The 67,536-nt window shown below is 57.7% G+C and overlaps 2 protein-coding genes and 2 long non-coding RNA genes across 6 annotated transcripts in view; 1 reads left to right on the top strand and 3 right to left on the bottom strand.

Annotated features, from left to right (window-relative positions):
- LOC138846090 (uncharacterized) overlaps positions 1-359 on the bottom strand; it is a 3,298-nt gene extending 2,939 nt beyond the window's left edge. Inside the window, exon 1 of one of the 2 annotated variants that reach the window (XR_011383478.2) lies at positions 1-359. This exon is cut by the window's left edge and continues 327 nt beyond it. This is a non-coding gene — a long non-coding RNA (uncharacterized LOC138846090). The other variant, XR_016224134.1, reaches the window with a different exon arrangement.
- The window catches only part of IGFBP4 (insulin like growth factor binding protein 4), a 10,641-nt gene extending 1,464 nt beyond the window's left edge, over positions 1-9,177 (top strand). The window contains exons 1-4 of one of the 2 annotated variants that reach the window (XM_089318030.1): positions 1,828-2,001; positions 5,556-5,713; positions 6,297-6,431; positions 8,010-9,177. In XM_089318030.1, coding sequence (XP_089174156.1) covers positions 1,941-2,001; positions 5,556-5,713; positions 6,297-6,431; positions 8,010-8,144 — 489 coding nt within the window. In that variant the 5' untranslated portion in view covers positions 1,828-1,940 and the 3' untranslated portion in view covers positions 8,145-9,177. Of the gene's footprint in view, positions 1-1,827; positions 2,002-5,555; positions 5,714-6,296; positions 6,432-8,009 lie in introns of those variants that run through there. The other variant, XM_002719357.6, reaches the window with a different exon arrangement.
- Positions 9,178-19,777: 10,600 nt separating this feature from the next.
- Positions 19,778-20,589, bottom strand: LOC149121140 (uncharacterized). Its single transcript, XR_016224237.1, has 2 exons — positions 20,507-20,589; positions 19,778-20,046 (listed from the first exon to the last, which is right to left on the bottom strand). It is a non-coding gene; the product is annotated as an uncharacterized LOC149121140 (long non-coding RNA).
- A 2,562-nt stretch (positions 20,590-23,151) lies between these two features.
- TNS4 (tensin 4) lies at positions 23,152-43,488 on the bottom strand. The gene is made up of 13 exons (XM_002719358.6): positions 43,371-43,488; positions 38,724-39,256; positions 33,007-33,481; positions 31,557-31,954; positions 29,021-29,107; positions 28,627-28,752; positions 27,490-27,582; positions 27,319-27,396; positions 26,052-26,123; positions 25,096-25,264; positions 24,536-24,604; positions 24,302-24,328; positions 23,152-23,909 (listed from the first exon to the last, which is right to left on the bottom strand). The coding sequence occupies exons 2-13, from the start codon at positions 39,154-39,156 to the stop codon at positions 23,768-23,770; spliced, it is 2,169 nt and encodes a 722-aa protein (XP_002719404.3). The 5' UTR covers positions 39,157-39,256; positions 43,371-43,488; the 3' UTR covers positions 23,152-23,767.
- Between the last annotated feature and the right edge of the window lie 24,048 nt (positions 43,489-67,536).

Raw genomic sequence — 67,536 nt, 5'->3', positions numbered from 1 at the left:
CGACGTCCTGAGTTCTCTTTCTCAGTTTCTCTCTCTCGCTCGCGCTCTCTCGCCAGCTTGTTCCACGCTTCTGTTTCTGTCGCACGGCCTCTCACTTTCATCTCGCTTTCCATTTTTCTGCTGCCTGGTCTTTCCATCACTGTTTTTATCTTTCTGCTCCCCTTGGACCCTCTCTGCCTGTCTGTATCTCTGCCTCCGTTTCTTGTTCCCGCTCCGTCTGTTTCGCTCTCCCTGTGCCTCTGTGTCTGTCTCTCTTCCTGGTGCTTCAAGCTTCCATTGTTGCAGTCCGGATGCTGGGACTCTGGCCCCAAGCTTCCTGCCCAGGGTCCCAGACCGCTCCACTTCCTCAATCTTCTGCCGCCTGTTAGCTGGAGGAGAGCAGGATGCAGGGAAAACAGGAAGGAGGTGGACCCCAGGGGTCCGGGCCTCTGGCCTCGCTGCCCTTCCTGCCCCTGGGCAGAGAGAGATGGGTCAGCAGAAAACAGCCTGGCACCCAGCTCGTCGGGAGGAGGGGTCCTGGGGAGTAAGTTGCTGATCTTGGGGCACAGATGCCAGCACCAGTGAGGCTGGGAGTGAGGGCTGAGCCCTTGGGCTCCTTGGGTACAACGGGGGCCAGTTTCCTTTTGAATTCTCCACCCTCCGCTGGCTGGCGGGTGTCTGGCACCAGATAAAGATGGCCGCCTCCTCCTCTCTTGCCCACTGGAACAGAGGAGCCCTCAGAGGGTCTTCTGCTTTGCTTAGGTAGGAAGACCCCATTCTTTGGTGGAGGATAGTCTGACCCTGTCGCACGGCTTGGCACGGACAGCTGGTGGCTGCCCTGTGGACACAAGGCAAACTGGCCTGCAGAGGTGACTAGGAGTGGGTTGGCTTCAGGTCCCTGTTGGATTTCGGAGCCCAGGTGGCTAATGTGTCTCCCCCTTCCCTCTTTGCTTTGTCCTCCACCCATGCTGAAGATGCAGGCAGCTGGAGGGGGCGAAGGGGGAATCAGGAGGGTCGGGGAAGCTAGGTACCTGCTTGGTAGGCAGGGTCCATGCGCTGTCACCTCCTGGTCATCAGAGAAGTCCTCCCCTACCACGGCCTGGGCCACGCTGCACCAGGGGAAGGACGCCCCCTAGAGTTGTGCAGCAGCTCTGCAGGGTCTTTGGTGAGAGAAGGTGACCAGGGCTCAGACCCTATCCTGCTACCCTCTTTAGCCTTATACTGTCAATAGGGCATTGTCCCTCCTGGGGGTCCCCTCCCGCAGCCCAACCCCAATCTGCCCCCTGCAGCCCAGGAATGCTGGGTGGAGGGCATCAGGCGGTTCTCTGCGTCTTCCTCTTGGGGCTGAGCTTCAGCAGGTGGTTGGGGACAGGCATTCCCTTGGTTTGCCTCCTCCTCGGCCAGCTATGGCTCAGCTGCCGCTGCTGTGCACCAGGGGCAGGTCTTCCCCACCCTCCCCACCCTCCCCCACCCGTCCATCTCCAGCCAGCTCCAGGCAGCCAGGTTGTGGATTAACACGGCTGTGGCCGCCAGAGGTGGAGCGGGACATGTGCGTCACAAGTCCACAATTCTGCCTCGGGGTCCTGACCCTCCACTCGTGGAATCTGGGGGAGTGTTCAGTGGGGAGATCAGCCTTGGACAGGGAGTTCCTAAACTGGGCCCTGGGTCCCTCTGGGACAGGGTTAGGGAACAGGGAGGCTGGGTTAATTTTTAGTCAACGCAGCAAATATTGTCCTCCGTACTTCAGTACTGGGAATCCAGGCATGACATGGGAGCCGGCCTTCCCAGAAATTCTATGCCTTGGGGGAGGAGGGCTGGAGGAGCAGGGCTGCTTGGCATTTTTCCTGTAGTATTGGCAAAGCAATATTACCAGTTGGTTCCTCGGCGATCAAGAATCTTTTCCGTTTAAAGACGTAGGAGCTGCGAGTTAAGTCTGCCCGTCCAGTTTGCTCAGCTGTGAAATGGGGATGGTGACAGGACCTGCCTCGCAGGGTGGGAACGTCTGGCAAGGAGCAAGGCTCAGTAAGCTGACGTTGATGAGGATGGCAATGAAGAAAGGGTTGCTGCTGGGACTCGAGGACCAGTAGGACAAGGGAGCAGAGTTGGGGGGACATTCAGAGGAACTAAGGGGTGGGTGGACTTTGGGGCCTCTTGTTGCTGTGTGCACGAGGAGAGCCCCACTGCCTTAGCAGGCTCTTCAGGCCCAGGCCAGTAGTACAGCACAAAGGTGAGGGGCTTCCCAAGTCAGCCCTCAAAGAAGGGGCCTGGGCTCCACACAGGTGGTCCTGGCTTGTCCTCCTCGGGAAATGTCTTTCTGGCTGAGCAGGTGAGTGAGTCCCCAGGTTGCAGCTGGAGCTTTGTGTCTGAATGACTGGGCCGCTCGGCTCCCAGCCTGGCCGGCTCATGGGAGGGGCTGGACATGGGGGGGGGGGTCCCGTGGTGGGGGAAATCACACAGCAAGGAGGAGGAACTCCTCCATCTTCCACCACACACTGTCAGCCTCTCCTCGCTCTGGACTCCTTCCCTTGCTCAGCAGAGACCACAGCTGCCACGTGTGGGTGTCCGTTAGCTAGCACCCATGGGCGGCTGAGGAGGAGCCCCAGCCTGCCTTGGAAGCCCCATATCCCACACAGGCTTTTCGGAAGTGAGACCTTTCAGGGGGCTACGTCTGACTCCAGCCTCTGCGTAGTGGGGAGCCCGCGGGCATGGGCATGAATTTTTTCCAGAGGGCACCATGGGAGTGAACAGCACCAGGCAGCTGGAACTCTAGCAGAAGTAGCAAGTATGCAAGCGGTTCTGGGAGCTGGGAGACCCAGTGCTGTAACCTCTACCCCCCAAAGCCCAGTGCCTAGGGGCGGATCCTGGGGTGGGTCCTCAGTGTGCCAGGCAAGCAAGCCTGGGCAGGGCAAAGTTAGAGATTAGATGGAAAGTCAACAGCCTAGGGTACAGAGACTGGGGAAACCCTAGTGCCCTGTCCAAGGTCTGTGTCTCTGACCGGGGCCGGGTCCGAGTGCCAGAGTGCCCGTGGGTGTGCTCTTGTGAACGCATGGTGTGCGTGGTCATGTGATTATGTGTTTGTTTGTGGTTCTTGGGTGTCCATCCTTTTGTGTGTGAGTGGGAGGACGGGATTCCTTGGTGGCTCCCTGTCCTGGTGAGAGTAAGGAGCTGTTGTCCCTCTCTGGAGGGCTCTAGTGTAAGCTTGGGCAGGAACTAGGGCTCGGTGGGCTTGGCCTTGGGGAGCCCAACCAGGGGGAGGCCAGGCAGGCTGCTGGCAACCCTCTCCAGGTGACTCAGGCCAGACCAACTCCAGCACAGGAACTCCACATCCAGGCTCGCCCTGTGCTCTCCGCAGCCCAAGGTTTCAGTGAGCGCGCTCAGTCGCCCTCCCAAACACCCCAAACGTCTGCTAGCAGTCCCCTGAGGGGGTAATCGTTTGTGATTTTCTGCTCACAGACACTCCACATGGGAAAGCAGTTGTTACAGAACCTGCACTCCGTCTTCTAGTAGGACCCTTGAGGCCTCTACTGCCCTACACCCCCGTGGTGGGCAGCTGGCCGCTTTCCGGGCACCCCTTGCCTGAGAAAGCTTGTCCTTACTCTTTGAGCTCCTGGAGCCTCAGAACTTTCTTCCCCAGAGGAAGTTGTTCCCTACCAAGAGGAACAGGAGTTGCCGGGCAAAGCTGTGCTTTCTCTATGGTTGTGGAAAGAAAGCAAACTCAGGAAAAATAAAGGCTGTCCAGTTTGGGAGGGGACGCCCTCGACCCAGTGGCCTGGGCTGTGGCAGGCAAGGCCTGGTGATGTCCTCCAGCCTTTCCCAGGGCCTTGGGCCGCAGCTTAGTGCAGTTCTGTCCTTCCAAGGTTTGGTTCTCATTCTTTTGGTGTGTTTCCTCTTTCTGTCTGTACCTCAGCTCCAGCCTACACCCCTGAAACACAAACCTCATGACTTTGTGCAGGGTGGGTCAACGAGGGAGGGAGTCCTGGGCCTTCCTGGGTCTTTTGGACCAGGAAGGTTCTCTGGGAGGGTCTCTGAAGACAGCCCAATCCCAGACTTCCTCTGGTTCCTAAAGGAGGTTCAGGGTCTAGTCTCCTAAGGTCTCCTTGGCATGATCCTTGTCCACTTCTTTTGCTGCCTGCCTGCACTGGCTAGGAGGGCTAGCTTGGTGTCTTGGCTGTGGTTGACCCTCAGGAACTTGATGAGTGACAGGAGTTCCCTCTGCATTGTCCTCTGGATGGCACACGTGCAGAAGGGCGGATCATATCTCTGCTCCAATGATGCCTCTCTCAGGCAGCCCTCCACCCATGACAAAATCCTCTTCCCCTTGATGACTCCATTTTATTGGTGATCCTTGGTGTGGAACCTTGACAAAGACTTTCTAGGGGTCTAGATTGCTTCTTGCCTGAATTCCCTTTATCTGCATGCTTCCCCCAACCCCCAACACTCTAAGTAGGAGAATAGAGAAAGGGAAGCAACCCCCAGCTTTGGCTAGGCGGAAAAATACCATTTGACCCAGAGGCAGCTCTGGGACCACTGCCACGCATGGAGGAACCTGCTAACTCCTCAGGAAAAAAAAATCCTGACGCAAACCAGATGTAACCTCCTGTCCGGCTGCCAACATCTGGAATGCTGGCAGGGGCCTTGTGCTCAGCTTGCAGTGAGCTGCCAAGCCCCAGCCTTGCAGAGGGGCTCAGATCTGCAGAGAGGTCTCCCACTCTCTCTCTCTCTCTCCAGCTCAGCCCTGCATTCTGGCTTTGGCTGCCTGGAGGGAGGAGCCGCGGCTCTGATCCTGGGACTTCTGGATGGGGTTCTTGTTGAGCTCAGAGAGTGCAGATCTCATAGATGGGGCGAGAGGCCAGTCTCTTTGCTCCCATCTCCAGGTGCTCGGTGCCTTGGCTCAGGGCAACAGACGTGGATTTTGGATGGGATCTGAAGCCTAGGGATGAGAAACTTTGAGACAGGGGCTGAGGAATGAGGGGGGGTGTTCTCTTGGTCCTGGGGCCACACAGGGAGTCACACACACACACACACTCACTCACTCCTGCTTCTGCGCTCCCACCCAGCCAATGGGGAGCGTCTGTGGGCCAGATTTTTCATCACTCATGGAAACTTTGATTCTGGCTGTTGGGTAGAGTGTCAGCAGCAAGCACCTGGGGATCCCTTGGCTAGCCCAGCCAGACATTGGAAAGAGCAGGGAGACAGAAAAAGAAAGCAGGCAGAGAGGGGGATGGTGGGGAACTGAATGGCACGGGGTGGGGGCAGTAATGGGGAGGGGACCCCCTGCCTGCTGCAGACCTCCCTGCAGGGCCCAAGGGATTCTGCTGCCATCTGGGCAGCTGCAGCTGGTGACTCACTGGAGGGCTGGACTGGGCGGGGTGAGGGACAAGTCAAGGACTTTAAGAGCAACGATCTTCTAGGAGATCCAGGGGAGCGGGGAGGAGATGGGGGGCTGCTTTGGTTTCTTGCTGTCCTCCAGGCCCCATTGCCAGGCTGGAGAGTCTCCAAGAGGGAGAAAGTGGGGGAGGGGGCTGGTGTGATGTCCTTTTCCGGTGCTGACGCTCCCCATCTTGTCTGGACTGCAGACAAGGACGAGGGCGATCACCCCAACAACAGCTTCAGCCCCTGCAGCGCCCATGACCGCAGGTGCCTGCAGAAGCATTTCGCCAAGATGCGAGACCGGAGCTCCAGTGGGGGCAAGATGAAGATTATTGGGGCGCCCCGCGAAGACGTCCGGCCTGTGGTGAGGAGCTCTGACTCACACACGTGCATGTGCCTAGACACACACACACACAGAGACGCACACACATGCACACACGCATGCACATGCACACACATGCACACATGCATCCACCACCATCATCACCCGATCTGGGCTGTGTTCATCCGGCAGACATTCTGTGGACACCTACTGTGTGCCAGATACACCTAGTGTGTGTCATCTTTCCTTGGAGTGATTTTCCTGCTCATCAGTTGTATACTTCGGTACAGTGGAAGCGATTGTTAAATACTGAAATGCTTCTGTACTGGCTGGGAAAAAAGCAGCTACCCCAAGCCTCCCCCACCCACCCCGCCCCGGGTATTTCTTGGCCCTTCCCAGTAACGAGGGGGTTAATGCTGGTCACTGCCGTAACCCTTGCCACCCTGCTGCAGGGTCTGGCTCCTGTGCTTTCTGATGGGCGGCTCTGAGGGGTGCTTGGGTCCTACAAGTTGTCGCTGACATGACTTCATGGCTCCCTCCCTGGCCTCTCCCAGGGAGCTGAGTCCTGTCTGGTCCTGCTACCTCTCTCCCTTCTGCTGAGCGGTTTCGTCCTCCTCTCCCCCAGCCCCAGGGTTCCTGCCAGAGTGAGCTGCACCGGGCCCTTGAGCGGCTGGCCGCCTCGCAGAGCCGCACCCACGAGGACCTCTTCATCATCCCCATCCCCAACTGCGACCGCAACGGCAACTTCCACCCCAAGCAGGTGCGGATGGGAGGGGCGTCTCTCCAACCTGGCCCTTGGGCCCTTCCCGAATCCCACCCCGTGTCGGTGCCTCCCTCATTTTGGAGATAAGGAGGCTGAGGTGCAGAGAGGTGTAAACAGGGCCCAGAGTCAGAGAGAGAGAGAGAGAGAGATAGGGGTGGCGGGACCCTGCCTCCCGGCCCAGGGCTGCTTATCCCTGGAGTCACCACCATCCTTGGGCTCCCAGCGCTCTCCCTTCCCAGGAGCAGCGGAAGGGCCTGAGGCAGGGAGGAAGCTCAGCCCATCCCTTACCCCAGCCTGTGCAGCAGAACCACCTGAGGAACAGGATTTGGGGTGGAATCAGAGGAAGGGGGGCAGGAGAGAAGACACAGAGGCGGCCGCCTCCGTATTCCTTCCTGCCCTTGGAACTTGGGGTATCCTCTGGTCTCACAGGAGGCTGGGATGTTTGGGTGGGATTGGCCCATCAGGGTGGGTCCCAGGGTGCCTTGTGCTGGATACAGCCTGAGGTCCCCGGCTCCAGCCCTCTGGGCTCTGGACACATCCAGCGAGCCAGCAGAGGTCTGGCTGGGAGCACAGAGGCTCTCGTGCTCTGGACACCCCAGGAGAATTCAGGCGGGTGTGAGGTCTTGTGTAATGCCGGAAGGCCCAGAGAGAGTTCCCCGAAGTCAGTGCCCGCCCAACTCCAACCTTTATCCCAACACCGATTTTATCCTGTTCCCAATTCTCTAGACTTTTCCCCTCTGATTTTTAAAACAATTAATATACATTATTTTATTAGGGCAGTTCTAGGTTTATAGAAAAACTGGACAGAAAGTATACAGCTGCCTTGTACTGCCGTTCTCCCCCTGGCCAGTTTCCCTTGTGTTTGATGTCTTACATTAGAGTGGCTTACTCCTTGCAGCTGATGGACCAGTAGTGCTATATGATTGTTAACAGGGTCCATAACTAGGTTCCACTTCTTGTGTTGCCTAATTCCATGTATGTTTTCTTCCTGCAGTTTTTATCCCAGTGAAAGCTGGGACACTTGACTCCATCCCCAGACAAATTCTGGCCCTTGGCCCTGGAACTAACCTTCACTGTAACTCTAATTCTACCCTGAAATAGGCTTTTGCTCTCATGCCCTCTACTGTCTAATCCTAATCTAAACTTCAGCCTGACCTTAGTTGCTCTGACCTTGACCTCTGCCCATAGCCCAGTTCTGTTTCTGACCTGGGCTGTAACCCTTACCAGACTCAAGTTTTACTCCTAATTCCTAATTCAACTGCAGCCCTTACCCTGGTCTTACCTTAATCCCAGTTTGGATCCTGCCATTGACTCCACCAAGCACATCCCTGAAGCATCTCCGACCTGAACCAACCTTTCTAACCCAGGCCTTTGCAGGGTCCTGCCTCCCCAGACGCTCTGGACCTCGCCTTCCTAGCCAAGTGCTCCCTACCGGAGTGAGCTCAGGGGACCCACACTCAGAGATGAGCCTCCTCCCTGTCTGACTTGGGGGCTGAGCTGCGGTTGAGGCGGGACGCTGGGGCTTTTCTGTCCCTGTCTGCCAGCTGACTGCTCATGCCCCTCCTGTCTTGGCAGTGTCACCCAGCCCTGGATGGGCAGCGCGGCAAGTGCTGGTGTGTGGATCGGAAGACGGGGGTGAAGCTTCCAGGCGGCCTGGAGCCCAAGGGGGAGCTGGACTGCCACCAACTGGCCGACAGCTTCCGAGAGTGAGCCCTGCCTCTGGCGGGGGGCTCATGCCCCCTGCTCCCCCCTGCTCTGAGAGTGCAGAGCTGACCCAGAGTGGGGTCTGGATCTGAGTCCTGGCTCTGCCTGTGGCCCAGAAATTTCCCTTGGGGTGTGTGCGTGTGTGTGTGCATGTATGTGTGTGTCTTGATGGGCATGGATGTGCCATTGGGTGAGCCAGAGCCTAGAGTGTCCTATTTGGGCTTAGAGAGCCCAGGAGGTCGCAGAGTGGTGATGGGGAGCCCTGGCGCGTTTCCAACTTGATTCTGAATTCATTCCTCTATCTACCCACCCACCCACCCATCTGAAAACATGTATTGACCACATACTATGTTCCAGCTCTTATTCCGACTTCCTCTGATTTGGGTATATGGGATCCCTCCTTCAGGTGAGCACAAGCCTGTGAGAGAAGAGAAGTCTCATTCCCAGAGTCGGAGGAGAAGAGAGATATATGTTCCTTGACCGTTGTCCCGCCCACCGTCCAGTTGCGGGGGAAGGGAGGGCACAGGGAAGGCGAGGGGTGTGGATGGCTCAATGATGGTGTGGCTTTGACCCACTCCCAAGGCTCCCCTTCCTCTCTTCCCCAGGACCCTCAGGGGCAGGGGCCTGCAGGGACAAGCCCACTTTGGGGTCCAGGTATCCTTTGGCTTGGTTTCCTAGCAACCAAGTCCCTGCTGGATGGGAGAGGAGGGATTGGAAGAAGTTCTGCTGAACAGAGGGTTGGGCGGTTGGAGCATCTTTTGGAGCAGTCAGAGTGGGAAGAGAGGATGCAGCCTTGGACTGAATGTGCCTCGTGCCGAAGAGGACCCGCCTGCTGGGGTCCGGCTCCCTGCAGCCAGGCCGTCACGGGATGACCGGACCCCATGCTTCCGGTGGCTCGCCACTGTGGCTCTCCCGTTTACTCCTTCCCCTTCACCTCCTCCCCTGCTCCTCCCGAGGCCCCTGGGCGTTTTCTGGATGGAAGGAGACTTAAGAACCTTCCAGTTTGCCAGCAAGTCTTTTCTTCTACTTTTTTTTTTTTTTTTTTTTAACAAAACAAAACAAAACAAAATCTCTAGAATATTGTGTGTGGTTGCTTGATTTACTGTTGGGAATTGGGGAGGTCCCAGGGCTGGCGAGGGGACAGATTTTGGGAAGTGGGTGCCCAGACCTGCCTATGTGGTGAAGTCAGCCCACCCGCCCCTTCCCTGAAGCTTCTTCCTGGGGGTATCCCTGTCCACGGAGTAGGGGCTGTCTGGCTTGGACTCCTGGGGTGTAGCAGTGGCTTCTGGAGGAAGGTGTGACCAAGGATAGCCCTGTTGGGCCAGCGCTCTTTCTGGGATCAGCCTGTATGTGGAGTGGGGCATTTCCTAGGCCATCAGCGGATGGGGTTTGCATGTGGGTTTTTTAGTTTAGCTGGGGACTAGGGGCGTCCTGCCTGCCACAAGCTCCACAGCTCTGACCACCCAGATTGCTGCTTGGGGGCTGTGCTGAGATGGGATTCTGAGGGGCCGGTAGACGGGGCGGGGGGAGGGGCAGCTTTGATTTTGTTGTGGATGTTCAGCGCCAGCCCCAGGGGGGCGTCTTCCGCAGAGGAACGTGGACTCCTCAGAGTCCACGGGAGGAGTCCACGGCAGTGAGGCCACTGCCTTCTGGGGACATTCCCTCCAGCCTGGCCCTGTCCCCTCCCCAGTTCTAGAAGTGCTCCCAGAGTTCGGGTTTCCCTGGCCCCTACTTCGATGGCACCTGTGCTGTCTGCACCTTGGGTCTGGGGCTGAAGTCGCATCCCTCTTAGCTCTGCCTCGGTGCCGCAGCCTCTTGCAGCTGTCTGGTTTCACCGAGGCACCACGCTGCTGCTAGCAGCAGGAGACCAGCAACAAAGCTACCTTGAGTTCCCTGCCACTCTGCCTAGAGCCCACTCCTTCCAGGGCCGGCCCAGGGCGTGCTGGAGGGGGAAGGAGTGCGAGCTGAAGATTCAGTCTCAGGTCTCTCAGCCACGCCCAGGGGAAGTCTCTCCCTAATGCAGCTCTTTCCAGCCCCTTCCCAAGGCTGGGGGTCTGCACCCTGGGCAGCCGGTGGTAGGAGGTCTCCTGAGAAAGCAGTCGGCTTGGAGGTGGCTGTGGGGGTGCGTGTGAAGGTGGCATGGGAGCAAGCGTCTGGGCCCTTCCAGGTGTGCGTGTGTGCCCACCTGATGTGCTTCTGTGAGATGGCCACTTGTGTGCTGGGTCTCTGAGCTGAGAACGACACATGCGCAGAGCGCACACTTCCCTGCCGGCTCTGAGTGCGGGGCCTCCGTGGGGCGTTGTAGGGGACTGTGTGGTCCCAGGGAGCCGTGGAACGTGCATTTGGGAGAATTCCACAAGAACACTGTGTCCCCATGACCCTGGAACCAGGGCCTCTGTTTCAGAAAGGAAATGGGAGCAGCTCTGTGTTTGGCCCTGGGCCCCCCTTCCCACTTGGCCTCCAGATACCCTGACATGGTCCCTGTGGTTGCCACACACGGTGCCAGCCCCTCAGGTAGGGACCACTACACCGTGTGAACTTGGGCTTATCCCTTTGTCGCATGCTCTGCCCTGCCTCCCCACCCCGAGCCGTCCTCTGCAGCCCCTGCCTGGATCCCCTCGCCCGCTGGAGCTGAGCTACATCAAACATTTGGTTTCCGTTTCCAGCTTCGCAGCGCAGATCCAGCGCTGGGGCTGAGGGCTGGGGGCTGGGATTTCGCTGGCAAGAGGGCAGGCTGGGGGCAGGGAGAAGAAAGTGGAGCCTTGGACTGACTCCTGCGATGGATTCCGGCGGGGGTAATCTCTGGATAGATGGCCAGAGGCCCCTTCCCTCCCCGTCTGGGCTGTGAGGTTCCAGTCACTGTCCTACCTTCAGCTCCTCTTGTCTCTGCTCCTTGGGGCCAGGCTGCCAGCGAGGTGCTCCAGGAAGGCTCCTGCCCCGCGTCCCCTCCTGGGGGGATGTGTAAATATGGCTGTGTGGCAAATGACCCTGAAAGCATTCCCAGCCAGAGGAGATCCCCCTGCATTCCAGGCTCCTAGGCAATGTCACCTCTGACCTAGAGAAAGTGGAGACACTGGGGGTGGACAGAGCTGGGGGGCCGGCTGGCTGCTGGCTGCTGGCACCCTGGGTGGTCGAGGGCAGAGGGAGGAAAGGGGGCCAGCTTGTCAACTAGGGGAGCTGGACCAGGAGGAGGGAGCATATTCAAGCATATTCAAGGGTGGGGGGTGGGGGGTGGTTATGTGGAGGCGGGACAAAGGAGTCCGCCTCTGGGCTCAGTCTTGTTGGGACAGGCACTGCTGCTGATCAAGGGCCTAATGGGAGCCTCACTGTCAGAGTGACCTGTCCCCCTGGGGCCCCGGAAGGTGGGGAGGGCTGGGGTCAGGGAGCAGCTGTGGGGAGCCCCGCGCCTTAGCTAATTAGAAACATGCTGTGCTGCGTGAGCAGGCGCCAAGGCGACCTCCTCTGGCCTCCCCTTCCCAGCCCCTCCCCCTCCACCTGGAGTCCAGTCCCACCAGTCCTGATGAGTGAAGGACTGGCAGAGCCTGGGAGTAGAAACTCCTGGGGATCAGCTTCCCAGGCCCTTACACGGACTCTAAAGTGCAAACAACATATTTTCACCATGCAGTGGTATTTAATTACACATAAAAACAGAGCCATTAAACTGAAATTAAACCCTTGTTGGAACCACTCAATTCAGGGCATGACAAATTGCTTTCAGTGGAGGCGGGAGGAAGTCCCCAGGGGAAAGATGCAGCTTGGTGGCCTCCATGGCTGGCTGGGTCCCCTCCTTCTCTTGGCCCCCTTGCTGCTCTAAACTCTGAAAGTCAGAACCGTCTTCCCGAAAACCCCCCAAGCCAGGGGGAAGTGTCTAGGTTTGCTTGGATGACAGGAATGAAGGGTTGGGGAAGCACCGAATCACTGTCCTATCTGGTTTTAGCCAACCCAACCCGCTTTATGGATGGGAAGTGGAGGCCCAGCTGCTGGGGTCGTCCAGAGAGAGCAAGTGGCGACCAGAGACTGTGTCATTCGGGCTGTGTCCTTGGCTCTGGGCCTGGACACAGGGGCTGGGGCTGGGCCAGTGCAGGGCGGGGGACCGGAGCCGACCCAGAACTTCTCCAGAACTTGGTCCCCACCTGGTGAAACCCCAGAGACAGCGGGGACGAGAGGGGCATGGGCTTTTCCCTGGTGCCCAGACTCGAATCAGACAGACCTGGTTCCTCAAGGGCCTCAGCTTCCCCACGCGTCAGACAGGGATGGGATTCCTATCTAGGGTGTTCTTGGGAAGACCAGCGGCTCGGGCCACAGCAGAGTTCCGCCAGCTCCAATGGATTCCCTTCCCTGGGTTCAGTTTCCCTGTTTGCAATCAGACCCAACTGAGATCTGAAGGTTTCTAGAGCCTTCTGGTTCTCTGTTTGCAGCCCTTCTTCTTCCCTCCAGTCCTTTTCATCAGTTTCCTTCTTTTTTCCTCTGTGGTCTGCAGGTCTGGGATCCGACCACTGGGGAGGGGAAGGGAGGCCCGCGCCCCCTGCTGCCTGCTCCTGCACCACCACCCCATCTTTCAGTCGCTCTGTGTGCGGCCTGCCCGGGAGTAAAAGGATACAAGTGGGAGGGGACTGCCCTGGGGGGGAGGGTGACTGTGAGGTCAGGGGGCTCACTGTGGCCCCCCTTGCCACACATCCTCTGTGATCTGATTGGAACCAGATGGGTGCCGAGGCCAGAGGCCTGTCTGAGCAGTCTACTGACTCCGTGTACTCCTCCAGGAGGGGCGGGGGATGGGTTGGGGGAATGGAGAGGCCTGGGGGGGTCTCTTATTTCAGGGGTCTGGGAGGGAGAGCCCTCCTTCCCTTCTCCTCCCCACTCCCCAGGCTTGTGGCCTGGAAATCCATCCACTAGCACGTGGAGGGTGGCCACAGGAGGCAGCCAGCTGAGGATAAGTTCCTGCCCAGCTTGGGTGGGCAGCCTTCTGCCTTAGGGCACCCACCCCCCACCCCCACATTTCCATTCTGCTGCCCATCTCAGCAGCAAGTTGCCAACTAGGAGCTGAGCACACCTGTGTCCTGGTCTCCTAGTGTGGCCTCAAGGTCACTGCCCTCATCCCAGCCTCCTCGACCTTGACAGACGCAGAGTTTTCGGCACTGGGCGCTGGGGCGGGCTGCGGCCCAGGCTTCCCGTCATTTCAGGCCTGGCAGGCATCCGGCTGCAGATGGCTCCCCCGCCAGCCTGGCGGCCAGCACAAATGCTTCACAGCTGTATCTCTACCAACTTGCCCGGGAGCTTTGAGACAGAGGCGGGAGTCACAGAGGGGCCCGCACCGAGGGCCAGGGTGGAGGCTGTGGGGGACAGCCCAAGACAGCTGCTGAGAGAAGGAGGATGACAAGAAAACTTGGGAATCCAGCAAAGGCTTTCCCAACTTGCAGGGGCTGGAGTGGGGCCGGGTGCTGCCTGGCAAGAGCCAGGCCTTGGGTCTCTCTCTTCTCGCTCCTGGTCTCTGAGCAGAGCCAGAAGCTTCCAAGTTGCAGCAGCAGCAGGAGGGGAGCAGAGCTCTGTCCCGACCCAGGGGAAATCAGACCAGGCTGCTCAGAAGATAAATTCAATTTTCCAGCATCATGGAAGGTTAGTGGGACAATAAAGCCCTCCCCCCAGCCCCCCTCCCCCCCCAAAAAAAAACATTAAAAAAGAAAAATAAGTCCAATTGCCCTTGGCTGAGCTGTTTCCCAACTTCATGTCTCAGCAGCAGTTCAAGGCTTCTTATTCAAAGTGACATGTGACTGCTCGGTGACCCTGGCCTGCTCTGCTGGTGTGCAAGGGGTCAGACTGGGCCAGGGCAGACTGACCACCCCCACTCCCCGAAGCCCCCTGGGGCCTGTCCTGGAGGCAGGCGTGGCCTGCAGGGCTCTCTGGAGGCAGCCCCAAGCCTCCATGCAGAACAAGGGGAGAGGCTGTGGGTCAAAGCCAAAGCAGCCCACTTCCGACAGACCGGACGACAACAGGGTCGGTCGGTGTCTCCTAAACTCCAGGCGACAGGCAGAGGAAGGGACACTTGGCACATCCCGGGTAGAGGGTGGGCGGAAGCGCAGAGGCTGCCTGGAGCCAGATCTGGAGGAGCCAGGGTGGGAGGGAGAAGGGAGAGGAGGCAGTGGGGGCGCTGCAGAGGAGACCTCTGGGGGTGTGTGGGCAGGGAGGGAGCAGGGAACGAGGAGATGACCCAGCCTGGGGGCTGAGAAGGGTCGTTTCCAGAGAACAGAGCTGGAAGCAGTCTCTAGGGTCTTCTCCTCCAGCAGACCCGTTCCACAGCGGGGAAAGCAAGGCCTAAGTGGACGTGCGCCTTGCTTGTCTGAGGCATCAGTGAGTTGGCAGCAAGAGTACCTTAGAACTTGGGACAGGTGTCCATTCCCCAACACTTTAGGCCCCAGATGGGGGCTGTCACTTGGGAGGAAGGAAGAGGGGGTGAACTCCTGCCCTGAAGAGCTGGGACCCTGCGTGAGGGCAATGAGGGTGCGTGAGCATCACGACCCTGTGCCTAGGCAGCCAGGGGGTGTGAACCTCAGAGGACATGACTTTCCCCACACTCCCGCCCAACATCCTCCTGGCAACTGCCTTACTCAGGTTCTCAGTTAACTACTCTTCTCCAGCCCCTTTATGTTATCTTATTTTTTAAAGATTTATTTTATTTATTTGAAAGGCAGAGTTACAGAGAGAGAGAGAGAGAGAGAGATCTTCCATCCGCTGGTTCACTCCCCAAATGACTGCAATGGCTGCGGGTGTGCCAGGCTGAAGCTGGGAGCTCAGAGCTTCTTCTGGGTCTCCCACATGAGTGCAGAAGCCCAAGGACTCGGGCCATCCTCCGCTGCTTTCCCAGTCGCAATAGCAGGGAGCTGGACCCGAAGCAAAGCAGCCCAGACTCGAACCAGCACCCATAGGGATGCTGGTACTGTAAGCAGTGGCTTTACCTGCTACGCCCAGTGCCAGCCCCTTTATTATGGCTCGTGACAGCCGACAGCCACTGGGCCTTCGAACTTTCTGCTTCCTCTGCTGGAATCACCTTTGCCCCCTACCCCTCTGAAACTGACCTCACAACCCAGGCTCCCTGTATGCCCCTCCCCCACACCACTGCACAGTCTGCTCAGAGCCCCTGATCCTCTGCCTGGTTCCATCCTAAATCCAAGACTTCCCAGCTTCTGGGAGTCGGAGGATGGAAGCACCAGGGATCTCACCACCCACCGTGTTCCTAAGCGGATTCCCTAGGGGTTCAGGTCCCTGTCTCCAATCCAAGGACCACGGAGGCACGTGATTTCCTCTACAGCTTTCTTTTCTTCTTCTTCTTCTTTTTAAAAGATTTATTTTGGCCGACTCTGTGGCTCAATAGGCTAGTCCTCAGCCTGAGGCACCGGCACACCGGGTTCTAGTTCCGGTTGGAGCGCCGGATTCTGTCCCGGTTGCCCCTCTTCCAGTCCAGCTCTCTGCAGTGGAGGATGGCCCAAGTGCTTGGGCCCTGTGTCCGCATGGGAGACCAGGAGAAGCACCTGGCTCCTGCCATTGGATCAGCGCAGTGTGCCGGCTGCAGCGTGCCAGCAGTGGCGGCCATTGGAGGGTGAACCAACGGCAAAAGGAAGACCTTTCTCTCTGTCTCTCTCTCTCACTGTCCACTCCGCCTGTCAAAAATAAATAAATAAAAATAAAAATAAAAAAAAGATTTATTTTATCGATTTGTACAGAGAGAAGGAGAGACACTGAGAGAGGTCTTCCATCCTCTGGTTCACTACCCAGATGGCTGCAATGGCCGAAACTGAGCCGATCTGAAGCCAGGAGCCAGGCGTTCCCACGTGGGTGGCAGGGGTCCAAGCACTTGCGTGATTTTCTGCTGCTTTTCCAGTCACATTAGCAGGAAGCTGGGTCTGAAGTGGAGCAACCGGGACCTGAACCTGTGCCCATAAGGGATGCTGGCGCTGCAGGCCGGGGCTTCAACCTGCTGCGCCATAGCACTGGCCCCTAGTTTTCTTTTCTCCTCCACTATGGTGGTTTCCAGCCTGGCAATCTGGTGGAGCACTTGGTTGTCGTGCCGTGGTCCTTATAAGGGTATCCTGGGGAGTCCTGCCTTGTTGATGGAGGGATGACGCTGGGAGGGACAAGGAGGCAGGGGCTGGACTTAGAACCATGTGGTTGTCCTCACCCCCTTTGTTTTTTTTTTAAATTAATTAAGCAATTAAATTGAAAGGCAGAGCTCTTCCATCCTCTGGTTTACTCCCCGAATGGCCACAGCGGCTAGGGCTGGGCCAGGTCGAAGTCAGGAGCCAGGATCTTCTTCCCGGTCTCCCACATGAGTGGAAGAGCCCAGGGACTTATGCCATCCTCTGCTGCTTTCCCAGCCATTAGCAGGGAGCTGGATTGGAAGCGCAGCAGCTGGCACTTGAACTGGTGCCCATTTGGGATGCTGGCGTCACAGGTGGTGGCTTAACCTGCTGTGTCCCAGTGCTGGCCCCTGGCTAGTCCCCTTTCAGGAAGGGCTCCACCATCATTCCCATCATTCCTGCAGGCCAGGCCCTGGGAGCTTCTGGGTCACCCCTCTTCCCCACTGCTTAGTCTCATTCACCTCCAAATCCTGTGCATTTTCATTGTCAGCAACTCTTCCCAGCTGTTCTGAGAGATGAGACTAAATTCGTCAATGTGGGCTGGAGGTCTTTCTCAGCCCACCCCCAGCCAACCCCAGTAGCCTCCCTGCCCCTAACAACCCCTTGCTGTCTGGGGCTGCTAGCCACACTGGCTGCACTGTGCTCCCATCCACCACAGGGTTTTTGCACCTGCTGTTTCCTCTGCCTTCAGTACTACGAACGTCCCTCTTCCACCCACATGCCCCTGACAACTGATTCTCCTTCAGTTCTCATCTCAGCCGTCACCTCCTTGGAGAAGCCCTCCCTGATTTCCCCGCCTAGGTCATTCTCGCGAGGAATCATTTCAGAGCGCATTATGGATTTTCCAGCCTAAGCATGCTCAGTGAGGCCTCCCAGGGCTGTTATCTTTGTCCTCACTTCTATCGACTCCTCGGGGTCAGGAGCCATGTCCGTTTTACGCTCCGCCAGAGCTCCAGGCAGGGTTGCCAGAGTCAGTGAATGAAAACACAGCCATCCAGTGACACATGAACTTCAGCTACACAGCAAATCACTTTTGTAGCCCAAGTCCCCGACTGACCTCCAAGGCCCAGCCCAGTGGCAGAGCCACAGCAGGTCTCCCGCAGACATGGAGCGACTGAGCGAGCAGAAGCGGAAAGACACTTTCTGCCCTTGCCCCTGTGCCCCCCAGCCCTGGGGCCCCCTCCTGGGCTCTGTAGCCTGGGCACCACCCCCAGCCCTGTGCTGTCCTTGGGTCCCCCTCTTCTTTGGCCCTTGCTTCTCCCTCTTTTGTCTGTCTTTTTGTCTTTCCTTCTTTCTTTCTTTCTTTCTTTCTTTCTTTCTTTCTTTCTTTCTTTCTTTCTTTCTTTCTTTCTTTCTTTCTTTCTTCCTTCCTTCCTTCCTTCCTTCCCTCCCTCCCTCCCTCCCTCCCTCCCTCCCTCCCTCCTTCCTTCCTTCCTTCCTTCCTTCCTTCCTTTCTTCCTTCCTTTCTTCCTTTCTTCCTCTGCCTTTCCTTCTCCCCATCTCATCTGCCCACAAGTACCGGGGTGGGAGTGTTCCTGGGGTCCCTGTCTTTCCTGAGAAGGTTTCTTGGTCCAGTATTGGGCATCTGTGAAGGAGGCTCGCCCGGGCACAGGGGGGTCGTGGGCACTGCAGGAGAGGGGAGGTTAGCTCAGAGAGTCAGCCCTGGTGGAAGGTTCTGAGTGGGAGCTTCCAGGGGAGAGGTGCCAGCCCCCTGGCAGAAAGACATGGGGGTGGGGCAGGCGCTGTGGCGAAGCAAGTTAAGCCGCCACTCGGGACGCCCGCATCCCCTATGGGAGTGCCTGGCTCCTGGCTACTTTGCTTCTGACTCCAGCTTTCTGCTAATGTGCACCCTAGGAGGCAACAGGTGATGGTTCCAGGAGCCAGCAACTCCTTCCAGGTCTCCTATGTGGGTAGGAGGGGCCCAGCTACTTGGGCCATCTTCCGCTGTTTTCCCAGGTGCATCAGCAGGGAGCTGGACTGGAAACAGAGCTGCCTGGACTTACACTGGTGCTCTGATATGAGATGCTGGAGTGGCAGGCGGCAGGCTAACCGGCTCTACCTACTTCTCATCCACTGTCCCCTCTCCGTCCAATGAGACGAATGATAGTACTTTAGGTAGTGCTGCTGTCCGGCTTGGATGGGATCACACGGCCACGCTCCTGGCTGCAGACTGCGCCTCCAGCTGGGCAAGCCCTTTGCTCAGGGAGCTACTCAGTGCTCAGTGACGCAGCGGCTGGAGCGCTGGCCTTCTGCTAAGGAACGTGTGTGTGGCGCTTGGTGGCCCAGGAAGGACACTCGTGTCTAGTCCGCGTTTTGGGCTTTGCACAGCCTCAGCTTTGTGCGGTCAGTGTCTCAATGCCCAGAGAGGCGACATGCCCCAAACCACGGGCACGGTCAGTGGCAGGGGGCCCTGCCCCCACATCTGCCTGACTGCCCAGGCGTCTGATTCCTGAGGGAAGTGTGTGTGTGTGTGTGTGTGCGCGCGCGCGCGTGCGTGGGTGGCAGTGGGGTGAGCTAAGGACGTGGCCCATTTTCGTGTTCACAGGGTGTCAAATCTGAATGCCGGGGAGGAGACAACATCCACATGTGCCCCCGCCCCCCACCTCCTCCCCAACCCCTGTCTGCCTAATTCTGCACGGATCACAGGGGAGCTTCGCACACTTTTGTTGACTGCGTGAACGAGCAAGTGCGTGTCATTCTCCCTCCTCCCACCTCTCGTTCCGCTCTGGCTCCCTCCCCTGCTTTGTCTGCCTGCTCCCAGGGCTGCTCCAAGCCCAGCTCCACTCACCCCTCTTGGCTGGATCCGGCTGGGGGGAGGTGAACGGCTGAGGTGCCTTCCAGGAAAGAGAGTTACAAAACAAGCCCCAGCTGTCTCTGGGAGGGCAGAGTCCAGGGCGAGGGTTTCTTCTGGGGGCTGGGGGCGCCAGCCTGGCTGCGGGTGGGGTGGGGAAGGGGGCTGTGGGCTGAAGCGCCCCCTCCGATTGCTGTGAGGCAGAGCATTGTGGAGAGAGTTAAAGCTGGTGTCAGAAGAGAGAACTCAGCAGAACTAACCGACCGCTAGAGCTGCGAGCCTCTCAGCCGCCCGCTGTACGGTGCTGAGAAGGCTGGGGAAGCAAAGGTCAGGGAGGACCAGGGGCCCAGACCCCTGCCCCACCTGCCCCAGCCTGGCTTGGGGTGCACGCCCCTCTTCGCAGGCTCTTACCCCTTTCCTGACCTGAACCCCAAGTCGTCACACTTTTTCATCTCTCCCAGCCCCGGTCCCCATCCCACGTCCTGCCTGCCCCCACAGCCAGGTTTCTACAGCCCAGATCTGGCCACGTACTCTTCAGACCCCCTGTGTCACCCCATTACTTACGGGGTGAAGCCAAAGCAGAGTGCAATATACAATTGTGCAACACACATCCTGCGCAACTGTACACAGTGGTCCTGTGTCCAACCTCCTTCATTCAGTCACTGAATCATTCAATTATTTACTCCCTAGAGGTTCTCAGCTTGGCACCTCACACTCTGTTTATTATTTTTTTAACATTTTAATTAATTCATTTATGAGAGGGAGAGACAGAATGAGAGAGCGAGCGAGCATGAGTGCTCCCACCTGCTGGTTCACACTGCAAATTCCCGCCATGACCAGGGATGCTGAAGCCAGGAGCATCAACCCAGGTCTCCCATGGGGGAGGCAGAATCCCGATTATTGGAGCCATCATCCCTGCCTCCCATGGTCCACATTAGCAGGAAGCTGGAGTCAGCCAAAGCCAGGTACTGAACGCAGGCACTCACCTCTGTGGGATGGGAGTGTCTTAACACCAGGCTGAATCCGCTCCCCTCCCTACCCCAAGTCTCCTGAGGATCCTCGGGGCTCCTCACCTCTCTCCGCCTCCTCCCTCACCCGCTCCCCTGGTGCCCTATACTTTAGCCACATGGATGGTGCTGCACCTCGTCATGCTTGTCTGGGAACGCTGGGACAGGGGGGCGGGCATGGATTTGAATTCCTGTCTCTCTGCCACTTATTGGCGTGGTGCGTGTGGGCAAATCAGCCCTCCAAGCCTCAGTTTCTAAACTGTCAAATGGCATCAAAGCGCTAACGTGCCTCCCCCAGGGAAGCCGGCTTCTCCCTCCCTTGCCTGCCTGGAAGAGCCGACACCGACGCCCACGCCTGGCTCACATCGCCCGCGCCCCTCCACATGGGTCAAGTCTGTCTTCCCCAGTCTTCTCTTCCCCCCTGCCCTGCATGGCACTTACAAATCCCTGCTGAAGCGCTGTCCGATCGATCTGTTTTCCTGTTCCCGGGAGCAAAGCCCGCAGCCAGAAAACAGGAGTTGCGTGAATCAGGCGTCAGCCTCAGGGCCGGAAGCCTCACCCCTGCCCGGGTTCTCAGCCCTGGCCATTGCATAGCACAGAGGCAAAGGTGAAACAGCAGAGGTCAGCAGTCTTGGCCCCTGGGGGGCCCTGAGCCCCTCTGTATGTGTGTGTGTGGGCAGTCAAGTGGGGGGGCTGGGAGGCTTCAGTTTCTAGGAAGGTCACTTTATAGCAGAGAGAGGTAGGGTTTAGGGGGTGTGGGAATCCCAGGTTTGAAAAATGGCTGGCAATGTAGGGGCACTGCTGGACATGGCTGTGAATGCAGCCTCCAGGGACAGAGGTGAAGGGATTAAGTGGGAAAAGAGCAGGCGGTGGATGGGCGTTAGGCCTAGCTGCAAGATGCCCACATCTCCTATTGTGGTCTCTGGGTAACTGCCCCCAGCTGCTGAGTCCTGCCAATGGGCACCCGGGAGGTGATGGGCTGGCTCAAGTAGCCCTATGGGAGATCTGGATTGAGTTCCTGGTCCCCAGCTTCAGTCTCAGCCCAGTCCAGGCCAGCTGGGGCATTTGAGGAGTGAACCAGCAGATGGGAGTGCTGTCTCTCTTTCTGCTTATCCAATGCAAGACAATTTTAGAAAGGGAATAAGAGGGGCCGGCGCTGTGGCGCAGTGGGTTAAAGCCCTGGCCTGAGGCGCCAGCATCCCATATGGGTGCCGGTTCTAGTCCTGGCTGCTCCTCTTCCGATCCAGCTCTCTGCTATGGCCTGGGAAAGCAGCAGAAGATGGCCCAAGTCCTTGGGCCCCTGCACCCATGTGGGAGGCCCGGAAGAAGCTCCTGGCTTCGGATCGGCACAGCTCCAGCCGTTGCGGCCATATGGGGAGTTAACCAACAGATGGAAGACCTCTCTCTCTCTCTCTCTGCCTCTTCGCTCTCTGTGTAACTCTAACTTTCAAATAAATAACATAAATCTTAAAAAAAAAGAAAGGGAATAAGAGCAAGGGAGGCTTTCCTGTGAAGAGGAGAGGACAGGCTTGGGGGGTGGGTGGAGAGGATGATGAGGGAGAGGGAGGGGTGGAGGGAGCGGGGCAGGCAGGTGGGTGGTGCACCTGTGTGAAGGGGGAGACAGTGATGGGAGGGTGGGAAGGACCAGGGAGCGGACACGGTGGGGGGTCAGCTAGGAGGACTGAGGGCCATGGGCATCAAGGCTTGGAACCTTCTGGAGAGAAAACCTCTGGGGTGTCCCTGTGTGGGTGCAAAGACCCTTCCCCGTTCCTGGCTCCTGGCCTGGTGACCTCCCTGCCCTATCCCTCTCTGCCCTGCAGCCCTCCTGCCCCCTGCTGGGCTGGCTGCTGGGCTCTGCGTGGCAAGTCTGCCAACCTTCCTGGGGGAGAGAGGAACTGGGGCAAGGGTGGCCCACACGATCACCCTGCGCGTGGTCTGCCTGCCTTGTGATAGGTCGAGCCTTCGAAGGGGCCCTCACAGGCCCTCGGGGCACTGCTGTCCCTGGGTGCTGTCCGGAGGGGGCAGCGGGGACAAGTCTGGGACCAGAGGGGACAAGGAAGCCTGCCAGGCCCAGGCTGGGATGAAGGGGCCATTGTGGAGGCTGGTGGCTCTCGGGGGTCACCTTGGTGCAAGACTTCCTTGGGCTGCTCGTTTCCCCGGCTTTGAGGCTGGGCGAGAGCTTGGAACCCACCAGGGGTGCCATGCATGCTCATCCCAGGCCTGGACATGGACATCTCCACCTTTGTTTTCCCGGCATAGTGAAAGTAAGGAAAACGGGAGTGCAGGCTGTGTGTGGGGACACAGGGGTGTGGCGGTGGCCTGTGAGGTGGCCAGGGTGTTGGAGGGAAGGTGGCGCCCTGGCCTTTCTCTGAGACGCAGCCTTCCCCGGGGCCAGCTCCGAGAGTCTGGGAACCAGACACTTTGTTTTTCACGATGGCTGCGGCACAGGCACCCGGGACTATGTGGGCGACCCCGGCCGTCTGCACACTGTGACTGTGACCGTGACCTGGAGAACCTCATGCCATTCTGTGGCCTCTGGGGGAGGACTGAGCCAGCTGCTCTGAGCCCCTCCCGCCAGCCCAGGGCTGCTTCAGTGGGCTTCGGTTTCCTGGATTGAAATCATAACCGGCCAGGCCCCGCCTTGGCTGAAGACCTGGGTCTCTGAGGGCTGGCAGCTGGGTTGGGCAGACCCTCGCTCCTCAGAGAGCAGCTAAGGTGTCTTTCCACCTAGCCTCCCCATCCACCAGCGTGGCATGGCTTCCGTGGGACCCTGGCCTGCCAGACAAAGTCCAGCCTCTGGGGGCTGGGCTGGGCTGGAGGCGGGAAGGGAACGCTGCCCAGGATCGCTAAGCCTTTTGGTATTCTTGACTCTCTGCTGCCCCCCTGTGGCTGTGAGAACAGCTGACATCATATAGCTGTAAAAGGGCTCTCTCTCTCTGTCTCTGTGTGTGTGTGTATTTTGGGGTTGGGGACTCAGCAAGCCTGGGGTTGAGGCAGAACCACAGAGTGTTGGTCCTTCTATCTGCTTTAGGGGATGGGGCCTCTGTGCCCTTATTCCTCAGATGAGAGTTATCCAAGCAACGCTTGGGCAGCTGTGACACCAGCGATGGGGTGTCTGTTTACTGAAGAAGTGAAAGAACAGATAGGGCTGATACTCATTTACAAGGGGACTCGGGACTAGACACCAAGAATGTGAGGATAGTGGCATCTTCTCTGACCACGGGGCGACCATGCTGGCTTGCAGAATCCTGGGCAGGTGGGTTCAACAAGTTATCAGGAAAGTGGAGGAGGAAGAGCTGCAGAGAGAAGTAGACTCCGTGCTCCACCCTCGCATGCCCCGCGGGGTCCCGAGCCAGCTCCGGCTGGGTGCCACAGCACGGGGGGCACGGAACCAGCTCAGCCTGCTTTGTCAGTGGTGCCCAGGCTGCAGGGAGCCGCAGGTCCTCGGCTGTGTGTGAGCTTCAGGACTCTGGAGGGGTGAGGAGACCACTAACCCAGCTGTCTACTGGCCTCTTCTTGTGGTTGAGGACACTGAAGGCCGGAGGGCACCAGGGAAAGACTGTGGCAAGTTCAAGGCTTTCAACCCCATGCTGTCCTGCAGTGCGAAAGCCGGGCCTGCCAGCGAACCCACGAGCCCCTGTGTGGGTGGGGGCGGGCTACTGGGCTGGGATGTCTGGGAAGGCGCACAGGCAGCCCCGCCTCCTACATCCGTTCTGTGTCCTGCAGCAGAGCAGTCACCAGGCTGATGACCCGGGAGGCTGGCTGGGCCGCATCGTACTCCGCGAAGAGGTGGCACACGTTCTCCTGCAGCTCTGTCTGGCTCTTGGCCACAAATCCAAACATCCTGGGGACAGAGGGTGGTCTGCGTGAGGGGGCAGCCTGGGAGGTATCAGTAATGAGGTGGGGGCGGGGCAACCCATACCACAACACTCCTTGGTCTCCCGCAGCCAACGGGCTCCCCGACTCAGGGTCTCGGGGGCTCTCCTAGGGAAGGAGGTGTCTCCCCCATCAGACTGGGAGACCCTGAGCTCCATTTCCGGTGGTGGCTCCCTGAGGGCATGATGTTGTCACCCCCACCTGAGGCAGGCGTCCTGTGCCTCTTGCAGAACACTGGGGACTGCAGGCTGTCTGAGGGAAGGGGCAGGGTCTCCCCCATCAGACTGGGAGCTCTGGAAGTCTGGGGCCTCACCCCAGGAACCCCTCTTACAGTGGGCGACAGCAGATGGGAAGCCTTACCAGGAGGGCTTGCAGTACTTGTGCCACCTGTGTGGACAGAACGGGCCAGTGTGAGTCCTGGGCTTTGCTCCACCCCCGTGACCCTGGATGGGCATCCCCACTGCTGCCACGCCCACTACCCCGCGTCAGCCACCCCAGAGCCCATGGGGTTCACAGGCCGTCTCTGCCACCTCGGGCCGGGAGTCGGCAGGGCAGCTGGGTGGCCGTCTTACTCTGGCCCAGCCTTGAACTTACTTCCGTTGCTCGGGGTCCATGCCACAGAAGCGGAGGGTGCTGAGGGCGTAGTGGCGTCGGAAAAACACCCTGGGGGGAGGCGGGCAGACAGGGGAGGATGGTGAGAGCCTGGGCCGCGGCCCTGTCCTGCTTCCTGCATCTCCGGGCCCCCTGTGGCCCAGGTGCCCTGTCCCCGGGGAGTCTCCTGGTGACCTCTCCCCCCGCTGACCCCAGGCTGGCCCCTGACTCCTCCCGGGGAGGGCATCCCCACCATTTCCCCTTGGAGTGCGTTCTGAGGATGGAAGCTCCATCTTGGCCAGGAAGTGCCCTGCCCAGCTCTGGCTCCACTCCATGTCCTGGGGCCAGCCGGCGCCCATGGACACTGCAGACTTAGGCCAGCCCCAGTGACCACCTTCACTGTGGTGACGAAGGGTGGCTGTGGCTGGGGGTCATTGGAGTGAGGCCCCCAGAGGGCAGGGGCCTTGCTGGAGCCATGGCCTGAGGTCCAGGGTGCTGGTTACTCTCCTTCGTCATGGACCTGCTCTCCCAGCCCCCAGCCCCTGGCACGGGAAGGCCCTTACTTCCTCTGAATGTCCGTCAGGGTGATGCCCTGTTCCGTGACTCTGAAGTGGACCACAGTGGGCGTGGGTAGGACATCCCTCTCCAAGGTGGTGGAGATGGCCTTCTGCACAGCCAGGGCTCCGCTCAGGGTCTCCACGCTCACGGAGCTCAGGTACAGGACGTGGCAGCCTGTGGGGCACAGACATTGTGCTGGGCTGCTGCCAGGGTCCTGGGGATCACCCAGGCCCAGGTCTGCCCAGAGCCGGGGGACGGGTGACTCTTCCTCAGGGCTCCTCTTCCAGCCACCAGACAGGTGCAAGGACACAGGTGACAGCAGTCTGCGGCCTCTCCCACGGGACTTGGGCAGCGACTGTTGTCCTTGGCTTTCTAGGGTGCTGTAGGGAGGGAGTGCCATCCCAAGTGTAGGGGCACCCAGGAAACTGTCTTCTGTCCTGACCTCTGCCTTCCCCTCCCCCACAGCCCCTCCCATGGGTCCTGGTTCTTTGCTGTGAACAGAAAGAGAAGTGGGGGGAGCAACGCCTGGGTCCCCAGGGGCACGGAGTGGGAACTGGGAGTGGGAACTGTCGCTTAGGCAAGTGCTGATCTGCCCCCGGCCCTCTGGAAGCAGGGGAGGGACCTTTCTCTGTTGAGATCCCCAACTCAGACCCGACACCCACAGAGGCCGCCCCCAGGGCAAGCATCTCTGACCCAGAGAGACCCCAGCATGTGTCTGTGTGCCCATGCAGGTACAGGATGGGTTCAAGCCCCGCCAGCGGTCCCCTGCTCCCCTCCGCCCCCTTTCCCTGCTGGCCCCATGCCTGCAGCCTCTCATCTCCTGGTCTCCAGGCTGCAGCGGGGAGGGGCCTTGTTAAAGCCTCAGAAAGGCAGCCTGGGAGGGGCCCCGGGTCACCTGCAGGCCCTGGGGGGAGGGGCAGACACAGGAAGGGCCCCCCCCCCACTTCCCTGTCCCACTCACCTGCAGATTTCTTCAGGCAGGAGGCCGGGCTGTCCGTGGAGGGGTCCGAGCCCCTGTCGGTGCCTCCTAGCTCTGAGCAGAGGCAGAGAGAGAGCCGCCCGAGGGAAAGGGGGTTCAGTGAAGGGCCCCTTCTCAGAGGAACAGGCCTCACACATCCCTTCGAACAACTCCCACCTCCAGCCCCTCCCCTGGGAAGTGCCGGAAGGAGGCGGGGGAGGGGGACCTCCTCTGGCAAGCCTGTGCCCCCTGCACCGCTCGGCCCCACACTGCTGCCAGGGCCTGTCCTCACAGGCTCCTCACTTCTCCTGGAGCCCATCCTGACCCCCACTTCCTCACAGAGGGTGGGGAGGCTGTCTCCATGGCTACCCAGGAAACGCCCCTTCTCCTGTGCACCCCTGGGCTGGGGTGTGGCAGCTGAGTGCTGGGATGGCCCCCCCAGCTGTGGGTTCAAGGCCTGAGCCCAGGGGTCTCTGCGCAGCTTACTTAACACCCAGGACCCTCATGTTCTTTTCTGCAAAATGGCACCAGCTCTGGGGGGGGGCAATGAGGGGGTGCTCCACGAATGTCGGAGCGAGACATTCTCCATGCTGTGTGCTTTGGGCTCTTTTGTCCTCTCAAACAAGGCCACTGCTGGGGCCGGTGCTGTGGTGTGGTAGGTTAAGCCGCCGCCTGCAGTGCCAGCATTTCATGTGAGCGTGGGTTTGAGTCCCAGCTGCTCCACTTCCAATCCAGCTCCTGCTAACGTGCCTGGGAAAGCAGTGGAAAATGGCCCAAGTCCTTGGGCCCCCACCACCCACGTGGGAGACCTGGAAGAAGCTCCAGGCTCCTGGCTTCCGCTTGGCCCAGCCTCAGCTGGTTTGCCCATTTGGAGAGTGAACCAGCAGATGGAAGATCCATCTCTCTCTCATTTTCTCTGTATCTCTACCTTTCAAATAAGTAAATAAATCTTAAAAAAAAAAAAAAAAAAAAAAAGGAAGCTACTGTTTACCAAACATGTCTTCTGCACCAGGCACTGGGCTGAGCCTGGCCTGAGAGGCCTCACTTAAGCTGCACATTCATCCTCCAAGGCGGTGTGACCAGCATCCCACCCATTTCACAGATGAGGAAAGTGAGGCTCAGAAAGTTTAACATTCTCAAATGCTCACAGCGAGGAAGGGGAGAGGCACTTTTAACCCTGACCCTGAATCAATCTGCATGCAAGGAGAAGTGACCCGGGGCAGACTGCCTGGTGAGAACCCCCGCGTTGCCGCCCTGGGCCCAGGCCCACCTCTCTGAGGGATGGCGAGTCTGCAAGGCAGCGCCAGGGCCATGATGGAATGCTGGCACACGAACGCCGACAGGCTACCTGCAGAGAACGGGCAACCCGGCGTGAGTGCCGCCTCGCCGGCCCAGCCTCACAGCCCTTGGACCCCTTGGGCAGGGGCCTGGGGAGGCTCACCGAAGTAGGGCTCCTCGTCCGCTCCTTTGAGATGCACCCCTTTGGCGGAGGACTCGATGAGGAAGTGCCGGATAAGGTCACTGCTGTCCTCACCTGGACAGAGGAGGGGGGAAGGGTCACAGCAGGAGAGCTCCAGACCCTGACCACTGCCCTGCGCCCATCTGCGCGTCACCTTGTCCTTCCCCCACCCCTGAGCGGAACCTCAGGCCGGGCCCCTGTTTTCAAGGCCTCCCATACACACGCAGCCAGCACGTCTGCTCTGGGTCCAACAATCCTATGGGGGACCTGGAGAGAGCTCCTGGCTCCTGGCTCTGGCCTGGCCCAGCCCCAGCTGTCACAGTCCTATGGGGAGGGAAGCTCTCTGTCTCTCTCGCTGCCTTTCAAATAAATGCTTTTTTTGAAAAAGGACACAAGTTTGGGGTTTCTTGTCTTTGCTCTATCACTTAATTGCTCTGGGTCATTAATGCTCAGAGCCTCAGCTCTGTCCAGTGAGGGTGAAATCATGGGGCTTAGGTGCAGGGCCAGGACCCAGGGACCTTGTACTGTAATTGTCTGTTTTTGTCTATCTCTCCGACAAGGGGCGGCTGTGTCTGGTTCCTCTGCGTGGCAGGTGCTCGGGGATGCCCCGAGTCACGTGCAGTTACTGAATGAGCATGTGCATTCCCAGGAAACCATGTGATCAGCCATCACTCTCTCTTGCTCGCTCTCTCTCTCTCACACACACACAGACACGCTATCACACGTATGATGAGCTGTTGCTCACAGCTGATAAGTTATCAGCTGGTAATAAGCTGGCCTGGGCACGCCTGCATTTTATTACCACACTGAGATTCCTGGGGATAGATCTGGTCTGGGCAGCAGTGGGCACTCGGAAGAGAGCAGCCCAGAGAGGGGCTGGGACCATCCTCCTCCTCCTCCCACCGTGAGGGTGGAGCAGGGGTTTGGGGGACCCTGGAAGGCAGCATTGGCTAAGGGTTGCTGTGGCCTTGGTGGCGGAGGGCAGCTGGGAGAGTGTGGAGGTGGACCCTCCTCCCAGAAGTCTTAGCAGGACTGGTCCAAGGTCACCTTGAAAGATGGCATCAGAACCAGGCCTCAAAGGCGCCCCATCTGAGGCTGAGCACAGATCCGGCGGCGTACCTGATGGGTTCTGGGCAGATGCGGGCGCCTCGTGCACCCTCAAGGCAAGGCCGAAGGAGCCCCGGTATGAAGAGCTGTCCCTTATGATGAAAGCTCCTGGCTCCGCCCTCCTCAGCAGCTCGATGGCTGGAATAGACCTGGTGTTAGAATCAGGTGCGGCCCACCTGGACCACTCTGTCCCCAGCCCCATGGGATCTTCAGAGAGCAGGTGTTCAGGTCAGCCTTTGCCCTCGGGAAGTCCCCTCTTTGGCCTAACCCCTGCCACGATGTTCTTGCCACGGTTCCCACCGTCTCAAGCGCCATGAGGTCAGCAGGCCTCCCCGCTTCCTGGGCCTCCTCTCCTGTGACCCAAGGCCCTGCCCGCCTGATGCACAGTGCACGGCCCAGGCCTTACCTTGTTCCCGGGTGATGCTTGGCTTGAACCAGTACTTAGATGTGTCCATCACGAATTTCATGGTGGGCTGCGTCTCCCTAGTGGGGCCTGGAGACGGAAGGGCTGCTCAGAGATGTCTATCAGAGAAGGCTTCCCTGCTCCTCGGCCCTGAGGTTCCATTCAACCCACTCTCCCCGCCCCAGCCCGCCTCTCTGCAGACAGGCAAAACCAAACCAAAGGATTCCAGGGCTTGGGGCATCTGGGACTTGGGAGTCCCCTTGTATCCTTGGAAATGAAGCAAAAGCAAACAAATAAAACCCCTTTTAGTGAGAAGCGGTGGGGACTGAAGTAGGAATAATAAGGGATTCTCCAGACACAGGGCTTGACCTCTCACTCGCCTGCCCCTTCAGAATCCTGAGAGGCCCTCAGGGGCGTACTGGGTTTAGAAGAGGAAAAGAGGTTAATCCTCTGCCTGCAGCGCTGGCATCCCGAATGGGCGCCGGTTCTAGTCCCAGGTGCTTCTCTTCCCATCCAGCTCTCTGCTGTGACCTGGGAAAGCAGTGGAAGATGGCCCGGGTGCTTGGGCCCCTGCACCCACGTGAGAGACCAGGAAGAAGCTCCTGGCCCCTGGCTTCGGATCAGCGCAGCTCCAGCCATTGTGGCTACTTGGAGAGTGAACCAGCGGATGGAAGATCTGTCTCTCCCTCTCACTGTCTGTAACTCTACGAAAGGAGGGAGGGAGGGAGGGAGGGAGGGAGGGAGGGAGGGAGGAGGGAAGGAAGGAAGGAAGGAAGGAAGGGAGGAAGGAAGGGAGGGAGGGAAAGAAGAAAAGGGGAAGGAAAGGAAGCCTTGTTCAGGGTCTGGACCTACTTTGGGACAGGTGTTAGCTCCCGAAGTCCCGAGGGGACCCCGTGGCCTGGCCATGAGATCAAAATACACCTTGCTTCGAGACTACTCTGCAGGAATTGATAAGATGCCAGGTACGACAGTGACGACTGGGGCCTCACCAAAGCATGAAGGGAATGTTGCCGAGCTACGTCAGTGTGCCCTTGGAGACGACATCATGCCCCTTTTCCTGGGTCCTTGGGATAAAGAGTGGCGGGCCTCGTGTCAGCATCTTAGCAGTTTAGGGTAACTCACTGTAAGAATTGTACTGATATCTGCGAGGTCCAGCACTGTGGCGTTCTGGGTTAAGCCGCGCCTGCAACGCCAGCATCCAAATGGGCACGGGTTCATATCCCGCTGCTCCACTTCCAATCTGACTCCCTGCTTATGGCCTGGGAAAGTAGTAAAAGATGGCCCAAATGCTTGGACTCCTGCACCCGAGTGGGAGACCCGGAAGAAATGCCTGGCTCCTGGCTTCGGATCAGTCCGGCTCAGGCTGTTGTAGCCATCTGGGGAATGAACCAGCAGATGGAAAATCTCTCTCTCTCTCAAATAAATAATAAATCTTAACAACAACAACAAATCTGCAAAGGATTGTCCTCCTAAGAAAGTGACCAGAGCAGGCTCAAAGATGCTTCCCCTTGCACTGATGTGGGAGTGGGGGTGAGCATGGGCTAGAGTGATTCCACATCCCAGGAGTCACCTGGGGAAGCCTGGTTATGGGACAGAGGCTGAGAGAGCGAGAGAGCGAGGGGCCGGGTCCACGTCCCGGGGAGGCTCTGCTCTGGGAGGTGTGCGCCCAGGGAGGGCTGAGGCTTGGCTCCAGTGTGTACTGCTGTGGTTCCGGTGCAGGGTGTTCTTTCTGGACGCCTGTAGTCACAGGCTGGGAGAGGAGGGTGTTGGCTGCTTTGTGGTTTTCAGCCCTAGGGGTTGGAATGCATTGTCTCCCTTCCCTGTCTGCCCCTCCGTGCTCTCCTCAGCCCCAGATGGCAGCGTGAGGACTGACGCTCTCCCTGGCTCTGCTTGGGTTAGTCATGAGACCCACTGCTTTGACATCCCTGGGGCACCTGGTGCCGTCCTCTCTCCTCCACCTCCACTGCCTCACCCTGGGGCATGCCCCTGACACCCATCTACTGCAGCGCCTCTGACCCCACCTCGCCCCTGTTTGAGACTCACCGATGGCCCCTGTTGCCTAAAAGGCAAACACTTTTTAGCTCGGCATTCAAGGCCTTCCACGGGCTGGCTCCCAGTTACGGTCTGCGACCCGACCCTGCACCCAGCAGCCCAGGTTTTCCTAAGCGTGCCATGGGTTTCCACACATTTCCCCTCGGAACGCCCTCTCTCCCCTGCTGACAAGGCCCTTGCTCCCCTTCTCTGCCCACACATTTCCCATCCACTTTCCAGATCCAGCTTGAATGTCACTGCCTCTGTTCTCCAGACTCAAAGAATCACTCTTCCTTGGTGGCCCTGTGACACTACTTGACCCATGTCCTTCCCTGCTCCGTGAGATTCTTGGCTTTGTCTCTCTACACCCATCGATGTATCCATGCAGTCTGCTACAGGGCTTGGGCCAGGCCCACTGCAGGGACTCAGTCCATGTGCTGCCTGGTGCTTTGTCAATTTGCCCCCTGGTCCAACCTTGCAAAGCTGGAGGCATCGGTTTACAACATACCCTCTGGGGACGTGGTGGCGGGGGCATCTGGCAGGGTCTGGCTGTGGCTCTTGCTGGCCTGGCAGGGGTGGCTGGGAGGGGCAGCTCCGGGCTGGTGTCCTGGTGTCCGCTGAGGTGGGGGAGAGCCTGGTTCTGGGCAGCCGTTGATTAGCACGATGGGTATGTCCATCATGGAGTTGGTGGTGGATGGGGGGCAGCTGCTGGCGTGCTCTTCGGCCAGAAGTGGGGAGCAGGCTGTTCCGGGCTGGCCCATGTTCAGGGAGGGGTTGCTGGTGCCCTGCGAGTCACTTGACCCAGGGCCAAGGCTGTGGAGGCTGGAGGAGGAGCTGGCTGGGCTCTCCCAAGACCTAGAGGGTGACTGAGGGCTGGAGAGGCTGGAGCGGAGGAGGGACTGGCTGCTGCAGGGGAAGAGAGCCCCAGACAGGGTGTTAGGGCACTGGGGTGGGGACGCAGGGGCCAGGGTCAGGTTCTGGAATACAGTGATCTAGTTTGCCCAAGGCTTTAGCCAAATGGAGCATTATATCACCTCTGTCCCAGGTCAGAGCCAAGGGCAGGCATGCTCACTTGATCCCTGAGCTACTGAGGGAGAGGGACTCCCTGGACTGCAGGGAGTCAGTGGGCCGACCCCTGCAGCCACGTGGGCTTGGCCTGGCCCAATTCCCTCTGCCTTCCCAGCCAGACAGGGCTGACAGGACTGTCCCACCAGGACCCCCAGTGATCATCACCCCCAAGAGTCCTGAAGACCCGGCTACAGCTGCAGGAACCCCCAGCTGGAGGAGGAGGTGGCGGCCAGCTCTGGATCAAGCCAGCCTTCCCCCGAGCCCAGAGCCCCATGCCAGTGGGCACAGCTGAGGAATCCTTGGTGGCTGTGCCAGGGCTTGCCTCGGCCTGTGGCTTTGGTGTTGGAGTGGTGGTTTGGTCCTCCCCGGGCAGCATGGAGAGTCCTGCACCTGCTGAGCTGGGGCCGCCATGAACAACACCCAGGCAGGCCGGCCTCCCTCCCGCTAGGTTTTGCGAGCGACAAAGAGGAAGGAGGATTTTCGTTCCTAGATGATTCATCTCGGGCACCCCCCCCCCCCCGCCCTGTTCTATCTGCATCCTTGTGCTTTGGGTTTTAGAAAACCCTTCCACAAGAGGAATCGGGCCGGGCTGGAGAGCATGGAGGACGGCCTCAGAGGCAGCGGCTCTCTTCCAAGAGGCAGGCGCAGTGGAGACTCTGGGAGTGTGGAGTGTTCTCTAGATGCATAAGGACAGCGTGAGAGCCAACGGCTGTGTCTGCATCAAAGGGCATTCCCTCTCTCGTCTGATGTGCTTCCAGCTTCCGCTCAGGAACACCAGGGCCCCCTTCTTTGGTTTTAGGATGTGTGCATGCATGTGCATGTGTGTGCGTGTGCGTGTGCATGTGTGTGTGTGTATGTGTGGAGGCCAGATGGAGGTTCTAGAACCTTACCTTCCAAATATACAGCTGGCATCAGGCGCTGGGCTGGTCGATAGCACGGAGATCCTGCTGCCCCGTGAGTCACCTCCGGCCCTGTCCTGAGGTGGATGTGGCCCCGGGAGGTGGCGGCCCACGGCTGGGGCCCACAGCCCCTTCTCCAGGCCTGGGGAAGCCGTCAGTGGGGAGCCAGAGCCGGGGGGTCCTGAGGCCTTGCTCCCCGTGCAAGGGATGGAGACGCTGGGGGAGGCTGGGGCGCGAGCGGAGGGACCCCCAGAGGGAGGAAGGGGGCACGCGTGGCCCCTGCCCTGGCTCCCAGAGAAGATGAGGCTCTCGCTGCTGCTGCGGGTCTCCCGGGGGAGCTCTCTGGAGAGGAGGAGGCCGCCGGCGCGGGGGGAGCCGGAGGGCGTGGTGGCGGACGGGCTGGAGCAGCGCTGAGGAACGTTGTGGCACCTTGATCTGGTGGAAGTCACCTCGATGTACTTTATATCTTTGGAGAGAGAGGCAGAGAGCTGGTGAGACCCAGAGCCTGGACTCCCACAACAGAACCTGTGCGGGTTCTCGGGGTCCACCTGCTCCCCTCTTTATTTTGCACGGGTGAGGAAACAGGCCAGGAGAGGAGAAGCTCCTTGACGGGCAGGACTCGCACCCAATCCACCTTCAGGGCCCGGTTCCAGAGTCGCCCTGCCTGCGACGTCTTCCCTCGGGTGGGAGAGGCTGTGGCGTCCTGGGGATCAGACACACTTGGGGTTGAGACCTGTTTCTGTCTGAGAGAGCTTAACCAAGAGACTTGCCCACACACAGCCTGAGTTTTCACGTCTCTGAAGTGGGCCGCTCTTCCCAGCTACCAGTGCTACGGTAAGGGTGAGATGAGACGAACTGGCACACAGTGACGGACGCCTGTCGCTCAGGATGTGTGTGAGTAGCTATGTGTAACGTGATGAAGGCAGGAAACCTCAAGCCCCGGGCTTTGAAAAGTCCCAGTGCCTGGCTGCACCCATGCTAATTAAATCAGACTCTCCGAGGGGCCCCAGGCCTCAGGTCTGTTTGTCTGCTTATGTTTTTGGTTTCCTGGGTGAATCTGACGTTCGGCCGAGCCTCACCAGGATGATTTATGGCCCACGTCACCTGGGAGCTGGTGACTCTTAGGTTCCGCCCCAGGCCTACAGAATCTGAGTCTGTAGGGATGCAGGAGCCCAGGGCAGGCTGAGCAACCTGCTTTAGAGGGAGAGCTCCCTGAGGCCGGGGCCAGCCTGGGCCACCCTCGTGCTGCCCAACGGCCCCAGGCTGTCGATTCGAGCCAGTGCCCCTGGAATCCCCAGGGAAACCCGAGACCCTCCCTGGAGAGAGGGGGTGTGTGACCCTCCCCATGGTGAGGAGGGACACACCTCCTCTCCACCTGGGTAGGGGAAGCTGGGTGCTAACTGGTGGCTCCTTCTGCGGAGATGGGGGCTGCGAGTCCTGCTTCCGGCTTCCCAGGGTAGAAGCCGGGGCTATCAGTGACAACATGCACCCTCAGCTCCTGTCCATGGCTCCCCCACCCTGTGAGCTCTGGCACAGGCACCCCCATCTCTGTCCTGACATGGAGTCCCAGCCTGCCCCGGCCTGCTCCTGGGTAGGGCTACCTTCTGGTCTTGCTGGTGGCTACTGCTTCTGTCTGAACCTGCCCGGGCAGGGCCGAGGCTGGGGGATGACATCAGAGGAGCAGGGCTGGTGGGCTGACCCAGGTTTGTAGCTCCTGGAGGATAGAGGAGCAGCCTGGGTCTGCAGCGGGACAAACCAGGGTGCGAGGCTGGGCTTTGCCCCTCTTTGCCCAGGGGTGCCGGGGGACTTTGCACACCTCTCTGAGCCCCAGTTTCCTTAACTGTGAAGTGGGGCTCAAATCCCAACCTCCCAAGGTCTTGGCGAGGATGGAACACACGATGAACGGAGCACGGAGCCTGGTGCCTGGCCCACAGGGAGCCTTGAGACACAGCATTCCCTTCCCGCCTGCTTCTGGGGCTGGTACTTGGCACGTGGCGCATGCCCTCCAGCTAAGGTGGGCGTCCCCCTGCTTAGATAGGAGGATGTGGGCAAGTGGAGACGGACTTAGGGCTGAGATGGGAGAGGTCTTGGAATGGGGTGGATCCTTCTGGAAGGATGGTGAACACAATTCTATTTTTGTAAGAGTTTATAGACATCATCACACCCAGACGCGCCTTTGAACCTCGTAACAGCCCTTAGGCAGGACAGGCATTGATTTTACAAGACAAGAGACTGAGGCTGAGGGGGTGGGGGTGGTTTACTGCCCACCAGTCTTCAGGAAAGACTGGTACTGGGGCTGGTGATGTGGCATAGCGGGTAAAGCCGCCACCTGTGACGCTGGCCTCCTGTACGGGTGCTGGTTCATGTCCTGGACACTCTACGTCCTATCCAGCTCCCTGGTCCCTGTCACCTACATGGGAGACCCAGAAGAAGCTCCTGGCTCTGGATTTTTGCCTGGCCCAGTGTTGTCCATCTGGAGAGTGAACCAGCAGATGGAAGATCTCTCTCTCTCTCTCTCTCTGTAACTTGGACTTTCAAAATAAATAAATCAACCTTAAAAAGAAGACAGACAAAGACTGGTATTTACCGGGTACCTGTACCAGCTCCACTCCAGCCATGTTAACCATAGCAGCTCATTTGGCAGCACTACCAAGTAAGAAGCATTGCTAATTCCCATTCAACAGAAGAGGAACCCGGGCCCAGAGAGGCTGATGGATTCTCGAGTGCCACACAGCCTGGGAGTGGAGGAACCCGACTCCTCATCCTGAACTCTCTTTAGGGGTCTTTCCCAGGATGAGGAGGGGCTTCCCGGGACCCCATTCCAAGGCCTGGCCCTGGGAGCAGGTGCCAGGTTGCCTTGGGAAAGGTCTCTTGGCCGAGTCAAGCTCTGGGCTCCCTGCTCATTGGGTCATCCCAACACACACCAAAGATCTTGCTTGGGGAGCAGCAGGCAGAGACGGGCAGGAAGGGCGGGAGGAGGTGTGGGGGGGTGGGGAGGGGGGAGACGCTGTGAGTCACCTCTGGCCCTGTCCTGAGGTGGATGTGGCCCCGGGAGGTGGCGGCCCCCGCCCCATGGCAGGCGCAGTCCTTTTGCAGGCCTGTGGGGCAAGTCAGAGCAGGGCTGGGTGCTGGCGCCAGCTGCGGGCCACGCCAGCGGACAGCGGCGCGTGGGTGGGGGGCGGAGACTGTGTTAAACCCCTTCCCTGGGGACTGGCAAACAGCTTAGGCCGGAAGGAATGGCGCCTGTTCCAAGGTGGGGTGAAGGTCAAAGGGAGAATAGAGAAGGGGGTGGGGCCCAGGGACAGCGAGCAGGAGGCGGGGACTGCAGAGCCCAGAACCCTGGGTTGGAGGCCTGACCTGCACTAGGTGTGGCTAGTTAGGACCAGAGGAGCAGTGAGCACCTGCTGGCCCTGCAGCTGGTGAGACAAACACCCTCAAGCTGGGAGGGTCGACTGCAAGGTGGCGGGAGTGGGGGGGTCCTCCGTGGTGAAGACCCAGCCCTGAGAGCTCAAGGCCATGCCCGCACCTGGTTACACTGCCGGGGCCCCTGAAGGCCCGTCCCCAGCAGCCACAGGACAGGGGGACCCTCCCAGGGCGGAGCTGCTCCAGCAGGGCTGACGTGGGAGGCTGTGGGCTCTGAGACATGGCCAAAGATGGCGTAGAGGACCTTCTTGTCTCCATTGGAACCCCTTGGCCGCATTGGGACCCCTTGGCCACCACTGGCTCCCGCCGAGCTCCCTGTTCCCAGAGCGGGGTGGGCACTGCTCACAGTGGCAGGCTGTGCGCAGGGCATCCTGGGAGCAAGGGCCTGGCGGGCACCAACCCCCCTGCCCTATCCGTGTGGAGGCTCCACAGAGGCTGCTCCTGCCCCATCTGGCCTTGAACGTGTGGAGCCCATGCCTGGAGGCACGGACAGGAAAACCCTGGCTCGCACCTGCCAACAGCAATTAGGCTCCCACCGCCGTCTGTGCAGAGACATGCCCCTGACCGGGTTGAAGGAGGAGGGAGGCTCCTACAGGACACGGGCAGCACCTCTAACAGGTCTGGCAGGAGGGGAGCCGGTTGGACAGCGGGAGCCCAGGGCATTGAGCTGGCCTCCACCCAGAGCCCAGACCTACCCTGGGGCTGGCCCTACGTGCAATTCGAATGCTCCATAAAAGCAGCCTCCGTTTGGAACGACTTAGAGCTGCCAGCAACTGCTGTTTCTTCAAGCCCTGCAGCACCCTTGGAGGCAAGACTTCTGACTGTGTGCGTTTTGCAGGCGAGGAAGCGCCCTGAGACACACAGACGTGAAATGAACTGCTTGTGTAAGGCCCGACCCCAGGCTGGCTCCCAACTCAACCCCTCCGTGTTTCCATTTGTAAAAGAGGGCAAAATACTCGCCTCTTGGGGGTGGGCTGAGAGGGCAGGAGGTTCCTAGTATATGCTAAGTGCTCAACATGCGGGCGCCATTCTCATGGGTCCTACCTCTAATCCTAACCACCCCTCCACCCCCTGCTGTTTAAACCCCAGGAGGCCTCAGTCTTGCTGCCTGTCTAATGGGGCTGCTGCTCCTAGCTTGTCTCCCCTAGAGTGTACTTGAAACTCTCTGCAGGAATCTGAGGCTGGGCGGAGGGATTTCCAGAGTCCGTTGGCTGTGGCTTTGTACTGGAGGTGGCTGGTACTGACTGACTGACTGCACAGCGTTTAGGATTTTATCCAGCGGGTTGCTAAACTCTGCTGTTATTAAAAATTGCATCATATAAACTTAGAGTGAGGAAACTTAGATTAAAAACAAAGGCCAAGCCTACTCAGAAGGCATCACCTCCCAGCGGTTTTTCTACTATCTGTGCACTTTACATGTCTTTATTGCAGTCATGGGAGCACCGGGCCACAGCTTGTCACTGTGCGTCTCTTCCCGACTCCGTGCTCAGTGACAGCCTGTGGGTGGCTGGAAACCGGCCAGGGTGGCAGAAGTCATGGAAACGGGCAGGTGCTTCAAATCAGGGTTCCCTCTGTCCCCACCTCCCTCCAGCAAGGGAGCCTGTGGTTAAATATTTACCCACACAGCAATATGGGAACACAACAGGGCTCCCACCCTAGACAGACTGAATCCTGTGTGTGTTAACCCCACTGGTTCCAGCGGGGGCCTCCCAGGAGAGGTCCTGCCCTTGTGGGGCACAGGGACACCAGGCGGCAGTCCTACACCCAGCTCAGAGGGGGCTCAGGATGGGGCCTGAGGAGACGCCACAGTTCTGAACTCTCACTGGTGTCCGTGGTCCTGCACACACAGCTTCCATGGACGTCTTCAGAAAGTTCATGAAAAATGCCTGCTATGGAAATAGATACTCCAAAAAAGTATGCATGGATTTCAAAACATTTTTGCACCAAAATCTGCATTATGATAATGTGTATTTTCCAAGAAATGCACATGAGGTTTCCAAATGATTTTTTTTGCAACAAAATAAACTTAACGTTGACTTCCATTTTCCATGAACTTTTTGAAACAACCTCCTATTTGCTTTTTTAAATTCTCACAAAAAAAATCAAGTAAAACTTTCCAAACTCAGGAACCAGATAGAACTGGATGGTGAGGGGAACTTGTATACACCCCAGGGCTGCACAGCATCTCCCGACAGGAAACAGCTCTGATTCTACCGGAAACGGAGTCGTCTTTCTCATGAGGCTGGTCCCAAGCCCCCCTCCTAGCACTGTGCCCCAGTCCTTACCCAAGGCTTCAGGCTCCTCCTTCTTTCTCCTTGAGGCAGGGTTCTGTGCAGGCTCAGCCTGGGAGCCACCAAGCCCTGGGGGGAGCAGCTGGAAGTTGGGGTCCAGTTCCAGGATCATCTGGTTGAGGCTCTCCAGGGAGAAGTCAATGTAGGAGTCAAGGTTGTCGGGAGGTTCGGAGGCCTGCCCGCCAGGGCACTGCTGGCGGCAGTGGGTGTTGGCCTCAGCCTCAGGGGTCTGCTGGAGCCTGTTGGAGTCCCCCTTGCTTGTCCTGGCGGCCATCAGGGCTGGGACGCCCCAGCCTTCTGTGGTGTAATAAGGACACTGGGGTGGCAGGCTAGGGCTGGGTGCTACAGCCCTCATGGGTTCCTCACAGGAGGCCAAGCCGACTGCGCGGCCCCCCACCAGCAGGGGGCTGGACAGCACCTGGGACATGGTGCAGGCGGGATCCCCGAAGTTCAGCTCTGGCTTCCGAGGGACCGTGCTCACATCCCTAGGTGTGTCGTCGTCACGCGCCACCAGCAGCCCCCAGGACCTGAAAGAGGCCAGGAGTGGGACGTGAGGTTTCTGTAGGTAAAGTCTGATCCAGCTCCCTGCTAATGCACCTGGGAAGGTGGCAGCAGATGACCCAAGTACTTGGGCTCCTACACCCACCTCGGAGGCATAGAGGAAGTTCCAAACCCCTCTCCCCCTAAACATGGGCGCTTCTGTCCATTCGTTTAAAAACGTGGCTGCTGGACCAGGCTGCCTGGGTTTGCATCCCGTCTCTGCCGCTTACTAGCTCTGTAACCTTGGGCAAGTTAATTAAATTCTCTGTTTCGGTTTCCTGATCTATAAAATGAGTTAATGTTTATAATACACTTAGAACAGTGCTGGGTACCTAAGAAGCACTGCATAATTTCCACAGATACTTATTGAAATCTACTATGTTCTAGCCGTATTTATGAAATGAATACTAGGGAATGTTTATTGAGTGAGTACTATGCACATAGGCACTGGTGTTTACACACAAAGGCTTTAAAACAAGATTGATTTATTTAATGACAGAGAGAGAGAAAGACAAAGACAGGTAGATCTTTCATCTCCTAGTTCACTCCCCAAATGCCCACAACAGCCGGGGATGGGTCAGGTCCAAACCCAGAGCTTGGAACTCCATCTGTGTCTCCCACATGGGTGCAGGGGCCCAAGCATTGGAGCCATCTTCTGTGGCCCTCCCAGGCGCGTTAGCAGGGAGCTGGATCAGAAGCAGAGCAGCTGGGACTCAAACAGGTGTTCTGATATGGGAGGCGGGCATCCCAAGGGTGCACCACAAAGCCTACCCCTCATAAAACCTTCTAAGTCCTCAAAGCAGCCCTAGGAGGTAGGTATTATTTTAAAAATAATTTATTATTTTATTGATATGAAAGGCAAAGAGATGGGTATATATATAGAGACAGAAAGCGATCTCCCACCCACTGACTCATTCCTTAAACAACTGCAGTGACCAGAGCGGCACCAGGCTGATGCTGAGCTGGGAACTCATTCGGAGTCTCCCAAGGGGGCGGCAGGGATCCAACCGCTGGAGCCACGAACTTCTCCTTCCCAAAGTGCCTATTAGTAGGAAGCTGGAACGGCGGGCGCAGCCGGGATTTGAACCCAGGCACTCGGATACGGGATAAGGGTGTTCCAAACAGCTTAACCACTAAGCCAAATGCCTGCCTCTGATTGTTTGTTTTTTTAAAAGTGAACCTCAGACATAAAAGAATCACTTATTTGGGACACAGAGAAAGTGAGTGAGAGCGAAAGAGACAGAGACAGATACCCGTCTATTAGTTCACTCCCCAAATACCCATAAAGTCTGGCGCCCAAACTGGGGGCCAGGAACTCAATCCAGGTCTCCCCATGGCTGACAGGAGCCCAATGACTTGAGCCCTCATGGCTGCCTTGGGCACCAGCAGGGAGGCGGAGTGAGGGGCTGAGTATGGAACCCAGGTACTCTGATGTGGGAGGTGAGCATCTTCAGGGCGTTTTAACCTCTAAACAGCTGCCTGGAGCAGGTGTGATGATTCCATTTTACAGTGAGAGAACTGAGACACAGAGAGGGCAGTAACCTGCCGGGGGGCATGGTGCCAGCAAGTGTCAGAGCAGAGTGGACCCAGGGTGCCTGATGACCTGAGCCAGTCACGGTGAGGCAGACAAATGAGCTATAAACAGGGTCACCAGGGAGGAGAAGTAGTGGGGACTCTGTAGGCACTGGTGAGGAGGTCAGGGAGGACTTCCTGGAGGAAGGGACAGGCAGACGGAGATAAGAAGGTAACACAGGATCCTGCTGGGCAAGGCAGGGAGAGGTGAGGAGACAGGGTCGTGTTTAAAGCAGAAGGCACGTGTGTGCAAGGGCAGGCCTGGCTGACGGGATACTAGAGGAGAGAGGAGGCATCAGAGTGTCTGGGTGGGTGGAGGGAGTGCTGGGGAGGGCAGACCCCACAAAGCCACTCACCCCTGAGGGCAGTGGGGAGCCACAGAGAGGTTTAGCGTCGTGACATCAGCACATGGCATTCATTCCCTGGGGGCTTATGCAGGAATTAGTGTCTTAACTTCCTCATCTCCCTCAGTATGGAAAGTTCCTCCTGTTGTCTAACCTTAGCGCCACCAGCTCGTTTCTTACACGTGGGGCTGGATCGGAGGTGAGAGGTTGTGGGGCCCAGCCCGCCTGGGGCTGGGATGGCTGGGTCGTGCCGGCGGCCCCGCCCCCTGGCCCGGAGCCTTGCTGCCCACCTGCCCCCACCAGTCCCTGCCCCGCCCACTCTCTGCTTTTGCCTGCTTCCAAGCCTTGTCCTCCTGCAGCCTGCTTCACGTTGGGACCCTAGGGCAGGACACCAGCCTGGGGCATGAGGAGTGACCTTGGCCTCTGCAAGCCCAAGGTTCAGGTTTGAATCTCAGCGGGAACAGCTCCTTACAGGGTGACCCTGACCCTCGTGTTCCTCATCTGTGAGACAGCAGCAAGACCCTGGCCTGCCCAGTCCTGGACAGTGTGGATCCGCTGGGGTGCTGCGTGGGGAAGCAGTCGGACAATTCTGAATGCTGCGGGAGCGCAAGCCAGCCCCTGAGCCGCTCCGTGGATATCCGAGCTATGTTCGGAAACCTGGGATCAGTCCATTTTACAGAGGGAGATACTGAGGCTGAGAAAGGTGGGGAAGCCTGCATAGACTGCACATCCAGAGACGTGGTGGAGCTGGGGTTCAAACCCGGGCCCGGGGACCCTGGCATCTTAACTCCTGTTGCCACAAGGGCTTCTGACTGTCCAAGATGGCAGAGTCTGTTCATGAGAAAACCCAGGTCCTCTCTCTCTCCTGCTTTCCCTCCCTGGGCTTCCGCAGGGCCGGCAGCCAGGCTGCTCCCTGGCCGGGTCCTGGAGGGGGCGGTGCATCCCGGGCTCAGCACGCGTGTCTATAAATGGCAGTGGAAGGAGCTGGCCTCTGAGCTCCTTCCTGGGGGCAGGCGAGGACACAGAGCTGGGGCCGTGGCTTTTTCCATACGGGGCTTCAAATGTCCTGGGTTTGTTGGGACAGGATCGGGGCTCACCCCGCGGGGTTTCCTGGCTGGGCTCACAGAGGAGTGTGGGGTTACTGACTCTGCAGAGTGCACTTGGGGGAGAGAGCCCTCCCCCGCCCAGTCCCAGGACCCTGTATGCCCAGTTACTGACTTGGATACCACTCCTGTGTCACCCTGGGCAAGTGTCCTTTCCTCTCCAGGCAGGCCTCCATTGTCCCATCTGTGTAATGGGCATCTGATAATAACAGACACCTAAGACTGAACTCATTTTCTCGACAGTTCTGTGGCAGGGAACTATTAACCGGTGTTATTACCTTGTGGTTGAGTGATTTGGGGATTCGTCCCAGGTCACGCGTGGATCGGCAAGTGGGTTTGGACTGGGGTTTGAGCCCTGTGGTCTTGGTCTCATGGCCCCACACTCTAATCTCACCCTGCCGCGTGGCAGATTTAAGGCCCCGGGGGTGAAGCACAGGGCAGGAGGCCCTCAGAGTGTGCCCTGGGCGTGGAGAGGGTTTCAGGAGGGATCCAGCCAGCTCAGCCCTGTCTGTGAGTCCTCCCACCCATCCCCATTCAAATTCAGACTCAGGTTTGTGTCTTAGATCTCCAGGACTCCGGAGGCAGGGCAATCCTGGAATCTGGGCAGGTCCCCCTGTCTGCTCCACCACTCTTTACCCTGCTGTAAGCCAGGGCCAGTGGAGGGAGGGGGCAGCCCGTGTCTCCCCCACAGCGCTCTGTCTGGGCAGCCCAGTCCTTACTCTGCTGTGACCTCGGCACCTGGCTCCCGATGGGCCCTGAGCCCAGGGAGGCAGGACCTGCAGGGCCGGGAGACCCGGGTTCTATGTCCAGCCCCTCCCCAGGTCCAGATGACCTTGGCCGAGCTTCTTCCCCTGCCTGGATGAGTTCTTTCATTTCTACGCCACGGGGTGCAGATTTAGCTCCCTGAAAGTGCTGAGCTCTGGCGTCCGTGACCCTGTCCCTCTGAGCCCCTCCCTGTCCCCTCTACAGCTTCCTTTTGCTTCTCCGTGCCTTGTCCCTGGGCCAGGAGGCGAGGTGGAGACGCTGAAGACGCGAAGGGGCTGCACCTTCCTCAGCTCCCCTTCAAGAGCAAGGTCACCTACCTGCTGTGCTCGGGCGGGCGAGCCGGCAGCTCCTGGGATCCAGGTGAGAAGCAAAGGGTGGCGCCTGCTCACCTCCCGGACCTGCCTTAAGAGCAGCCCGCCCTCCCCCGCCCCTCAGGCCCAACACGTGGCCTTGACAGTGGCTGGCCCCGCCCCTGCTGTGTGCAGACTCGCTCAGGTGGGGCTGGCAGGGACGGCTTTGGGTGGTGCTGGGGCCGGATGTGCGTTAGGGGCTCCCACGTTCCCTGCTGGGTCTTCCCAGCACACCATGTGGTCCGGGGCCCTGGCTTGGACAGGGCGTTGCTGGGACCAAGGTGTGCTTCGGGCCTGCCTCTCGCCGTGGTTTGGCAGAGCTGGCACAGAGGGGAGGACCTTGGCTTTGGCAAAGCAGGCAGCCAGTGGACAGGAGACCCTCCCGCCACCCCTCCGGTGTGTGTGGACCGGGTCACACTGTGCAGGCACAGGTAGGGCCCCTGGGAAGCCAGGCTGGCCACAGCTCTCGTCTTTCTTTTTTTCTTCCTGTATAGAAACATCTCTACCTTGGCACTTGACTGGGAGGGAGGAGGCTTCGAGAAGGGGCTGCAGCCCCGCCTCCCTCCCTCGCTCCCTCACTGGCTGCCCCTCTCCACCGCCCCTCTGTGTCCCAGCGTGGAGGCTGGGTGTGTGAGTGGGGAGGCTCCAACTTCCTCCCTCTTCTGGACAAGGGCTTCTAGATGTCCAGCCATGACCAGGCACGGGGGCGGCCCTGGAGGCAGGGCCCCATCTGGGCAGCTTGTTCTGAAGTGAGGCAGCTGCCAGTCTCCAGTCCCAGCAGGTGCATCTCAGTGGGGGGTTGCCTTAGGGCTTCATTTATTTGTTTTTATTTATTTGAAAAGGAGAGAGAGGGCATCTCCATCTGCTGGTTCACTCCCCAAATGCCCTCAATAGCTGGGGCTAGGCTAGGCGGAAGCCAGGAGCCTGGAGCGCCGTCTGAGTGTCCCATGGGGGTGGGCAGGGACGCAGGTACCTGGGCCATCACCTGTTGTTTCCCAGGATGCATGTCAGTAGAAAGTGGAGCCGGGACTGGAACCCAGGCACTGTGATACAGGACGCGGCTGTTCCAAGTGGCATCTTCGCTGCTGCACCAAAGCCCACCGCGGACTTCGGGTTTTGATGCCTTGTGGTTTCCCAGGGAATGAGAAGCAGTGCTGTGCAGGAGGGTGCGCAGAATCTGCAGAATTCTACCAGGTGACCCTTCTTGCTGGTGGCCTTGAGAGATGTCTCTGGGGGTCCAGACAGCTAGAGAGAACGGATTCTCCCCCTTGGGGTGGACACTGCTGGCAGCTGGGCGGGGCTACACCTGGCGGTTTCCTCCTAGGCTGCCGCTGAGACTGGCAGTGGGTGCCGGGGGTGGCTGCTGAGGTTCTCGGGGGCAAGGTGCAGGTCATAGAGAGGTGAGGTTCAAGCCAGGCTTGTAGCAGCTCTGGCGGTGGCCCTGGCCACCTCCCCTGGGGCTGGCAGCGAAGGCAGTCGCTGCAGCAGCTCTTCGGGGCAGGGCCCCCGTGGTGGGTCATTTGAGCCTCGTTTTTCCTGGGAGCCATTTCTGTAGGGCAGCTGGCTTCTGGAGCCCTTCTGAGGAATCCCCGCGTGAGGCTGCTTCCTGCTCAGGTTTGCTCCAGTAGCTTCGGCTGCCCACAGGCAACTGATGCGGAGGGGCTGGGCTGCTGGGCGAAGGCTGTGGAGGTTGGGTCTACGCAGCCTGGAGTGTCTGCCCTGGGCACTGGAGATAATGGGAAAGCCTGTGGGAGGGAGTGACGTCGGAGGGATGCTCAGTGCCTGAGAGGGTAGCAGAGGGCAGCCTTACCTCTCTCTGGGACTCTTCTGGGGAGAGACGTTCTTTCCACTGACCTGGAGGTTCAGCTTCTGGAACATTCTAAGCTTTATTTGCGGCACGCACACCTGTGCGGGATAGCAGGAAGGACTTTCCAATAGGGAATTCTGGTCACTAAAACCCAGGCTGTGCGTCGAGGTGCAGAAGGAGCAGAGCAGGTGGAAGGCGGAGTGGGTGCTGTGAATGTCCCCATTCACACTCCCAGCTCGCCTGCTCATCTGCAGGCACGTGCTGGGAGACAGCTACCCTCCCGATGCCCTCTGAGGTCCCTCTGAGCCGAGGGGAAGCCCTCTGCTTGCTCCTGCTGGCAGGGAGCGGCAAGGGGGGACGGAAGGAGGCCCCTTCTCATTCCAGGGCTCGAGATTATGGGACTGCTCTCCCGGCCTAGTTTGCCTTCTTTTGACTTCTGACCCTCTAGCTATGAAATGCACGTGCCCAAAACGCTAGCTGACCCCTTGCGCCCGCAGGGCCAGGGAGGCCCAATGTAGTGTTTCTGTGAATGCCCACACCCAGCAGATGGCCCCAGGAGCCTGCCACACCCCACCGCGGCCTCGGGCGCGGACTTCGTTGTCCACACATATCATTGGCAGAAAACATCGACTGGGCACCCTGACGTCCGTTTATCCATAAACCACCTCCATAGATAAATTACACGCAGGAGCTACATACGTGAATATACATTCATGCTTACAATGTAAAAATATATGTTCGTTACGAAACAGACTATGCACATTATCCCTATATGTATAAATCCCATATATTATGTGGATTATAAAGCCATCCATGGAAACGAAAGAGTAAGTATAAAATGAATGCTATGCAGATGTAATTTTTGTGGCATTTCATTTAATAAAAGCCCCTTTCTGCTCTCACGGTGAGAGCAATGTGATTGAATATGCTTGTTTATTTTTGAAAATCCTGGTCTTAACACTTGGTGGGACAGAGATTTGAGTGGCTTATTCTAAATCTGGTTTACTTCAATTTTCAGTTGGAACGGCTGTCACAGCCAAAAAGGAGCCTTCTCAAAGATTCACAAAGATACCTACATCCAAATGGCCGAGGTGCATTGTGGGCCCAGCTCGTTAAATCGTGACATTAATTTTCAGTTCCATCCACCAATTATGCAAAGAGTTTGTTCAAAATTGGCTTGCGAATTTCCATCTTCTCTCACGTCAATCAGCCGTTCTTACAGAGAAATTGGAACATGTTGCATTTTAATACTTTCAGCAAATGCAGTTAAAACCCACTCAAACTCTTCATTTAGGAGATTTTCAAACAAGTTAAAATGGTCTTTTTTGGTTCATTGTCTGAAGTGTAGCTCTGAAAGATCCTGGAATACAGGAGGTTTTCAACAACGAACTTGTGTGACAATGGAACCCGTTTCCCAGTGCTCTATGGTATCACGTTCCCACCCCAAAGTTCCATCCCTGGTGACCAAACTTCACCTTGACCACAATGCAGAAAGAGTTAATTAAAAAAAAAAGATTTATTTATTGATTTGAAAGTCAGAGTGAGAGAGGGAGAGGGAGAGGGAGAGGGAGAGGGAGAGGGAGAGGGAGAGGGAGAGAGAGAGAGAGAGGTTTTCCATCTGCTGGTTCACTCCCCAGATGGCCGAAATGGCCGGAGCTGAGCCAATCCGAAGCCAGGAGCCAGGAGCTTCTTCCAGGTCTCCCACGTGGGTGCGGAGGCTCAAGAGCTTGGGCCATCTTCTACTGCTTTCCCAGGCCACAGCAGAGAGCTGGATCGGAAGTGGAGCAGCCAGGACTTGAACCGGCGCCCATATGGGATGCTGGCACTGCAGGCAGCAGCTTTACCCGCTACACCACAGCGCAGGCCCCAAGGATTCACTTTCGGCAACCTCTGCAGCAGCGCCCGCCAGCGATGCTCGTTCTCCCTCTGCACCATGGCGGACGAAACTCAGTCTTCAAATCGGGAGGAGCACCTCTCTTGTCTTGTTTCTGTGTAGGTCTTTTCAGGCTGCGCGTCCTCTTTGTCAAGGAGGGTTCATTTAGCTCCAATCGACATTATCAGCTGTGAGCTTCACACAGCTGAGGCTCTGTAGGCATCCACCTGTCACCATACGTTGAGCCCCAGGGTGAGGGAGCAACCCTCAGGCTCTATGTTGGGTGGAGCCTCCTGCCCCTGCAGGCCCTTGCTCCCCAGGGTCACAATACACCAACAGGTGGACTGTGGGAGGGTGCCCATATGGGTGCTGGTTCGAGTCCTGGCTGCTCCACTGCCGATCCAGCTGTCTGCTGTGGCCTGGGAAGGCAGTAGAAGATGGCCCACATCCTTGGGCCCCTGCACCCATGTGAGAGACCCAGAGGAAGCTCCTGGCTCCTGGCTTCGGATCGGCTCAGCTCCGGCTGTTGGGCCAGTTGAAGAGTGAACCAGCGGATGGAAGACCTCTCTTTTGTTTGCTCTGCGTCTTCTCTCTCTGTGTAACTCTGACTTTCAAATAAATAAATAAATAAATATTTTTAAAAATTAGTAATTGAATTTTTTATTTTTTTAAATGTAGACTTTTAAAAATGTTATTTATTTTGAAAGTCAGAGTTACAGAGAAAAAAGGGGAAGAGAGAAAGAGAGAGAGAGAGAGAGAAAGATCTATCCCCTGGTTCATTGCCCAGATGGCCGAAATGGTCAGGACAGGGCCAGGAAGAAGCCAGGAGCCAGGAGCTTCATCCGGGTCTCCCATGTGGGAGGCAGGGGCCCAAGGACTTGGGCCATCTTCTGCTGATTTTCCCAGGCTTTTAGCAGGGAGCTGAATTGGAAGTGGAGCAGCTGGGACATAAACCAGCACTATAGGTGGCACCTTTACCTGCTACGACACAACACTGGTCCTGTCACTCCCCGTCTTCGTGGAGGAACGACACAGGACCCTGCGCTGTTCTTTGGTCTGCTCGGCCCTCCCCGGGTTTGCTGCTGGTTCTTCCCGGGTTGGCTACCGTCCCTTCCACCTCCGTGGAAGGGCGGTTCCCCCTAGCCACTTTCCCCACTTCTGCAGGGGAGCGGCACACCGCCGGCCGGCTCTCTCGGGGGCTGCTCAGATATTCCTCAGGTGTTCCTGGTGCATGGCATCTCTCTCCTCCTTTATAGTCCTCTTCCACCAATCCCAACTCTGCTACCCACACGCCGAGTACGCTGCTCTCCTCCAATCAGGAGCAGGTCCTGCAGCTTGTTGGTTGAACTGGAGGCAGCTGTGTAGAAGCTGTTTCCTCCTCTCCCAGTGCCATATTGTGGGAGAGCAGATGCATAGAATAAGTCTTAATTCCAGTAACTTAGTCTAGTCCGAGTTGCTCCCCACAGGTCCCTTTAATTTTTTTAAATAATTATTATCACCCATTTATTGTATTTATTTGAGGAGGAAGGTGAGAGAGAGAGAGAGAGAGAGAGAGAGAAAGAGAGAGAGAGAGAAAATGAGTGCTCCTATCCACTGATTCACTTTCCAAATACCTGAAGCTGTTGGGAGCTGGGAGCTCAATCCAGGTCTCCCACATGATGGGGAGGGACCCAACTACACCTGCTGCCCGCTGCCCCCGGCTGTGCATAGCAGGAATCAGGGGCAGAGCTGGGACTCGAACCCAGACACTCGGGTACGGGACGCATGCGTCTCAAACCACGTCTTAATCGCTAGACCAAGCAGCCGCCACTCTTTCTTACTTCTGGATAGAATACGTGTGCATTACATTCTAACATTTTCTTCCTAAGTTCTGTGTGACCTCACTTGGTGGCTGAATCCAACTCCTGGGTCAGCTGAGGCTTGGGGTGGGGGCTGCTTAAGGACCCATTGCCAGCCTGTGACAGGGTCAGCAGGAAGTCGGGTCCTTGCCCTCCAGGGGTGGGTGTGGAGGTGGTACAGGGGGGTCAGTACGGGGGCTCCCTTTGTGCCCCTCACCCATCCATGCTGTGCAGGGTCCTGTGGTCCCAGGAATACCTGTGTTCCTGGGCCCCAGGGGGAAACCTTATCTCTGCTCTGTGCTCCCTGGGGGGCAGCAGGGGTGGACCCTGAAGCCCACGTCCCTCCCTTCCTGCTCTGTACAGACAGTCAGGCCTCTGGGTCCAGATCACCCCGACCCTCTCTAGTCCAAAGAATTTGTGCTTGGCTTTGGGCCCTGCGCTGCCGATTCTTACACCTCAGCATCAGAACTGCACAGAAAATCAGCCACGTGTGTCTACAGACCAGCTGGGGGCTTGACACTGCCACCCTGGGGCCGGCTCTGCTAGCGCCTCTCTCCCTCCCTGGGGGAGGCGGGGCGGGGTGTAGGGACACTCATGATGTCTGTGCCCTACCCCGACCGGAATCAGCAGTGACCCAAGCTGCTGGCCTGTCTGCCCCAGGGCTGCCAGGAGGAGAGAGTCCCTGGTCAGCGCGTGTGCCATCCTGCATAGCCCTGGGCTCCTGGTGAGCTCATCGGATGAGCAAGGCCCCCGCTGGGCCTGGTGGGGAGTAAGATGTGATCTTCTCTTCCCTTCAGCTCTGCTGCAGAGCGCACCCAGCAGTGCTTTGTACAGAGCGCCCCCGGAGCCACTTGTGGCCAAAAGGCGTGGTCTCAGAGACGCCATCAAAAGGAACATTCCTTTTCCTGCCTACTGCGTGGTGAGATGACATTTCTCAGCCTCCTCTGCAGTTAGATGGAGTCGTGCCTTGAGCTCGTGGGATGCGGCCAAAGGGATGCGACGGCGCTTGGTCTGGTTCTTGGCTGACTTTCTTGTCCCAGGACCCGGTGTGCAGGACCCGGAAGAGGCTGTCAAGGCTTGTGTTGTGCTGGGGAGAGAGGGTCGGGGTCCCTGCAGGGCTGTGAGGTGTGGAGTCCACATCTCTACGTGAAACCGTGGAGTCGTCGGAGTGGGTGCAGTGGTGATGGCCTGGCTAACAGCATCGGGCGTGGGCTGTGGACTCCCAGTTTCCCGCAGAGCTGAGGGCGTGACTCCAAGACCACCTACTGGTGTCTCCGAACCTCAGCCCCCTCACCTGTGTGGGTGTGCGCCCATCTCGGGTGTTTGGAATCCAAGAGGGATGATTGACACATGCTGAGCAGTCAATAAACGGTCCTGTCAGCCGGTGCCACAGCTCAATAGGCTAATCCTCTGCCTGTGGCGCCGGCACACCGTATTCTAGTCCCGGTTGGGGCGCCGGATTCTGTCCCGGTTGCCCCTCTTCCAGGTCAGCTCTCTGCTGTGGCCAGGGAGTGCAGCGGAGGATGGCCCAAGTCCTTGGGCCCTGCACCCCATGGGAGACCAGGAGAAGCACCTGGCTCCTGGCTTCTGATCAGCGCGATGCGCCGGCTGCAGCGCACCAGCAGTGGCGGCCATTGGAGGGTGAACCAACGGCAAAGGAAGACCTTTCTCTCTGTCTCTCTCTGTCTCTCTCTGTCTCTCTCTCACTGTCCACTCTGCCTGTCAAAAGAAAAAAAAAAGAAAAAGAAAAGAAAAAAAGAATAAACGGTCGTGCCTATTGGACTCACTGCTCCTGCTGGACCGAGCAGGGGAAGGCTGGGACCACATTGGGTTTGTCTCTCAGAATCCCGGGGGGCTCCTGCCCCAGGTTGCTCCTGGCCTGTCCTAGGGAGAGACACAGGGCTCTCAGCAAGCTGGGGCGTGAGGAGGGGTCAGTGAAGAACTCTCCGGGGGAGATGAATGCTAACTGGGACTCAGACAGAAGGCTTCCTGGAGGAGGTGGCATTCCAGAGAAGCTGGAAGGAGAAAGGGTAGCGTTGGGACCGCAAAGGAGGGCGGTGGTTGCTCTGGGTCAGGTAAAGTCCTGGGAAGGTAGAGGGAGCTGGCTGTGCTGCCTGGAGCAGGTGTCCCCGACATTTTCAAGATCTGGAGAAAACCTCCAGAAGGAGGTAGGATTTTAGAGCTACCCCCTGCCCGGGGCCAGTGCTGTGGCGCAGTACGTTAATCCTCCACCTGCGGCAGTGGCATCCCATATGGATGCTGGTTCGAGTCCCAGCTGCTCCGCTTCCAATCCAGCTCTCTGCTGTGGCCTGGGAAAGCAGTGGAAGATGGCTCAAGTCCTTGGGCCCCTGCACACACATCGGAGACCCAGAAGAAGCTCCTGGCTCCTGGCTTTGGATTGGCGCAGCTCCGGCCATTGCAGCCAACTGGGGAGTGACCAGCAGATGGAAGACCTCTCTCTCCCCCCGCCCCCCATCTCCGCCTCTCCTCTCTCTGTGTAACTCTGACTTTCAAATAAATAAATAAATCTTAAAACAAATCCATATGACATAACACTTACTATTAGTGACGTTTAGTGGGTTTCATACCTTGATGTTTTTACCACCTGGAAAGGAAACTGTACCACCTAGGCCGTCACTCCCTGCCCACCCCTCCCCGGCCCCAGCCCCGGCCCCTGACCCCTCACACCCAGGGATCTGTGTTGTGTTTTCTTTCTTTCTTTTTTTTTTTTTTTTAAGATTTATTTATTTATTTGAAAGGCAGAGTTAGAGAGAGAGAGAGAGAGAGAGAGAAAGTCTTCTGTCAACTGGTTTACTCCCCATATGGCTTCAATGGCCAGAGCTGAGCCAGTCTGAAGCAAGAAGCCAGGAGCAGGGTGCAGGGCCATATTCCACTGCTTTCCCAGGCCATAGCAGAGAGCTGGATCGGAAGTGGAGTAGCTGGGATTCGAACTGGCGCCCATATGGGATTCCAGCGCCACAGGTGGCGGTTTTACCCACTACACCACAGCGCCAGCCACTCTGTGTTGTTTTCACAGCCTCCCCTATTCTGGCTATTTCACAGAAACGGAATCCTACCGTTTGCGGTCTTTCGTGTCTGGCTTTCTGATTCTCGGTTCCCCATGTTGTGGGATGGATCCGTGTTCCCTTCCTTGTTATGGCTGAGTAACTCCGTTGCCCGCCAGGACCTGACAAGGGCTTGGGCGGGGGTTGGGGGAAGTCAGCCGGGGCTCTGTTTCTTTTTCCTTTTCTCCTCTGTGCCTCTGGAGGTTTGTCACTCAACAGCCTGCTGCTGGGGACCCGGGCGACAGCCAGTCTCACCACGTCCTCCAGTCTTTGCAACCTGATCCTGAAGCCCAGCCAGCAGTGGCGGCGGCAACATCAGACGTTGGCTGGCTGGCATGGACCCGTCCGCCCGGGGAGGGTGCTCCTGCCTTGGTGGTCTCCAGCTGCCTCTGGTCAGGGAAAGCCTGAGCCCAGCTGGGGGCGGGGGGGGGCACTGAGGCCACACAGGGTGCGGAGGCTCGCGTGGGGGAGAAGGAGGACATGGCCTTGGAAGCTGAGATTGCTGAGCCTGGAAGGCACTGGGAGGCCGTGGGGGAGGGTGGGGGACAGTGGGCTCCCCCCCAAAGAGATGTTTGGATCTCAGCCTCCGGAGCCCTTTCCCAGAGAGACACGGTCCCGCCGTGTTTGTTCTGCGCTCCGCAGACGCCGTAGCGGAGCCGAGCCAGCCTCAGTCACCTCCTCCGAAGAGGAATTTGGAGCCTGGAGCCCCCTCCCATCCGGCTGCTGGGACGGTGCCAAGCCTTCAGTCACTGCCACCACAGGAACGCAAGGGGGCCACCTGGGGCCGGGGGAGTGGGCTGGGAGCCCGAGGAGGGAGGCTGTGTTGTCCCAAGAGTGCTGGACTCAGAGCCCAGAGGCCTGGCGTGGACCCTGGCTCCGCCACTCTGGTTGCGGGATCTTGGGTGCCACATCTGTGGCCAACCACGCTCACCTGGCCACTTGGGTTCTGAGCCAGATTCAGGCCAGGAGCTGAGCCGGGCAGGGAAGGAAGCAGCAGATGGGATGGCGGGGAGGAGGGGAAGGGAGGAGGGGAGCAGGCCGTGGTGGGGGACCGAGGGAGGTGGTGGGACTCACGTGGAGTAACGGGGTTTGCAGGCAGAGGCTGGGCACGGGGCACCGGCCCTCTCACTGGGTTCTTTCTGCCCCGGGCCTCCGCATCCCGCAGACTAGCTTCTTGGCGGGTATATAATTGCAGTCACGGTCGTTTTTTGAGCTGGGACGGACTTGATGCAAGTTGCCACTTCATGCCTGGAGAAACTGAGTCTCAGAGAGGGGCAGCTCATCCTGAGTCACCCTGGCAGATGGTGAATCTGCCCCCTGGGGCCACCTGGCCAGCAGCCCACGTGGGCAGAGCCCAGGGGTCCTGAAGTCACGACTGTTTTAATAGTGCCCACGGGGACGGGATCTCCTCACTCTGCCTGGGTTCAGAGCCCGTCCCTGGGTCTGCTCCTGGGGCTCCGTGGCGGGCTGGGTCCCACCACCGCAGCAACCCCAGGTCCTTTGGCAGGGTTCAGGGGCACCACGCTGGTGGGTGACGGGGTGCTGTGTTCTGGCTCCCGTCTGAACAGACGTGTGTCTTGGGCATCTCCATTCAGCACAGGGAGAGAGGGCGGGAAAGAGGCCCATCTTGGCTCAGACGCTGGGCCTTGTCTCCTTAGCCTGGTCGCTTCATAGAGGAAGGTTTCCTGGGAGCAGCCTATGTGCTAGGTGCCGGCAAAACCAAGACGGGAAAATGTCGCAGTCCTGACGGAGCTCGTGCCTTGGTGAGGGAGGCAGGTCTGCAGGGACACAACGACCACTCCATGACTTCCTTGCTCTACAGGAGGGGAGGGCAGTCAGTGAGAGCATGAGGCAATCAGGGAGGGCTTTCCAGAGGAGGCACAAAAGCAGAACTCATTGAGGGGCTGGTGCTGTGGTGCAGTGGGTTAAGCCACTACTTACGATGCTGGCATCTGGGAACGGTATGCTGGTACCAGAATGCAACTGATTTGAGTCCTGGCTGCTCCGCCTACGCAGTAACACATCTGAGAAGGTGGCAGAAGATGGCTTGGGCCCTGCCACCCTTGTGGGAGACCCAGCTCCCGACTCTGGCCTGGCCCAGCCCTGGCCGCTGTGGCCATTTGGGGAGTGAGCCAGCGGATGGAAGACCGCTGTCTCTTCCTCTCCCTCTTTTTCTGTCACTCTGCTTTTCAATAACAAATAAATCTTAAACCAAAAATGAAAAAAGAAGAGGTCATTGAGTTTGGAAAGCAGCTTTAGCAAGTGGCAGGGGAGTTTGGGGTGGCTTAGGGTGACGTCAGACGTGAAAGTCTCTATATCACGCACAGGTGTTCAGACTGCATGCCCAGAAGTGGGGCCTTCAGCCAGGGAACCACACAACCCATCTGTGTTCCAGGAGGGTTCCTGGGGCTGCATGTGGGACAGCCCGACGGGCGTGAGGGTGGGGGTGGGGAGTCTGGCCAGGGAGCTGATGGAGTGATTGAGTGATATGAAGAGGCACCCCACTGCTGGACAGTGACAGAGAGGTCAGGGAAGTGGCACATTGAGGGGCTGAGATAAGCTGGTGTGGAGTGTACAGTGAGGGGAGGAAGTTGACTTCTGACTTGGGGGGCTGGGTAACTGGGATGCCATTCGCCCAGCGGTGTGAAGAGGACTCCTGTGCACTTAGTCTGGAAACTTGAGGATTCGAGGTGCTCCCTCTCCAGAGGGAGAGGTCTGGGTGACACTGACATGACGTGGAGACCAAGGGAGACTGGAGGCTGGATTTCGAGCTCTGAGAGCCACCGCCTTAAATGAGACGTGGGCGCGTTAAGGGGCTGCAGGGTGCTCTGGGCAGCTCTGCCCTGTGTGTACCCCCTTGGCGTTCCCCGTCCCCTCCACTCTGGTGGGGGTCATTCTCCACAGCAGGAGCCAGGGCCCGGGTCAGGTCAGGTCAGGAGGGCTGCACATGTGACGTCCCCAGAAGCAGCCTCCAGTTGGGGACGGATGAGAACCAGTGGACAAAAAGCATGTCTCCCTCCCTCCCCAGGAAGGTGTGCTCTGGCCCAGCAGTGCCTCCCTTGGCCTCCTCCCTGCTCCATGTCCCTTTTCCGTCTTCCCAGTGCTTCCCAGGACCCTCTCCCAAGTCAGCGATTTGTCCTGGTCTCCGGGGACCCCAGGCAATGACACTGGCTGGCTCCATGGGCTGGGGGTCTGCACCTGCTGCTTCCTGTCTTGACTGCTCCTCCACCTTGCACGGGGCTCTTGGTTGCTCCCAGCTGCCTGCAGGCAGCAGTGTCTGCAGCACCAGGATGCCGGGTGGGGGAGGGTCGCTTGGCAGACTGTTGCTGGACCTGGGAATGAGTGAAACTGTCCACGGTTGCTCATTGCATTTAACATCAAGACCCTGGTGGGCATTTGGTGCGGGCGTTAGGACAATGTTTGGGACGCCCGTATCCCGAATTGGAGTGCCTGGGTTCAAGTCCTGATTTGGCTCCTGGCTCCAGCTTCCTGCTAATGCACACCTGGGGAGGCTCAAGTCCTTGGCTCCCTGCCACCCGCGTGGGAGACCTGCATTGAATTTGGGGCTTCTGGCTTTGACTCGACCTAGGCTTAGTTGTTGGGGGCAGTTGGAGAGTGAATCAGGGGATGAAAAATCTCCGTCTCTCTGTTTTTCAAATAAATTAAAAAATAAAACAGGATCAAGACCGAGTTTTCCAACAAGCCCCACAAACTTCCCCTCCCTCTCCAACTGCAGGTCCAGCCACTCCCTCTCCTCCTGACCCACCAGGGCTGCTTCCTTTCTGATGGCATAGGGTTGGGGGGATTGCTCCCTTGATGGCCCGGTGAACCCCACCTCATCCCCCCCCCATCCCGTTCCTCACTCAAGTGTCCCCTCCCCAGGAACGATGGCCCTGGCTTCCCTCTCCGGCCAGGCCAGACAGGTCCTGCTGCCCCCTCCTCCCATTGCACTCTGGGTCTCCCTTCAGGGATCCTAGTGAGACTTCAGTTCTAGGCTTACGGAATTACTTAAATAATACCGGGACTGGTGTTTTTCACACATTTTTGGCAGTGACCCGTAGCAAGACAAGACTTTGTCTGCTGGGGCCCAGGTCCCCGAACGCTCATCCCTACAGGAAGCACTGGTGCTGTTCCGTTCTGTTCTGCGTTTCTGCCTGTGACTCCCTGGCCGCTGGGTGAGGAGCCCTTTGTTGCCTGCCCTGTCCTCAGGGCACAGCGTGGGGCCTGGCACAGTCCATATTTGTTGAATGACTGAATGTTGCCTACAAACAAGGATAAATACGTGAATGAATGGTCTGCCCCACCCAGACAGGAAAGTGTGGCTTTGATCAGATTCTTCCGTTACTGAGAAAAACCAGCCCACTTCCTGTGGCTTTGATGTGCTGCCTTAATTCGAAACTGCTTTGCCTCAGCCAGAAGCCCATTTCCTGCCCCGGCCCCTTATCGCTCTGTCCAAACATTCTTCACCTTTCTCTTTCCAGGGGGACTCTGTATCCCCGGCCCCACCTCCTCCTCTCACATCTTTGGGGAAGACTGGGGCTGATCTCCTGGGTCAAGTACTCCCCAGACCTGGGTGGGGGAGCAGGGTTTTTCCAGGTTGGAATCCAGCCTCCTGGAGGGGATGGGCTGGCCCTGGGGCTGCCAGTGTCCACGTCCTGCTGGTGGTCTTTGGGGTGGCATGGAGGATGGGGCTGGAGGGCACACACTGGAGACAGAACCATGCAAAGGTCTAATCCAGGCTGTGAGGGGTGCTGTTGCTATGAAGAGCAAACCGAGGTTGCCTTGGGAATGTGTAACGGGGAACCAGCCTCTGCTAGATCAGCGAGGGCTGCCCGACGAACCCGACAGCCGAGGTCCGTGGAGCTGCCCAGGCACAAAGGGAGCAGGAGAGGGACCTTGCAGGTGGAAGAAAAAGCAGGTGCAAAGGTCCTGAGGTAGGACCAGTGGGGGTCCACTTCAGGAGCTGAAGGAACTCAGTGCAGCTGGTGGGTAGAGTATAGGGGCCGGCCTTTGTGTACCGGGTTGGAGATTTATGCCAAGAGCAGTGGGCAGCAACAGGGCATTTGGAGAAGGGCCACGGCATGGTGTTTTGAAAGGTCCTGTGGTCCCTGGGAGGGAGCAGCTTTGGGGGGGGGGCAGTGGAGATGCAGGCACGCACTGGACTTGGGCGATTTGCTCCTTCAACACTTTTATTTTTGAACTAAAATACTTTCAAAATTATTTCTAATAGTATTATTTTTATTTGAATGGCAGAGACACAGAACAAGGCAGAAACAGAGACAGACAGAGATCTTATCCACTGGTTCACTCCCTAAATGCACGCAACAGCTGGGGCTTGGCCAGGATGAAGCCAGGAGCCCAGAACTCAATAATCCAGTTTTCCCACAGGGGTAACAGAGATCCAACTACTTGAGCCATCACCTGCTGCCTCCCAGAGTGTGCATTCGTAGGAAGCTGGGACTGGAAAGGGAGCTGGGGCTTGAACCCGGCACTCTGATACACACTGCGGGAGTCCCGAGTGGCATCTTAGCTGTCGGTACCCAATGCCTGCTCCATCAATACTTTTTTTTTTTAATGAAAATTTATTTATTTACTTGAAAGGCAGAGTCACAGAGCAGAGGTAGAGGCAAAGAGAGAGAAACAGAGAGAGAGAGAGAGAGAGAGAGAGAGAGAGAGAGGTCTTCCATCTGCTGGCTCATTCCCCAAATGGCCGCAATGGCTGGAGCTGGGCCGATCTGAAGCCTGGAGCCAGGAGTTTCTTCTGGGTCTCCCATGCGGGTGCTGGGGCCCAAGGACTTGGGCCATCTTCTACTGCCTTCCCAGGCCATTGCAGAGAGCTGGATCAGAAGTGGAGCAGCCCGAACTTGAACTGGTGCCCATATGGGATGTGGGCGCTGCAGGCAGCGGCTTCACCTGCTACTCCACAGCGCTGGCCCCCTCATCAACACTTTTAAACACTTGTCACAAATCCGTCCTGTTTCGTCAGTCTCCCTGGGAAGGCGATCTGGAGGCAGATGGGTGCCTTGCCCTTTAGGAGGTTCAGGGGGCTCAGGTCCCACAACGCCTGCCTTTGGGGGTGAAGCCCCTGCCGCAGGGTTGGGAGGGCGCTCCAGGCAGATGAGGGGGGGGCTGGGAGAGTTCATTGAGGCCCCTCCTGAGTACTTGGTGGCCTCTTGGCTCCAGGGATTTCCTTGGCACCCACAGGGGGCCTGTGTCCCTGGCAAAGGCCCTGCTTCCTGAAGTAGTGGGGCTGAGGGTGGGGGCGGACGTGGGGGCTCCTTTAGTGCCTGGGGCGGCAGAGCCCCCTAGGCCCTCGCTCTCCTCCTACCTGTGAGTCACCTTTATTGGAAGTGTATTTCTCTGTAAGCCGCTGACTCATGCCTGCCTCGCCCTTCCCGGGGGTGGGGAGGGAGTCGTGCAGAAGCCCCCCCTCTGCCACCCACGGGGAGCTCCCTGAGCACAGACAGGGCTGTCTGCTTGGGGACCAGGGCTCCTACCTGAGCACTGTTTTGCCGCCACAAGCCTTGCCACCAGCAGCCCTCCTACCCCCTTGCAACCCCTGCTCCCCAAGGTTCTGAGGGAGCCTCCTGGCGGCCAGGGAGCCGGGTGTTGGGTGGTGGCGGGGTGTGTGGGGCTCCAGCCCCTGCTCCCCAGTGTCTTCCTGATGCCAAGCATGGCCCGTGGCTCCAGGGGACTGTGCCAGGGGGAGCACACGCAGCCCCCGAGGCCGTGTCCCCATCAGAGCCCACCCTGTCCACTGCACCCACAAAGCCCCAGGCCCCTCCCCCCATGGTAGGGGATGGGGCCAGGGCTTATGGAGCTGCTGGGGCCCTGCGGAATTCTGGGCTCTGGGCTGCCTTTCCTCTCTGCCTGGGGTACCTGCTGGCACCTGGCCCCATCCTCGCCGGGAGGCCTCACATTTGTGCTTTGTAGACCGCAGACCAGTACAGGGAGGCCAGGCGCTGCCCTCTGGTCAGCAGGAGGTCAGAGGGGAGGGGGTTGCACCGACCAGCTCCAGGGGCTGGGAGTTCAAGGCCATCCCGTCCAGCCCCTGCCTTCCCGTGGAGGGGAGGACCCCAACGCCCTGAGCTGCCGCAGATGCCGGTCTTTGCTCTGGCCCTGGTGTATGTTACTGTGCCCTCGATCCCCGGGAGGTCAGGACACCTGCTCCGCCACGGCCCTCACCGCCTGATGCTCAGGTTTGGGATGTTGCGTCATGGTGTCCTTCGAGGCTTAAAGACCGTGCAGAGATAGCCAAGGGAAGAGAAAAGGGAGTTCACAGCCAACGTGCATTTTAAATTTTTTTGAAGATTTATTTCTATTTTATTTGAAAGAGTTAGTTAGAGAAAGAGAGAGAGAGAGGGAGAGGCATCTTTCATCCACTGGTTCACTCCCCAGAGGGGATGAGCGGAAGCCAGGAGCCAGGATTCTCTTCTGGGTCTCCTACACGTGTCCTCCGCTGCTTTCCCAGGTGCATTAGCAGGGAGCTGGATCGCAAGTGGAGCAGTCAGCATTTGAAGTGGCGCCTGTATGGGCTGCCGGCGCTGCAGACCACTGCTTAACCCACTACACCACAACGCAGGCCCCCTCAACAAACATTTTAAGCAGAATCCTGGAGCTGTGTTGGAACCGGGAGCCAGCTCCACAGGCTGCTGTGTGTGGGTGAAAAAAAGAGACCCGTGGGCGTGCAGCGGTGCAGTGGGCTGGTGGTAAGATCAGAGGGTACCAGGGAGCCCACGGCTTTGAGGGCTTCTGAAATCACCCACTGGTTCCCTTCCAGAGAGGGCCGAGGGCAAAGCTCTTGGAGTGGCTTCCAAACAGGGCAGAACAGAATCCTTGGGCAGGGGGTGGGAAGGGAGCAAGATCAGAAGGTTCAGAGGTTGGGGCATGGGAGGTGTCCCAGGAGGGGGCCTCAAAGGGAAGCTGCGTTTTTTTTAAAAAGGATTTATTTGGGGGCTGGCCTTGTGGCATAGCAGGTTAAGCTGCCCAGTCCTGGCTGCTCCACTTCCAATCCAGCTCCCTGCTAATGCACCTGGGAAAGCAGAGGAAGACGGCGAGAGTGCTTGGGCCCCTGCTCCTACAGGGAGACTCAGAGTTCCTGACTCCTGGCCGAGTCCTGGCTGTTGTGGCCATTTGGTGAATGAACCAGTGGATGGAAGATCTCTCTCTCTTTCTCTGTCTCTCTCTCCCTTTCTCTGTCACTCTGCCTTTCTAATAAATAAATCAATCTTAGGGGCACATACACACACACAGGGAGAGAGGTTTTTTTTTTTTTTTTTTTTTTTAATTTGATAGGTAGTTAGACAGCGAGAGAGAGACAGAGAGAAAGGTCTTCCTTCTGTTGGTTCACCCCCCAAATGGCCACTGTGGCTGGCGCTGCACAGATCTGAAGCCAGGAGCCAGGTGCTTCCTCCTGGTCTCCCATGCGGGTGCAAGGGCCCAAGCACTTGGGCCATCCTCCACTGCCTTCCCAGGCCACAGCAGAGCTGGACTGGAAGAGGAGCAACCGGGACTAGAACCTGGCGCCCATATGGGATGCCGGCGCTGCAGGTGGAAGATTAACCAAGTGAGCCATGGCGCCGGCCCCAAGAGAGATCTTCTATCTGCTGGTTCACTCCCCCAAATGCGTGCAATGGCCGGGGCTAAGCCAGGAGCCTAGAACTCATCCTGCTCTCCCACATGGATGGCAGGGGCCCAAGTACTTGAACTATCATCCGCCATCTCCCCAGGTGCGTTAGTAGGGAGTTGGGTTAGAAGTGGAGCAAAGGGCCGGCGCCGCGGCTCACTAGGCTAATCCTCCGCCTTGCGGCACCGGCACACCGGGTTCTAGTCCCGGTCGGGGCGCCAGATTCTGTCCCAGTTGCCCCTCTTCCAGGCCAGCCCTCTGCTGTGGCCAGGGAGTGCAGTGGAGGATGGCCCAGGTGCTTGGGCCCTGCACCCCATGGGAGACCAGGAAAAGCACCTGGCTCCTGGCTCCTGCCATCTGATCAGCTTGGTGCGCCGGCCGCAGCGCGGCGGCCATTGGAGGGTGAACCAACGGCAAAGGAAGACCTTTCTCTCTGTCTCTCTCTCTCACTGTCCACTCTGCCTGTCCAAAAAAAAAAAAAAAAAAAAAAGTGGAGCAAAGGGGACTTGAACTGGCAATCCGATATGGGTCGCCAGCATTGCAGGCGGCGGCTTGATAGCCTATGTCACATGGCTGGTCCCAGAAAGTTTGGTTTTACAGCTGGCCTTGGCTCCTCAAAGACAGTCAAACTTTTTGGGGGCCTCAGTTTTCCCACTTGAAGAATGGGGCCACACTCTCTGCCCTACCAGCCTCACAGGAGGCAGAGCCTTCGTGCTGGGTACGCAGATGTTCGGGAAGGAATTATCCACTCTGACCCTGGCGAGAGCCCTGCAGCATTGTCCTCCCTGCTGCTCCGCAGTCCTTGGGATGAGTGGCTCCACGTGGAATGTCCTCCCACACTGTGAGCTGTGGGATGCTCCCTGTGGGCACCTGTCCTCCCGCTGGAGACAGATAGACAGACAGACATAAACACATGCATGTCCTGAGGTGTTGAAGAGGAATTCGCCACACCCTGGAGATTTTGCGTCAAGTCCTGAGTCACCCACCCCTCACTGTAGAGGCTGCCCGCGGGACAGTCAAGGAGGGCCTCCTGCCCAGGCTCAGCAGGTCCGGTCCCGATCCCCACCCCGCCCTGCCAATCCCCCACTGCCTAATGACCCCCCAACCTGCCCCGCCGTCCCTGTCCCCGCACTGCCTAATGGCACCTTGTGCTCCTGGGCGAGTGCTGCTGCCTAAGCTCAGGTCTGGTCACCTGTGGACTGGGGACAATGGTGTCCCCCTCAGCAGGTGGTGGTGAGGCTGTCCCGAGGCCTTGTGTGAGTGACAGGAGGGGGGCTCCCCCCCCCCCCGCCATGTCCTCTTCTGCCCGCTCAGTGCTTGGCTCCCGCGGTTTGTTTTCACTTCCCTCGCTCCTCGAAGCAGGGGGCTCCTGGGAGCTGCTTGGGGGCTGGGCCTGGACTCCATTCCCCTGCCCCCCCACCATGAGAGTGGGGGTCCCTGAGGACCTTGCTCTTCAGGAGGCCAGTGGCTCCAAGCGCGGGCTGGGTTCTTCCACCCTGAACCCAGATGGAGGCCCCAGAACAGGCTCCTGCTCCCCAGGGCATCCCGTTTTACATTTGCCTGACCACTGGCCTGGCCCTGCAGAGGTGAGAGGCGGAGGGAGAGGGAGCAGGAGGGAAGAGGTGCGGGCACAAGGTGTTTCTTCTGTCACTTTCCGTGGCCCAGCAGAGAAAGCATTCCGTTCCTGCCCAGGCCCAGACCTAAACAGGTCATCCCCACCCAGCGGGTGCTCAGAGCTCCAGGTGGCTCTGCCTGCTGCCACCTCCTTCCCTGCTGTGTCTCATGGGGAGGGCAAGGCCAAGGCCAACCAGAGTTCTGGCTCCTGGAGTCCACTGTGTTTCCCTGTGTTTGGGGAGGTGGAAGAGGGGGAGGTGTGTTAGACCCTCTGAGTGAGGATGCTAACACGTCGAGAGGCACACCCCAAAGACTCAGAGTCCAGACCAGCTGATACAAAAAGCAAGAGGATTTATTCGGCGTCTGCGCAAACAGGCCTCCTGAACTCGGGAGTCCAGAGAGCGCCCCCAGCACAAAGCCACATGGTTTATATACCCGCAGCGACCAATCAAAAGCACTATAGTGTCCATGCACACAGCAGTCTAATCCATGAGCTGATCATGTGAAAGGCATGTGTCTTCTATCCAATCAGCTACGGGATCACATGGGAGGCCATGCACACAGCAGTCCAATCCGTGAGCTGATCATGTGAAGGGCATGCGTCTTCTATCCAATCAGCTACGGGATCACATGGGAGGCATGCACCTCGTCGCCATTTTGTTGTTTACTTCTTCAGCAGTTCCTTTCCCTGCCAGCGCTATCTTGTTCACCCTGAGGGGGACGACATCTCGCTCCCTTTGTTCCCCTGGCGGGAGAGCAGCGTCCGGCTTCCCACACTGTTATTTGAGTATTAGGAGGCATACAAACTGGGTTAGGTCTTAGCACAGCCAGGCACAAGTGTCGCAGCTAGCTAAGCATAGGGCCCCTTATTTTTATAGCTGCACCTAATTTTAGCTTTGGGTGAAAAAGTTTAGGGCTATAATTTTTTTTTTTTTTTTTTGGACAGGCAGAGTGGACAGTGAGAGAGAGAGAAAGACAGAGAGAAAGGTCTTCCTTTGCCATTGGTTCACCCTCCAATGGCCGCCGTGGCTGGCGTGCTGCGGCTGGCGCACCGCGCTGATCCGATGGCAGGAGCCAGGTACTTATCCTGGTCTCCCATGTGGGTGCAGGGCCCAAGCACTTGGGCCATCCTCCACTGCCTGGCCACTCCCTGGCCACAGCAGAGAGCTGTGCCTGGAAGAGGGGCACCCAGAACAGAATCCGGCGCCCCGACCGGGACTAGAACCCGGTGTGCTGGTGCCGCAAGGGGAGGATTAGCCTAGTGAGCCGCGGCGCCGGCTTTAGGGCTATAATTTTTAAACTTTAATTTTATTTGGGGCAAAGGTGACTTCTTGTTTTTAATAGTGTTAGATTAAGTCACTCCATCTTGGTTTGATTTTTAAGGTTCTTCAGGTGGAGGTCGTTGTGACAACAGCCGGGAAGCTCCTACGATAAAGGAACAGAGCTTTCAGCTTGTGGGCCCGTTAGACTCGCTTTGGTCGTGGTTTGGTTTGCGTATCTCAGCCTGGCAGTGGCTTAGGGTTCCCCATAATCCACTTGGATTCCCGCACCGACTGAGAGCCCACTCTGTGCCAGCCACAGTACCGGGTGCCAGGGGGAACACGGGGACAAGAGCCAGACTCTGCCTCGAAGGAGCTCTTCTCTGCCAGGGGCCAGCGGCAGGTGCACAGCTCCCTCTGTTGCAGACTGGAGCCAAGACAGAGGTGTGAACGGGGGCTGGGGTGTACCGAGGACGGAGCAGGTTGTCTTCTGGAATGTCGGAGCAGACTTTGTACCCACGGGGATGCCTCATCTGCCCCTTGAAGAATGAGTAGAGCTCCCACAGCTGGGAGGGGGTGGGGGTGATGTACCCTGAACACAGTGGGACATGGTCCAGTATTGGGGGGGGGCAGCAATCAGCACTCACTGCGCACCTATTAACTACCAAACTCTGTGCTAGGTGCTTTGCGCGTGTATCATCTCATTTAACCCCTGCAGCACTCTAACAAGGTAGGTACCGGTACCGACGAGGGACCCAACTTTGGAGAGAACAAATGGTCGAACTTGTATTTGCATCAGCTTTGTTTGAATTCCATGCTCCTCCCTCCCCCAGGCCAGTGGTTTCCTGAGTGTATTCTATAAAACTCTCAGGGTTCCTGGAGTGCTTTAAGGGCATGTCTGATTTTAATCTCATATTTAAAATACAATCAACACACACTGGAATGTGTTACCTAACAGAAAAAGCTTCCATCCATTTCTGCATATTCTTGGGTTTCTTGTAAGTGATTAGAGAGACAGCGTGGTGTTGGGGGGGGGGGGCGTGTCTCTCCGTGTGCAGCTGTGAAGGGCTCACCAAGCAGGTGGGATTCGGAATCCCAGGGGCCTGACTCAAGCCACGTGAATCCTTCCGAAGAGAAACTGGGCCCCCTGTGCTCTAAAGAAATCTCAAAATTCCTGGAGGAGTGGCTTGAGGATGCTGACGTGGGGGAGGGAGCGGAGTAGAAGAAGCTGCGGTCTGGAATGCACGCGGCGGGGTGGGGGCTGACCCTGTTCCTCCTCCTCCCCCCGCCCCCAAGAGGCCTGGAGAAGCCTAGGATCCGGCCACCGGCCGTGCTGACTGCCTGCGGAGTAGAACTCCGAGGGGCTGTGCGGCTTAGAAGGGGGGTGGGGGCGGAACCAGGAACTTCCTGAGCCGCGTTTGTACAAGGCTCAGCCAGTGTTTGCTTTGCCCCCTCCCCCTCCCAGATGGAGGGTCTTTAAAGGAGTTAAAGTGTCTGAGAGAGACCAGGGCAGCAGGGTTCTGAGGTGCTGTTTAGAGCGAAGCCTGTTGTAGGCTGGTATTTAGGAGTCCTGAGACCCAGAGACCAGCTCGCTCTGAAACAGGCTGTCCTCCTATGCGCGTTACAGAGCTGCCAGGAAACTTTCCTGTCTTAGTTACCAGCAGAAACCAAAAGCCAGAAGCTATTAGAGGAAGGCTGAAATATGACTTAGAAAGACGAAGCTACATAAACTGAAAATAAGACCTTTGAGGAAACACACAGATCGTAGGCAGAAGAGACCGTAAAGCATTCGCAAGAAGGCACTGGAGCTATAAAACAGTGCTATGAAAAAAGAACGGTTAGAAAACAAAAAAAGCCCTTGGACATAACAGTGTCATTAAAATTCAGTGCAAAAGTGGAAAGTTAAGGTCAAGGCAATCTCTCAGAAAATGAGGCAATTGGGGAAAGAAACAATTTTATTAGAGAAAAGATAAGAGATGGAAAAAAGTCAACACAGGAGGTCCATGATTAAATAAAAAGTATTTCTGGGAGAGAAAGCAGGGGAAGGGAATTTTCAAATAAATAATTGAACCGAATTTCGCAGACCAAAAACATTCAAGCCCTCTGACACACAGGGCTCATCAAGCCCCAGCATAAAGAACAAACGTGGGGGCTGGTGTCATGGTGCAGCGGGTTCAGCTGTCACCTGTGACCTGGCGTCCCATATGAGTATGTTGGAGTCCCAGCTGCTCCACTTCCAATCCAGCTCCCTGCCAATGCATCTGGGAAAGCAGTGGAGGAAGGCACAAGTGCTTGGGCCCCTGCACCCACATGGGAGAGCTGGATGAAGTTCCAGGCGTCTGGCTTTGGTCTGGCTCAGCCTTGGCTGTTGCGGCCATCTGGGGAGTTAACCAACAGATGGAGGACCCCCCCCCCCCTCCCGTGCCACAACTCTTTCAAATAAGTAAATAAACAAAATCTTTTTTTAAAAAAGAACATACATGGTTTTGAGATTCCAGAATACCCTGGAAATATAAGAAGACTCTAAAATTTCCAGAGAGAGAACAGTCACCTACAAAGAAAGAAAAATCAGAAATTCACAGTGTTTCCCACTAGCACAATGGAGCAAAGACTGTAAGTTTCTGTGGCACAGTCACTTAAGGAAAAATTCAGTACTCAGCTAAACTGTCCCCTGAGGATGACTGCAGGTCAAAGATGTCTTAAGATACTTAGGGACAGGGCCAGCACTATGGCATAGTGGGCTAAGCCTCCACTTGCAGTGCCGGTTTCCCATATGGGCATCGGTTCTAGTCCTGGCTATTCATCTTCCAACCCAGCTCTCTGCTATGGCCTGGGAAAGCAGTGGAAGATGGCCTAAGTCCTTGAGCCCCTACACCCGCATGGGAGACCTGGAAGAAGCTCCCGGCTCCTGGTTTCGGACTGGCCCAGCTCTGGCCGCTGTGGCCATTTGGGGAGTGAACCAGCAGATGGAAGATCTCTCTCTCTCTGTCTCTCCTCCTCTTTCTGTAACTCTGCTTCTTAAATAAATAAATACAATGTTAAAAACAAAATATACGTAAGGCCTAAGAAAGTGCACTTCTGACATACTCTTTGGAACTTATTTGGCCAAGAGCTGTAACAGAACAAAGGGAGAGGGAATTAGCTTAGTGTGCTGTGTTAATACATCAAGCAGCTTGTTGAGGGTGTGTTTTCTGTTAGGTTTAGGAAGCAGGGTTATGCCTTTCTGTAAACTGAACTAAGCTTTCAATCTTTTTATGTTCCAAAAGTGCACAGGGAATTCTCTCTTTCTTGAGTGTTTTCCAAAACAAACAAAGTCCCAAGCCTTGCTTTAAGAGCAATTCTTTGACAATATTTTCTGGGTTTTCTTTCATCGTTGTTTTGTGAAGTTTGTGCTTTGTGGCAGGTCCTGCGGCCAGCCAGTATCCATCCGCCTCCTTCCTTCACGTGGAAGAATCCACGTTTGCCAAGTTAAAAAATAAACGTCATTGGCTGCCTTCCAGAGGGGTGGCGCAGATGACACAATGCTGACCAATGAGAGGATAGCACAGACTTACTGAGTGGGAGTTTGGGAAAAGCCATTGTTTTCCTGATAAAAGGGATGGGCTTAGCCCTACCTTTGTCTTCCGAGCCCCTGCCAGGAACGTAGAGACACCTGGAAGTGCAGGTGGGATCTCATGAGCATCCAGACAAAAGGCGTTTGCTAAGGATTCCGGGGCAGAAGGACAGGAGTCCTGGTCCCTGGCGGCGTCACGGAACTTCCCACCAACCCAGGTCTGCCTGGATTTCCTGTTACACACGAAAAATGTATCCCTGAAGCTTCCATGACTGACTTGTTCAATTTTCTGTTACTTGCAGTAAACTCACGATCAGAGCTGCAGAAAAGTTTTTCAGTTTTATGAAAAAGTATTGGGTGAGTCAGAGGCCATCATTAAGGGGGGTAACTTTCTCCCTTCTGTTATCAGCCCCCAAACCAGAAACTGACAGCCTCTCAGAAGTACTGGGCAGAAATCTTTCAACTTTCTTGGTAACCCCTTCTTGGGTTTCTCACTGA

The sequence above is a fragment of the Oryctolagus cuniculus genome, chromosome 17 (genome assembly GCF_051225735.1).
Source record: "Oryctolagus cuniculus isolate XC-2025 breed Fujian yellow rabbit chromosome 17, ASM5122573v1, whole genome shotgun sequence".
NCBI lineage: Eukaryota > Metazoa > Chordata > Mammalia > Lagomorpha > Leporidae > Oryctolagus > Oryctolagus cuniculus.
This window is presented reverse-complemented; position numbering and strand designations above follow the sequence as displayed.

Coding starts and splice junctions, on each gene's coding strand:
- TNS4 (XM_002719358.6), bottom strand. CDS start 39,156: ATGTCCCAGGTGCTGTCCAGCCCCCTGCTGGTGGGGGGCCGCGCAGTC. Junction 33,482..38,723: donor GGAGGAGCCTGAAGCCTTGG/GTAAGGACTGGG, acceptor CTCTCTCCAAAG/ATATAAAGTACATCGAGGTG. Junction 31,955..33,006: donor GCCAGCTGTATATTTGGAAG/GTAAGGTTCTAG, acceptor CTTCCCCTGCAG/CAGCCAGTCCCTCCTCCGCT.